Source organism: Sipha flava, unplaced genomic scaffold (genome assembly GCF_003268045.1).
Source record: "Sipha flava isolate LNK unplaced genomic scaffold, YSA_version1 242_pilon_pilon, whole genome shotgun sequence".
Taxonomy (NCBI): Eukaryota; Metazoa; Arthropoda; class Insecta; order Hemiptera; family Aphididae; genus Sipha; species Sipha flava.
Window position 1 is genome coordinate 389,132 of NW_020272890.1, and position 72,089 is coordinate 461,220.

The window sequence follows — 72,089 nt, forward strand, 5'->3', positions numbered from 1 at the left end:
TCAAATCTATTTTGTCGGTGAAGACGAACGAGAAGTAAATATTCGGTGTTCTAAATATCCTAACTTAAAACCCAATTTAATCAAACAACTGCAGGATATGCTACATCAAGTGAATCCATATATAAAAGATCTGAAAAGTGCCATCGATAAAATACCTCCTTCAGAGTCATTTCATGTATCAGTGAGATACATCGAGCATACGACGCACTGCAGTATCCTTTAATGTTTTGTTGGGGGGATGATGGGTATGCAATCAATATACCACAACGCGATCCAAAAACCAAGTTACCGCTTAAAAAAACTGTCTCTGCATCAAGTTTTTACTCTTATAGAATAATGGTCAGAGAAGGAGAAGACCACTATTTAGTTAATTATCGTTCTCTTTTCAGTCAATATTTGGTAAATGAATACGCCAAAATTGAAACTGAAAGGCTAAATTACATCAAAAACAACCAAGCCAAATTGCGTGCAGATAGTTATATTGATTTAAAAGATGCGATTGGACGACGAGACATAGAAGCTAATCAGTTAGGCCAAATGGTTATACTCCCGTCAACTTTTACTGGTGGGCCAAGGTACATGCACGAAAGAACACAAGATGCTATGACCTACGTTAGACATTATTGTCGTCCTGACCTTTTTATAACTTTTACATGTAATCCTCGCTGAGACGAGATAAAAGAGCTCTTACTTCCCGGTCAAAGATCATATGATCGACATGATATAATTGCAAGTGTGTTTCGGTTAAAAGTCAAAAAGACTATGAACTTATTGACAAAAGGTAAAATATTCGGAGAAGTGAGATGCTATATGTATTCAACAGAACACCAAACTGTAGAGAGGTTCAGGTAGTTGTAAGCTATAACTTATCGAATAGGTTATGATAATAATCATTATCTTAAAAACTAAATTAATATGTATAAAATATTATTTAAAAAATCTTAATTAATTTAAATTTCAATAGATTTAACAAAATTTAATCTTGGCAGGTTACATACATTTATATACTTAAACCCGGCAACGACAGGTAATTCAGCTAGTATTTTATAAAATGAAAAGTATATAGGTACTATACGTAGTCATGTCACTAAAATACAGAACCGTTGCTAAGTCATTAAGGTCATTTTTTTAATTAGAGTAATATGACCAAAATCGATTTTTGTTTATAACAAATGCGTGTATCGTATAAATTACGTAAGCTTTGCCGTATTTTCGTAATTTTCTATAGTTTTGTGAAAGTCTTTATTAAATTACTAAATATCTTTTCTAAACTTACTAGATGCAATTTTAAAAACATCTGTCTTACCTAAAAACGTAGTGTGCACTATTACCTACAGTGTCCCAAGATAATTAATTTTTTTAGTGATGGACGAGAAAAGAGAATTTCGCTGTCCCATTGCTTTACGCTAATACATCTTAATCAGCTATGAAACAGACTAAAAAAATAAACACATCAACGTAGAACTTTACTCTCTAAGAATTAACCACAAATTATTTTTTACCCGTGGTGCGTCCATAATAATGATTATGACCCAGACATGTGTTAACCTTACATGCCCGGGCCTATCTAATTTTTTTCAACTGTTTAATTTTAATTTTTAATTCAAAACCAGTCGTATTTTACAAATATAATAATACTCCAAGCTAAACATTTATTTATTTGTTTATTTCTATATAGGTATAAATAATTGTTTTATTTATTTATATTCTAATATTTTTTTTTACGATTTTTCCTATATTTTGTTTTTTTGAACAATAATTATTAAAAAAATAACAATGAATACACATTCTCGTTAAAACTTAAAAACGCATGTATCTGTATTATAATGTACGTTTTTGAATATTATTTCTATTAATTTTACTGAATTGGCATTCCGTTACTTCTAATATAATTCCAATTAATGATTATACAATATAAGCTTTATATTCTATAAAAAACAAATTTATAACTAATTTGGCATACATTTCAGAGGTTAATTGACATTGTCCACAATCTTCACCAGACTAGTCTAATCAAAAATCGGTGTTTCCGAACAATATCAAATAAAATATATTCGTACAAGTAACGATATAGATACAGCGACGCCGTAATCCAAATAAAAGAAGTACTCGTATACTAATGGGTGTATAGCGCGATAAACAAAATAAATAATACAAAGCCTCAGTTAATACAACTGAATAAAGGCACAAAGCAATAACTCTCGCTTTGCGCACCCGTCAATGTGTCTCCTCCACTTTAAAAATAAAAAAACCATTATACATGTACTTACTTTTATATACAAATTCTTGGGTCAAGTTAAATAATTTAAGTTACAAGTATTACAATATACTATATAATATAATTAATTAACTGAATCAGCGACTTTACTCTATATACTGCTTTCAAAACCAAAAAACTCAAATTTTTGGCTGGATGTGAAACAAGAATACTTGGCATTATCCTCAAAAGCTTTGCAATTTCTAATAATGTTTTTTTCGACATATCTGGGTGAAAATGTATTTACATTTTTCCACTCATTGTACACAAAAAATAAATATAGAAATAAGTTGAACGAAGAAAGTGATTTTAGATTAAAAGTTACCAAAATGGAGCCCAATATTTTCTTTTTGTGCATTAAATACTTACATGTATTTTATCATAGTATTTTAGTTCCAAGTAAAATAAAATTACATACATGGGTTATAAAATAATGTATACATTTTTTATAAGCAAACTAACCGGAAAGAGCAATGGGCGACCCTTGAAAGATGTGAAAACATATATAAGTATGAGCTTAAAAATATAGATTTATTATATAGAATTTGAAGTAAATATTCATAATTTAAAACACGTGCTTTTATATTATTTGTAGAATAGGATTGAAAATATTTAAAAATTATATTTTTTCAAAGAGAGAAAGTTAAAACGTTAAGAACCTTAAGTTCTTGCTAAAGCAACTGCTCTCAACATTATTATTTTATTCAGTCCAGCATTTTACTGCATGTTACATAACAATATTATAAATAATAAGAATTATTGATTATAGGTACAGTAGAACCATGATTATCCGAACCTCCGTTATGCGAACCCTCTATTATCCGAACTATAATTAGCGTATCCGAACATGAAAACTCGCATCCGGCTGGCCGGTTTATCGAATTTACCAAATTATCATCAATCATTAGTCAATCATCAGTATATGACCAAAACGCAACGGGCTTATCTAAACGATGTCTTCGTGTTTAACTTGTCAATTTAGTTCGGTTCTCTACCGCTCTCTATGATTGTCAAGTATCTAAAATGTCTAATAAACGTAAACGTCATGTTTTTACGATAGAACAAAAAATAGAAATTCTTGCTAAACTGGACAAAGATGAGACTAGTGTATCTTTAGCCCGTCTTTATAATATAGGTAAAACAACAATTACAGATATTAAAAACAACCGTCATGCAATCATGGATTTTGCGTCAAAGATAGATAGTGGTGATGGAATAAAAAGAAGAAAAGTTATGAAAGTCGCTTGACAAATCTTGACAAAACAATGGAAATGTGGTTTATACAAAAACGAAGCTTAAATGAACCAATTTCTAAACCATTCATATGTGAAAAAGCTCTCGAGATGAATACGAAACTTAAAGGCCCTGAAGATTCTAAGTCCAGCAGTGGCTAGCTTCATAAATTTAAATCTCGACATGGAATATGTGAGTTACAAATTCAAGGTGAATTATTATCAGCCGATCAAGTAGCGCAAAAAATTTTAAAGAAACATTCCAATTATTTGTGGAAAAAGGAGGATAGAATCTCAAGATTCCGTTTACAATGCCGATAAAAGTGGCTTAAACTGGAAAGCACTACCAAGAAAATCACTTGCTTTTTGCCAAGAACATGCAGCGCGTGGTTTTAAGGTATCCAAAGAAAGAGTAACAATTATGACATGTGCTACTAATACTGCTGGGTCCCATAAATTGCCATTACTACTCATTGGAAAATCAAAGAAACCACGGTGTTTTAAGAACTTCAAAAGTTTACCAGTAACGTATACAGCTCAAAAAAATGCCTAGATGGACTTTAAATTATTTCTTAATTGATTTGAAAATGATTTCATAAGAAATGTAAAAAAAATGGCATCAGGATCATCACAAGACAGGTAAAGTGTTACTCCTACTAGACAATACACTCACTCATCCATCCACCAAAGTATTAAATTTAATTGATCCAGATTATCAAGTCATGTTTTTTCCACCAAACGTAACGTCTTTGATTCAACCATGGATCAGGGAGTATTCGAAAAATTCAAAAGAATATAACGAAAACAAATGTTGTGGAGACTTTTATTAAATGAAGGCACTGAAGAGAGTGTTGATGCATTTTCAAAATTATTGAATTTGAAACACTGTTTTTACATGGCAGCAGATGCCTGTGATAATTTGACTGAGGAAAACTTACGAAATATTTGGAAGAAGTTGTGGATTGCTTCTATGGAGTTAGAAGCCGAAGAAGAAACTGATCTAAATAATCTTGATGATTTTGTTGATTTATTTAATGAAATTTCAGAATTTAATGACTGTAATTATGATGACGCTGTTGATTGGTTAGCAACTGATGTAAATAATCTAGGATATCAAATATTAGATAGCGATGAAATCATTTCTTCGTTGCAAAATGATGAAAATGACGACAGTAGTAAAGAAAGTATAGGTACACCAAAACGATCAACATCTGCTGAAGCATTTGATGCTTTTGAAACTGATCTTGAGTGGTTTGAAAAACAGGCTGAATGTTGTCCAACACAATTACTTCTACTTAAACGTTTGCAAGACTTGGCTGCAGAAAAGCACATTGCAGCTCATCGTTAAATTAAAATTGATAATTTTTTTCAAAAAAATATAATAAATAAAATTTGTAAATGTAATGTATTTCTAATAATGTAATGTATTTCTGATAATGTAATGTATATAATTCTAATTAAATATTAATAATAATAATAAATATTTAATTATAAAAATAATAAATAATTAATACATAATATTATAAAAAAATTTTATTTTATATTTCCAATATCCGAACTTTTGCATATTTGAACTAGGCGCGGGCTCAATTATTTCGGATAATCGAGGTTCTACTGTGCATACAAAAATAGCAATTGTAAATATATTATTAATTTGTATTACCTAATGAACAATACAATTACAATGTATTGCAATTGCCTAAATACTTTTTTAATTTAATTTTTTAAGTTCAAGTCTATTAAACATAACATTTTGGTAAGTATTGTGTTTAAATACAATATTGTATTATTGTAAAAATTAAGAAATGCATTAAAAACGTCAAAAATGCATTAAAATTCAAGCCCTAGACAGGTAAGTCAAAAGGCTATTACAATTATCTATAATCGTGCTGTTACTCTAGTATAGGGTGACAATATTAAGAAAATAAAAAAACAAGACAGCTAGGTTAGGTTAGTCTAACCTAACCTAACCTTCCCTCCCCCAACAAATAAAAATCTCTATAGATACGCGTCAATTTCAAAATATAACGACTTCACGGAAAGGAGTTCTCGGATCGACTGTTAATAGCGTTTACCAAAAACTATTACCGATTAACGACTATAATATAATATAATAACATTAATTATAAATTTATAAGTAATATAATATATAATTTTAGTTCGTAGAACTACATATTATGCCATACAACATGTCTTATGCTTATCGCTAATTTTATAGTTCGTCGGCATCGAGACTTGACGCTCATTTCACGAAAACTGTTATCTGTTATTTTTAACTGATTTCACGTTTTAAATATACGAGGAAAACTGTTTTATATTTTTTTCATATATAGATATTTTATTTACAAGCATTAATACATTATATTATATATAATATGGAAATAACGGGATTAAAACGGAACAATCTTCTAAAAACGAGATAAAAAGCGTCCCATTTGAAGTTTATCGAGACAACGGGACGTGATGATCAAAAAAGGAACAATCCCGTTTTAAACGTGATGTCTGGTCACCCTTTTCTAGTAATCACGGTCGTGATGAACGAAGTAACATGTGATAAAACGTGGCTGATAACATCATGAGATAACAGAAATTTTCAAAAAATACATTATCAGTGCGAATTGGCCTTAGAAGTGCCGAAAAATATTACACATATTGTAATAGTAATAATAATATTACCTATATTTATATCTACGACGAGGAAGCGACCCTGAAATAATTTGATGATATTATGCTCTTTGTAAGTTAGATTCCTTTCGCATCAAAATATATTTCCACTGCCGCGGTATCAGTCGTGCAATGTCCTTGTTCAATAAAGTGCGTAAGAATTTTCTACACATCAAGCAGAATACCGAACTGCTATTCAACAATACCGGGCTGTGCATCAAAATCATATCGTGCATGTTGTCCGTGTGCTATTTCTTTTCGTTCTGGTCTAGAACATCTACGGTGTTCGGTGTGACGCCCGGTTACTTATTCCCGCCGTCGTTTTGGCTCTGGACGCCGTTCACGTTCTGCTTCTTTGAATCGCACTTATGGCAAGTACTATTGGACGTAGCTGTGGTGGCCGTCTGCAGCAAGCTCATCGAACCACTGTGGGGTGAACTGCATGTGCTTATCTTCTTTGCCGTCGTCAATATTGGTGTGGCACTGGCGTGTGCCATCTTCTACTATATCATGTACATGTTCACTTGGAACCCAGAGCTGTTGTTTTCGGTTCATGTACGTGGGCTGGCTGGCTACTTGGCTGGCGTCACCGTAGCTGTTAAGCAGATTATGCCCGACAGCCCTGTATTGGACACGCCAGCGGGTCGCATTACCAATCGCAATGTGCCATTGTTTACTATATTTGTCGCATTAATACTCTGGTTTGTAGGCTTTGTTGATGGCACCAAACCAACTATGGTTGTCAGTGGTGTGTTAACAAGTTGGACATATTTAAGATTCTATCAGAGACACACTAATGGAACTCGAGGAGATATGGCCGATAATTTCACTTTTGCCAGCTAAAATATTTGATTACATACATATTATGTATATATTATATATAATATAACCATTAACCTAATTTTATTTTCTGTTTATTAAGCTTTTTTCCAGTTATTATTCAACCTCCAATCTCAGTACTTTCCAATTCAGTATATAGTGTTTTTGTAAAAGCTGGTATATGCAGGAAAACAGTACGTAGAGTAGATATTGCTAGTGCTCCAACTGGTATAACTGTTGCTCTACCTGGTATCAGATCACAAGACATGGATAGAAGAAAGTATGTAAATTAAGAAATAATCCTATATAGTTTAATCATGAATTAAAATTGACTGAAAAAATATGTATGATTTCTATAAAATGATTTTATTATTATTTAAATTATTAATCAAGATTTAAATAATTATCTATGGAAAATTTTCTATATGGATATAGAATATATTAATATTTGTCTATGATAAATTAATATATTTTTATACAATGCATTAATCGATATAATATTATTATATACTTAGATTTTATAATGACTTTTTACCTTTAATAACTTGTTTTAGGTTGTTAGCGCTGAAAGCTCTTAATAGCCGTTTAATTGATACTACAAATAAAGGTACACCAAGAGTCAATAATGTGGATTCTGAGAGAAGAGATTCAGTAGTTATATCAATTGGAGACTCAGAACAGTCAACACAAGCATCATCTAGTAATATGATGGTTTCAAATAAAACAACGTAATAAAATTAATTTTCAATTAAAATATATAGATACAATATTGTTATTAATTATATACTAAACATGGACTTAGAATATGTAGAAATGTACAACACTGTTTATTTGTACTTTGAAAATATTAATCTAGGCATCCATTATCTAATGTATATAATAATTTGTTGTAAATATGTTGTTTATATTGTAAATAGGTAAACTAGGGTATATTAATTGATTAATTTACTAAATGATTACATATTTTATGTTACATAAACCTATTCCGGGTCTTCATTATAATTATTTTATCTTATGAGTTTTGTATAATTTTATTGATACAAATATATTTAAGCCTGTGATAATAAAATAACTAATTATAATTTTATCTTGTGTTGAAAAAGTTATCTTTCTAGGTTAAAGGTTATTATTTACTAATTCCTACACTAACAGAATTTGTTCATAGGATGTTATTTCTTGAAAGTTCACATAATTGAATGCATGATCATGATTGGACCATCTGAATACTAAAACAAAAAATGGACTATCCAAGTCTTGTCTTAAAATAAGTATAATTAAGAAAAATATTAATAGCAGTAATACACATTTATGACCTATAGTAATTAAATTAAATTTTCCTCAAAATAAAGAGCTAATTTATCCAAAAATGGCTTATAAAGTCCAAGGTTATCATCAGTTCGATAAGTTTTCAGAGATATGTTTAAGCATCAACATACCTTATTTACTTTTTAGTGCATTATAGCTCATGCTAGGTGTTTCATCATGGTGACCGTAAGTGATTATATTTATTTTATACATTTTCAGTTAATAATTTATCCAATTAAATTATTTCTTATATAATTTTTATTTACAGAAAAAAACCTTAGATTTGAGGTACAATGAAATGTGGCAGGCTTGGAATGACACTGCTGGTGAAGATAGCAATTATTCAACGGAATTGTTTAAACCTGATTTGGTACTGTCATGGAAACAGTTGAATGTTACAGTTACAAAGAAGGTTCCTAAATTATTTGGCTTAAGTGAGGTCATTAATAAACAAATTTTAAATAATGGTAAGAACAACAATAGTGGTATATTAATATCTGAAAGAACATAGGAGGCATAAGCTTAAATTAGAGATATCTTAATCCACCTAATGTAAATTAAGTCATCTTTATTTACTAATATTTTTAAGTTATTTCCGTGAATGCAATTTTTAAAAAAAATTATCAAATCCTCACTTATTCAACATTATATTTTAGCTAGATTTTCTTGCGTTTAGGTAAGGCATGAATACCAAATATAATTTTTTTTGATGCAAGCATAAAATTAACCAGTTTTAAATAATCTCACTTATTTAAACAATGTATGTAGTCTTCTTTTAACTATTCTGTGATATTTGTCATAGTATATTTTTTTTAGTAAAATAATAAGTTTGAATATTAAATATTTTAATTGATTTGAGGGGCTTAATTTTACTGAATTTTTTCAGCTGCTACATACTTCTTAAAAATGTTTTTTACTATTCAAATATTTTATTTATATTTACAACAAAAATTGAACGTTTTTGTTTACGTATTTTAAGTCTGTACAGTATAAAATGAATGTATGAATTGATTATAATTTTGTTTTATAGTCAGTGGTAATGTTGAATGTGGTACTCTATTGGGAATCATGGGACCAAGGTTGGTAATTATGTTAAATAATTAAATTTAATGGCTTTTTGTGTTTATTTTATAGTTTATATTTGATACTTTATAATATGTGTGTTTTATTTTGATTACTTTAATTTCAGTGGTTCAGGAAAGACTACATTAATGGCTACAATAAGTCACCGGACAAAAGGTATACATATTATGTATCACATAAAAATCAAAACAAATCAATAACATAAAAATGGGTAACTGTTTTGTATTAATATATTTTTAAAGGGAATTTTGAAGGAGAACTTTTATTGAATGGACGTCCAGTATCTGAAGATATAATGATAAAAATATCTGGGTTTGTTGCTCAAGAAGATATAAGTTTTGACCAGTTAACTGTTCTGGAAGAACTCAAGCTAATGGTGAGAGTAATTTATTTATAGGTACCTTAATTAATATTATAACAAATGTTATATTTGTACAGGCTAGATTAAAAATGGATTCTAGTTCTTCTAAAAAAGTAATCAAAGATCGCATAGATTATCTTGTAGCTCATTTGGGTTTAAATAAAACACTAAATACTAGACTATGTTTTTTATCTGGTGGAGAGCGGAAAAAAGTAGCTCTAGCTGTTCAACTTATAAATGATCCGCCCATTCTATTTTGCGATGAAGTAACTACTGGACTTGACAGTTATGCTGCTGCACATATCATAAACACTTTAAGAAGAGTTGCTCATAGCGGAAAAATTGTTATATGTACCATACATCAACCAGCATCTGGTTTATTCGATCAATTTCAAGAAGTTTTACTTTTAACAAATGGACGATTAGCATATCAAGGACCTGTATCCTTAGTAAATGATGTTTTTAAAAAGTAAAATCTTGAAGCTATTGTATTTTACACAACAAATGATTATTGTTTCAATTTGTATTAGTTATAGCTACATTTGTCCTGCTACATATAATAAAGCTGATTTTATTATATCGATTTTGAACTCGGATAATGTATTAGATAAAAATAATGTAAATAACATGTGTGAAATATCGTCAACCATTAAACAGATGGATATCAAGTACAACTCATTCAATAAGGATGTATGTTGAAAACATTTATTACAATAGTATTTTACTGTACACAATTGAAAAAGAAAAAATATGTTATCTGTTATTTAGGTTCAGTCGGAATACGAACATCATTTACAAACGTAAGTCTATTAACTGGGCTAGTTCAAGATATAAGCAAACCAAGCAGTAGTGCAATAAAATATTATTCCATTCAATGAATTACTTGCAATTAAAATTAAATTTATACTTCAATTTATAACTACATTAATATAAAACAAATTAAATGACTTAAATAATAACAACACCAATTTAAAATTATAGTTATACTATAATTAATGATTTAATAATACGTACTTGAGATATAAAACCTAAAAATCTTTTTTTTAATTATAATATACTGATTATACAACTTCAACAATCATTTTTACATGATTTAAATTGTTTAAAATATTACATAAATACTAGTACCTATTTCATAGATTAGAATAGTATTGATTTTATTACAGGTAACCCCCCAAGCTTACATTTTTACTATGTAAAATTTATTTGGATTAAAGAAAATAAAATAACCAACTAACACTTTCCAGTCGCTTTTAACAAATAGCTCAATGTTCTATCGTTCACATAATACCATATACAGCCCTAAATTTTTATATTTGTATTTTTGTAATCCCTAGCTGTATGTACTGTTCATTTGTTGACTAAATATTGAGTTTAATTTATTATGTATCAGGATGAAGCTTAGTTGGATTCTTCAGGTTCTGCTTTTACTGTACAGATCTACCACATGTTTTGTTAGAAATTACAAGCAACATTTATTGGAGTTTGGAACATTAATGGTGAATTTTAAATTTTTGTGTACAATAAAATTAATTTGTGTAAAGAGATAAAACAATATGTGTTTCTAATAAAGTTTTTAGGTATTATTGTTGCTACACCTTATGCAAACTTACAATTTGATACCAAAGCAGTTCAAAATTGGGAAGGCTTTTGGTTATGCTTGGTTATTAACACGGTTTTTCAATTCAATTATTCTGCTATATCCACTCATCAAATAAAGTTCTCAGTTGTTCATCGAGAAGTTAGCAATAAAGTTTACTCATTAAGTGCATACTATGTATCCGAATTAATTATACTTGTAAGTCAAAATATTGAGTACATCATCTTACATTTTTAAATATATTAAGGATATGTTTGTTTTAATAGATTATTTGGCTGATGGTAAAAATATTGTTTTATTGTATTGTCATATTTTGGATAGTTGGTGTTCAATGGATTTATATGCAATTATTGGTATTTTTTATAATAGCACTTGCTTCATTTTCATATGGTAACTAAATGAATTAAAATAATATTTTCTATTTTTGAATTATTAAATTAATTTTAATCAAAATATTTTCAAAATTGAATGATTCAAGTATTTTTAAATTATATTTTTCTTTTTCATTTCACTGAAAAGCTAATGAATCTTATGAATCTTATGAAATTTTAGTATAACAGAATTGTAATAATGTTATTATTAATATAGGAAGTCTGTTGTCAGCATACTTTAGTTGTGTAGAAGAAGCTATTGTGTTTTCAATAGCATATGAGTACTTAGCACTGCCTCTCAGTGGTGCATATTTATCGTTTAGGTAAATTGAAATTTCATTGTTAGTGCCATTGTAATTTTATTTTATAAATCAAATGATTTTTATATTTATTTTAGATCTTTGCCAAAAGTGCTATTTTCCCTGAGGTACTTATCTTTGTTTTTTCTTGGTTGTGAAACAATATCTACTCTATTTTGGGATAAAATAAAATCATTACGTAAGCATATTTATTAATTTGAAATATATAATTGTTAAATCTATCACATTAATTGAATTTTTTTTTTTTTTTTTTTGTATATTTATAGCATGTACAGATATTGCTAATTGCTTGGACAGCGGAAAAGCAGTTTTATTGAAGTATGGTTTTGTAAGCAATGACATGTATTTTGACTTAATGGCGTTACTTATATTTAGTGTTTTAGCAAATATATTTGGATATATAGGAATACTTAGACGAATGAAAAAACAACCTGCCTATTAGCTTTTATATTTAAATAAATTTAAAATCTTCTTTTGTGTTATTTGGTCTAAAATATATAATAACAAACTGTAATTAAAAAACTTAAGAACTATATTTATTGAAATGTGTTTTTAGTTATAACTTTTGTTATTCACTAATTTTAATTTTTAATATTAAATTAATCCAAATTAAATTAATCAATAAAATTATTGAAAAAATGTGATGAAAATATTACTGAGCATATTGGATAACTAAATAACTAAAAAAAACTCTTGAACTTCAAGTATAGTATACAATATGGAGCAGAAAATGGGGCAGTTATTATATGATAGGCAACACCTAATTATGTATGTAATATAAACTATGTGTTATAGTTGTGATAAATATTTAGTTGTCTACTATATAATATTTACGACTATAGTTACTAGTTATAGTTATTACTATAGTTTAAACGCGCAAAATCTGTAATTCATGTGAACACTGACTAAAAACGCGCGTTTAACGCTCTCCATGTGAACCTAGCCTTACGCTGTGTCCAATGTGAACGCGGCAAAGGTGTTGTGATGCGGGCGACGCGGCAAATAAAATTATCAAACATATAAATATAGATTAGATTGTCCAATGTACGCAATAAACGCGGGTGACGCGAACGAATTAATTCGATCGCGTTCGCCGCACGGTTTGAAAATCAAATTGTTTTGTTTTTGGTCGCGCATTTAAGCGAACAGACGTCAAAATATTTCTATTATAATTTACGATTTATTATTATAAATTATTTTTTTTTAATTTTTATACGACTATTTTATGATACGAATAGGTAAACGGGTAATATATATTATTAAATTATAATATATAGTATTTTAATTATAATAGTATTATATATTTATATATTAAATATTGTTGTATGATCAATATGGAGCTCATTATATCTGAGGTACAAAAAATGAATGTGTTCTTTGGAATAAATGTAATACAAAGTATATTAAATGTTTCACTTCAGCACTTTTCAATAGGTATTAACAATTGTTTTTCAAGACTAAAAGACATTTTTAGTTATTTTTGTTTTTAAAAGAATAGAACATAAACGTGTAAAATATACCGCATAACCTTTGCACAACTCACTTCAAAATATACTGCATATAAAAAAAAGTAAAAAATATCTGAATATGGTTTAGTCACAAATTCGCGTTCACCGCGTACACGTAGGACACAGCGTTAGTGTGTTTCGTTCGGGATTGCTCGTACAACGTCGGTATTTGTCGTGACATTTATACTATGGTAAACGATCGCTGCGCTCTATGTTCCTATCTATACGCGCTGTATAGCAGTTATTGTTTTATAATATATAGTGAATTACTGGTCACTAGGGTTCGGAAGTTGTTGGAATTGTATATTATTCTGCGGTGGCGTAGCCAGGGGGGGGGCTAAGGGGGCTATAGCCTCCCCCATGGGCCGTGTTTATATGTATAATGTATCTTGACTATTTAATAGAATCAATGCTCGTTTTAATCAAAAGCATATTGATGTTTTGCCACTTGAAGGACTTATTCCAGCCAATTTAAATATGTATGACGATAAAAATATTATAAAAGCTGCTAAAATATATGTCCGAGATCTCCATGATGATACCTCATCTACAATCAGAGCTGACCTGTTCATATGGAGGCAACAATGGAGTCAAAATACTATTCCAAAACCGAATTCTGCTCTTGATTCACTCTCTCATCGCACTAATCTTCGACCTAACATTAAAATACTTTTACAATTATTCACCACGTTACCAGTTACCTTTTTCACTCCGGAAAGAACATTTTCAGCACTTAATTGCTAAAAATTTTTTTAAGAAGCACCATGTCGGAAAACAGATTGAATGGGTTAGCTATGGCTAATATAAATAAAAAAGAGCAATTCGATGAAAGTGAAATAATAACTGAATTTGCCGGAAATTCGCCTAAGAGAATCCAGCTGTCAGAATGGAGCAAGTGACTGAACACTGAAACCAAAATTATTATTATTATTATAAATTATATATTAATAAATATTTTTAAAACTATACTAAAATGCTAGAATTACGTTTAGAAACTTGGTGGTAGATGGTGGGAGGGTTAAGGGTGAATTCTCATATCCTCTCTTACCTTACTTATCCAAAAAAAGTGATTAGCCCCGCCCATTTAAAAATCCTGGCTACGCCACTGTTGTTCTGTATGTTAAAAAATTTAAAATCTATAATGCAGTTTTTGTGTATATTATTGATTGTTAACAACATCAAATATGTTTTTTTTTTAATTTCAGAATACATTTTTTGCGTATTTATTAGGTACAGTTTTTTGTATATTCAATGCATATTTTGCAACTTTTTCGTGCATATTTGTATGCATATATTGCCTTATTAGCTCCTAAAACTTCAGAGCTATACAGGTCACATTATTATTTATTTTTATATAGGTAATATTATTATTAAACGGCTGCGGGTCGTGGATGTGTACTATTGACAAACGACATAAAGCAGCGAGAAACCGTAAATATATTATTATAAGTTCATCTTGAATTATATGACTTAAGTAATTGGTTTTAAGATTAATTATTTTTTAAATTCCTCATTACTTTTTGCTAACAATTTACATAATTCTTTAGTTTCCTAAAAATATATTAATTTTTTTATAAATAATTATCATAATTACCTAGATATTTTACATTGATGATCATTTAAGACTCTTAGTAATATTAGTTATAAGTTATTACTTTTTAGTTGTTAGTTTAATACCTTGATTTAAAGAATCTTTTGTCTCGTCGTGTCCACACCAAATCATTAAGGTGTTTAAAAATATTATTATGACAATCTTGATATAATTTGTTAGACATATTAGGCATATTCATTGTAGCCGAAAACTCTTCGAGTTATAAGTATCCTTGTCCTGTATTTACTATAGAAGAAACCATGGTCATATTTACATTAACAATTTGGCCATTGGGATTTTCACTTTTTACAATTTCTTGTGCATCATACATTTTGCAATCAAAATAAAACGAACCAAAAGATCCACTCCTTGTTTCCTTTGAGAATTTTAAGTCACGAAATGTGCAATCAAATCTTAAATGTTTTATTGATTGAATACTTTCAAAAACATATTTCACATCAATTATTCTCCTTCCTTCTAACCTTTTCCAGGAATTAACTGTTTCATTATTTTTGACAGTAGATATATTTAAGTTAGGCATGTTCAGTGAATTATCTATTAAATTATTTGGTGTAATATCACTAGTATCTAGTGTATTTTGTACCTTGAAAATAAAGTATAACCTTTATTATTAAACAATATGTTAATTTAAATGTCGTAAATTTTTATCAAATATTATATTATAAATTTTTCACTCGGCGAAAACATTTGAAAATTGAATATATTTAAATAATTTTAAATCCATGTACTTACTTTTTTTTTTTAATCCTTTCAGTGCATCAATATTTCTTTTTTTTTCCTTTTAGATAATAAGGGTTTGGTTTTTTTCCATAACGCCAATCTTTTTTACTATCCATATTATTCAAACAGATAACAATACAAAAATTATATATAACAGATTTATTTATAATTATTATTAGCATATGGCTCCGACAAGCACAAAATAATAAATAGGTAAATATATAAATTTCAATAGTATAAACTAAAATAATAGTCATAAAAAAAAATTAAAAGACTTAGTACTAATTAAATTATAAAGTTATAAATAGTCAAAATATAACAGTTAAAATTAAGAACTATGTTTGGTTTATGTATGTATTGCAATCGCTTGAACTTAAAAAAAATGTTTAAATTAGATAGATTTTTTGTCATATTTTATCTTATCTAGATAAATAACGCTAAGTTATCTAATTACTTATCTAAGATAAAATTTTTACTTACCTAGATAATTATCTGTATTCTTGCCAAGATTAGAGTTATTTTTATTCATATACAGAGACAACTCCAAGAAATTAGAGATCATCAAAATCGGTCCAGCCGTTCTTGAATTATAAATTCTGTAAATAACGACTTTCTTTTATACATATAGATTTTGTATCCGTAATCATAATTCATGCATTATTAATAAGTAATTATTATTTCTTGGTATGACATTTTTTTTGTATTTTCATGTCAAGAAAATATTTTTGGTATTTTTAAACTTAATTTCTTATTTTTTCATGAAAGTTCCAATTATAGTGGGTATTAGATTTTAGTATACACATGTAACTCATACGCTGAATAGTCATTACTTCACTTTTGGAACCCGTAAAGTCGTAATTACTTATAGAATAATGAAAATCATCAAATTAATATTATATGGAAAACAATATTGTTTACTTAAAATAATTTTTTATGTATTCTGTATTCATACAGAACCTGATATGTTCAGAGCGATTTTCATTTTTTTTTTTTTATGTAATATTTTAGTGATTCATTTCATTTCAATTTTTTTTACCTATTATCTTTATCTAGATATATTTTGCATTATCTATTCCCAACACTGGATATGGACACTAAGTATCGTTATAAAATGATCTACATTAAAAAATTTGAAATGTTTATCTTACATATGATCGATAAATACGGATTCAAGGGGGGAGGGGCGATCGTCCTTTTCGCCAACCCAAAAATACGCCCCTGCACTATACTATTCATCTATTTTACTATAGTATATTGTACTACCGGGGAACTAGGGGCGCAATTTCAATGAAAACACTGGGGGGGCTGAAGCCCTTCTATTTTTTTCATATTCCTTTATAGTTATAGACACCGGCAACCCGTATAATTCAACAGTTACTAAAATATTTGGTAAATATTTAAATATTTCTAAATTTAAATTGTTCACTTTGATTTAATATTTTTATTGCGCATACAACGAATTACCCGTCTGTAAACACAAATGTTTCATCACATGATCACATTTAGATTCTGAGTGAAGCGATTCGGTAAGAATATTATGGTAATATAATGATGTTTGTATTTTATTTTTTTAACACTTTTTTGGATAGAAATATTGGTCCAAAAGTTTTTTCTAGGAATTTTTTAGATTTTAAATTGGCATGTGGTAGTACTTTAGATAGGTAATTTTTTATAATATTTTTAAATTTTAACAGTTTTTCCAGGCGTGAGGAAAAAACTGACCTGAAGCGATAAAAATACGCTATAAATAAGACTTTCACTTTTCAGATTACAGTTATTTAGTCATAATTCCAAAAGTAATGTAGCTAGAAATTTGAAACTCTTACCTTATAGCAAAGATATGTTTTTTCATATTTAATAAAATTTTCAAAAAGCGCATTTGATTTAAATTTAGAACTTAAAAATACCTAATTTTTTGAAAGTCATTATGTAATAAAATTTTTATTTTTGGATATTAAGTGAAAATGTAATATCATTTAACTCATATACAAGTACTTACTTATTTACCGATACTAAAAATTTATTAAAAAAATCGTTAGTCTGAAATTTCATAAGCGTGCTTTTTTACACCTACGATTTTTACGTATTTTACTGTTTTTACATCAATTTTTAACATTAAATGTTTACTAAAAAAATGTATTCCATCCAATCATAATGAAACTTTGAATAATAAATATTTGGTTAAAAAATAAATAATTTTCTTCGTCAGACAGTAAAATGTTAAATAGGTTGATAAAAAAAGAACCTACCGATAATTAGACTAAAAATGGTAAAATATACTTATAAATCGTTGTTTTTTATACTGAACCTTTGCTCAGAACCGTTTTGATAAAGAAATGACTTATTATTTCTTTAAAACTCAATATATTTACTACTAGGCTTGCCACACGTCCCGGTGTCCCGGCCGATCATTCAAATTATCCCAGTTAATAGAAGCTGACAGAAAATAACTTTTAATATACTTATTTTGTTTTCATATCAAAATAAAAAAAGTCATTCGATAGGTTCGATAGGTTTAGGTTTAGGAATTTCAAAATCTGGCATCCTTACCTATTACTATTATCCAGTTCAAGGACCAAAGAGACGAAGGACGAACTTCCACCATCATTATTTAAATAATAAATTTATATATTTATACAATAAAAATTCTGTTTTTCTATACATAATGAGAAATGAGTATTTAAAGGTAAATTAACATGAACAAATTTGAGGGTGCTAATTTCGAAAATTGGGGTGCTAAGCACACCCAAGCCCCTCCAAATTGCGCCTATGCGTGGAACAATGGTGGTTATAGGTAGTTCGCCTTGTTGCCCCCCCCCCTTTGGAGTTTAGTTTTTTTTTAATTTAATATAGTGGTCACCGCTTATAGTGATCACTTTCGTTCGAGAGAACTGTGATCATTATAACCGGAAATCACTATAAGCGGCGACTCGAAAATACATTTTTTTTCACTAATTAAAAGCGTGCTCCTTCCAGCCATAATACAGTATAAAACTACATACTATACAAACAATACACTGAACGACGGACGAAAACAAACTGGGTATAAAGTGTAAAAATATCGGTACTTGTGAGCATAGGCGGTATTACGGAAGGGGCAAGGTAGGCGGCTGCCCCCCTGCGAGTTCTTACTCTCCCTATATATTTCAAATATTGGTTGGTAACGCTTCATATTACATGCTTATTTAGAGTCTGCATGGTTGTAAGTAATAATATTATTATCTACAATCGTGGAAGCCATTCATGTAAATATGCTGAAAAGATTTTTTGCGTCAACATTTGAATATTATAATTTATTTTTATTATTGACAAATCATGAACCAATATTATTACTTTATTATTATCTGTATCACAAACGTTTTGTATGATTTTATACTCTGATTTGAAGTGTGTATTTTATTTAATATTCTTGAGTTTTTTGGATAATATTAATTTTAATAAAAATTATAAACGCAAACCAAAGTAAAAAAATAAAAACTTTATACGACTTTTTCATACAAGAACCATCATAGGCGGTTAGGTTAGGTGTGCCTTGGCACACCCTAATGTAAATTATGCGAATAAAAAAATTGAATAATTACAATTGAGAATATATGTGCATACACATTAATTAAATTTTAGTTTTTTGTAAGTAATATTGCAAGTGTTCAGAATAAATCTGAAATAATAATTACGTGTATATTTTACCAATCGTTATTTTACATCATTAACGAAGCCTTTATTTTTAGAATTTAAATCATAACACGGTCTACACGTACGAGTTTACAGCCTCCCCTTTATATTTTGAAAAAATAATCAAAAAATGACAGGGCACACTCAAATGTATCACTTTGGGTTCGCCTATAAGAACCATCACAGGTAAATTGTTGTATGTTATTATTTTAAAATTGTATAAGATAAAATAATATAAATGTAGATATTTGTAAGTGTATTATTCATTTAGCAAAATAATCTTATTTGAAATAAGTTAAAATAGTTATCAATAAAATACTTTTTTTATAGTATTGCTAGTCTAAAGATTTAGACAAAATAGTGTAAATATTTTACTTAAAATATTTCCTGCCTCCCCTACCAAGAGGGTCTAGTACCGCCTATGCTTGTGAAAACAAAATCGGTTTCAAACATGTATGATTGTACAATATGAAGTGTCGCTTATTACATGGGTTACATTAGATAAGATTAGTTCGATTAAAGTTCACGATTAAGATAATTGTCATTCGTAATCGTTTTTCCTATATACAAAAAGAGGTGATATTATTGTAAATTATACTTATATTTTATATTTCTGATCACAATAACTGAAAATCTGAACACTGTAAACAACAAAAAATGCACTTATAACGACTGTTTGTTTCGTTCCAGGCATTTTTTATCACTATAAGCAGCTGATTCTTATAACCAGTGAACACTATAAGCGGCGACCACTGTATATTGCTGGCCCATCAACACCTATCTGAAAATTTTATAAAATTATTATAAGATAAATTTCATTAGTTAATAAATTTATATCTTTTTTTTAAACATTTCTGTTAAAGTTTGTTAATATTATTAATATATAAACATTATACATTTATACCTATAATCTGTATGTATACTTTAAAATTATATGTATATAATACATATATGTTTAAAATTAGCAATAAGCATTATATTATCATCAGTGTTTACAAATTACCAATAGCTGCTATTTATCACTATTTTAAAATAGCAATATCATTAGTAGATAATTGAGAAAAAATAGCAGTTTACGATTAATAGTAGATATTAAAAGAGTTAAAAAGTATAGGAATAGTGTTTTGAGTTATTTATTTACTTATCTGTAATCATTAATAAGTATAAATATATAATAAAATATAATATCTTCCCAATATATTTTCACTAAAAATGAAATGTTATATAATAAAAGTGCCGACACTGTTTTAATAATACTGATAAATGTTGATAACACATGTACCATTTTCCAAGACTAAACCAAATCTTCACTTCTTCACTAATTGTACATTGTAACTAGTTATAAAATTTGAATTTTTGCGTGTTTTGTTATTATGAAATGTAATTTAGTGGCTAAATGAAAATTTTTTTTTCTATATTTAATAATCATGTTAATATATTTTTTATTTAATTGTTCTTGATTTAATCAGATGCATTATGTTATTAATATCTGTTTACAATTTGAAGTATAATAAATAATTATGATCAAAGCTATTTTGGTGTTCAATAATTATGGAAAGCCTAGGCTTTCCAAATTCTATCAATACTTTGTATGAAAATTTTCAGTATATATATACATAATTATCATAAAATAAAGTAATTTATGTCTGTAAATTTTTTATAGAATGAAGATATGCAACAGCAGATAATTAAGGAAACTTTTCAATTGGTTTCTAAACGGGATGATAATGTGTGCAACTTTCTAGAAGGTGGAAGGTACTTATAAAATTAATACAATATTATTAAGGGTACAGATATTTCATTGAAAATTATGTAAATTATTTTTATAGATCAGATTTCATTGGTATTCTAATTATTGTGTTGTAAAACATTCATTCTTAATTATTTTATCTTTTATGTTTTTAGTCTTATTGGAGGATCAGATTACAAATTGATTTATCGCCATTATGCAACACTATACTTTGTGTTTTGTGTAGATTCATCAGAATCAGAATTGGGTATTCTTGACTTAATACAAGTGTTTGTGGAAACACTTGATAAATGTTTTGAAAATGTTTGTGAGCTTGATCTCATATTCCATGTTGATAAGGTAATTTATTGAGCAACCACTGAATATTTATGATATGTTTGTAGAAATGAAAAAAAAATATTCTTTGGTCATAGAGAATATATTTTTCTTTGTGTTCTATATAATGCAGATTATTTATTTTTAATTTAATTATTTATTTTTAATAAAATAAAAATGAACTATTTTAAATTGTGATGATTATTTTTTTTTTTACATATCTCATTAACTTAATATGCTTTATAATTTAAAATCATATGTTTCTAGATTCATTATATTTTAAATGAATTAGTGATGGGTGGAATGGTTTTAGAAACTAATATGACTGAAATACTTTCAAGGATTGAAGAACAAAACAAATTAGAGAAACAAGAAGTAAATATAGTTATAATTTTAAATATTATCAATACTTAGCTAACTAATAAACATATTCATTCGATAGGCTGGATTAGCTGGTGCACCCTCCAGAGCAGTTTCAGCCATGAAAAACATGAATATACCACAACAGTTGAAAGATATAAAACTTCCAGATCTGCCACAAGCTATTAAAGAATTGAAGTTCTGACATTCGAGGAACAAATTGGTTTGTTCTGAAGCCTATCATAACTATACAAATTGATAATAAAAAAATGAACAAATATCTGTTATATACTGATAAGAAACTAAATTTAAAATGTTAGAGAATGTTCAACCTTTTTTTTTTTTAGTTTTGCTCATTTTTAGAGTTTAATTTTTTCAATGAAACATTGCAGTCAACATTCCATATAAATATTAATAGATTGTATATAAAAATAATTATTAACGGTTTTCAATTTTCATATTAAATTTATTACAATAACATAAAAACTAAACAAATGCATTAGTTTTCTAAACTATATAAATTTGATAGCTATAAATTAATTTTAAAATATAAATCAGCATTCTTAATTTAATTAATATGCTTATATTCAACAAGTATTGAATAACTTATAGTATACATTTTAATAATTGATAATCATGTTGATGATTTTCAATTTTCTACATTTTGTGAAGTTATTTAATAACTGTTTATTACAGGAATATTATCTACCAATTATGTACATTGTATTATTATTATTTATTTTATTTTTTTGTTCTCAAGTTAATGGCTATTGAAAGTTTATTTTGAACGAATATTTTTTTTTTTATATTTATGTATAATGTATATTGAACATAAATCTTTGATTATTGGATTAAAAATAAATATATTGAATTACAGTTTAACACTATCTTATTTATTTGTTATTAGAAAAAACTTAAAATTTTATTTTAGTAAAAAAAAAAAAACTATAAAAATAATTATGTAACATAAATATTATTGCTGGTAATTTCCAAAAAAGGCCAAAAAGATTTGAATATTTATATCATATATTTTAATTTTTTTCACTTTGGATAGTTTTTGTTTTTTATTTTCCACTTTACCAAATTATTAGAAATAAAACAAATCACGTTTTATAAAAACAAAATCTAAGTGACTAAAAAGTACGTAAAAATTTTACTATTTTACTCTAGTGTAAAAATACATATACCAAGTCCAAGTGTAGTGATGACGTGAGGTCAAGTTCAAATGAACAATATTTCATATTTTCATGTTATATTATTATACTTATTATATTTCATTCATACTAAATTATCAATATATGCAAGATACCTTATTATAAATTTTATAATTGTACCGTAGTAATACCTAGAATTGTATAATTAAGATTTATAATCTATCTATCGCAGACCGTGGGATGCGATATAGTTGAAGGAATGGTAGTGGCGAGGAACTCTTCCGTACGCGGCACTTGCAGTACAAGTCACTGTCGCACGCATGAACAATTCAAAACGTGTGTTTCTTTACTAAAACTTTGTATTTTTGGTCCATCCTACCGATTGATCCAATAATGCGATAACATTTTTGAAAACTAATCTGAATTCGTTATGTCTTTTTGAGATCGGTCAATTCACATTTTAAGATTTCTGATTTATATTCCGAATAATCAACGTTTGAAAATGCCAAAATTTCAAAATATTCTAACTAAATTTTTAGTTGTTAGGGAGGTGAAATTGGGGAAAATAGACTGACCAATCTTAAGTAAACATAATTACAAATTCAAATCAGTTTTAAAAAGTATTATCGCATTATTATATCGATCAGTATGATGGAATAAAAATTGGATATTTTGGTTAAAAATAACTATCCGCCACCGATTCCCTCAACAATAAAATCTTAATTTGTTATGATTTTGTAGTCAGTGACGTATATAGGTTTTCATTTCGGAGGGGGTCGATTATGTATTTGATTTTTGTGTTGAAGCGAAGGAGGAAGCACACTATTACGAAAAAAATTACTTTAACACTATAAGACTTCTCGACTATCTTTACACTATCAGAGAAATAAGAAACTCAATTTTTTTAATGATTTATTATTTTTTAAAAGTATTAAAACTACATTGTAATAAACAAATTTTTTATTAGAGTCACTAAAAATTCACCACATATTTTCTCAAAAGAATAAACATATTTTATAAATATAAAATTTTAAATTATCGCATAAGCAACATTCTCAGTGTCGCGACAAATTTTCAGAAATTCCCAGCATTAAGACATATGCATGTTAAAAATAACAATCTTTAACAATGGTGTTTTTCATTTCGAAGGGGGCCCGGACCCCCTCGGCCCCTCATAAATACGCCCCTGAGTCAATAGTATTATTAATGGTACATTAACTGACACCTAATTTCTAGATGGACAAATCTATATTAATTTATTATAACTTATATATGCGAACAGAAGTATAAAGAATAATTATATTAATCAAAAAGAATTATCTGATCAATTCAAACATATTCAATAAACTACTCCTAGGCGCAAATATGAATTAAGTCCTAGAATGGCTACTACATACAACCTAAACTATAGTTATAATTATAAATAAATAGTGATATATTTATTAAGTTGAATTTTTTCGATTTTAAACGAAATAACTTAAAATCAGGGGCGTATCCCCCCCTGAATCCGTATTTAAGGAATCGATTATATGTGAGGTATACATTTCAAATTCTTTTTAATGTTGATCATTTTATAACGAATTCAAATTACGCGTAGCTGTGAATACTGAATTGAGCTTTTTGTCAGGTCTGTCACAGTCGTTATCACAACGACCACGGCGTCTCTATCGACGTCCGCGAGAACGCGATTGAACCGGTCTGGCCGCCGCCGGCGATGCGAACCGTCGACTCAGCCAACGGCAGGTATCTCGCGCATGACCGTTAAATTACACTACTTGAGTGCTAAGCAACGGCTTGCCTGACCACGTTTTTATTATTACTGTAAGCCAGTGCTCGAATTGTGGGGGGGGGTACGCAGGGGTACGCAGCTCCTCTACTATTTTTTTTTTTTTGCGTACCTCAACTATATTTTTTCACCGGAACGGGGAGACGTTCATCCTAATTGATGTCCAAAATAATTTTTATTTGAATTTTAATTTACGTCAATTAGAAAACGAATTTTACGATTTATAATATCAAAACTATTTTTATAATTAAAGATTATATGGTGTTTATGATAAGGACAACGCCGTCATTTATGGAAAAATATAAATAGCAATGTTTATGAATTTGGTGTATTATACTTTATACATTGTATGGTTTGCTATTAATATTGGCGATCGGCGATATCGTCATTTCGGAAAAAAATAAATGCCCGCACAACGACCATAGACTAATCTTCTAAGGCCGTGGCCCGCACTAAAGAGTGAAAATAGATAAAAACAAAAACCAAATATATGATTATATCATTCGATTCATGAGACTGCCTGATCGTCTACAATTATGTTAATTATTATTTTGTTTTTATTTTCTACTGTAACATGTAGGATATTGGTATTGCTATCAAAATGTATTATATATGGAATTTAAATACTTGCTTAGCTAAAAAGTGGTATTCAAAATATATTTACGGTTGGTGGAGGGGGGAGAGGGACGAAGCCTCCCACGGGTCTGTGTCTAATAATTGCGCACGTGAAACGTAGTTTTAAAATCGTTGGACTGAGCTCCTCTACTTAATTTTTCCCAATTCGAGCACTGTTATAAACTAATTATTAAATAAAGACTTCATTATTTAGGCTAACTCCCAATATGCGGTCTACCTCCGTTTTGTGTGCTACGTAACTATAAATATGAGTATAGTATGCAGTCTATCAATGTTAAGTGTTCTACCTATAGCTGGGAATCTCCAGTCATTATTATTTACTTTTACTATTAACTATTACTATTATTAACTATTATTTACTCAAAATCGTTAAAAAAATGTGATGTACTAATGAAGACCTCTTAGCCGAGTTACTTAGCCGAGTATTGGTGGTGAGGATTAAATCAAACTGATAATATTTTTGATGCTTTCCTTAGAGGTATGAAATTATGCTTTGTGGATCCTTAATAAATTTAGTTTTTTTTTTATTTATACTTTTAATAATATTACGGTAAACCACGTCCATTTTGGCAGACCGCATATTGGGAGCCTTTATTTATAATTAAAATCACGTTTCTTCTACATCGCAAGACCTCGATACCTACAGGTCCATAGTAAAAAATATTACCAAAAATTTTACTTGTGAATTTTGAGCCTGAATTAAATAAAACATTTGAGCCCCCCCTAGAAGTAAGTTTCAATACGCCGCTGCTTGAAATTTAATTTAATATAATTTGTGGTTATGCAAGTGTATAACTTAATCATTGGACCTGATCGATCTATAATATAGTTATAGTTAATCATGATTCATGAATATTATGTTACGTAAAACACGTTACCTTTCACCTTTCGTTTTACGCACGATGTAAATAAAATTATCTACATTGTGGTTTTACGCTATATATAATAGGTATTATATTCTGCTGTATTATAGTAATAATTGTGATACTACTATCGACATAGAATACTCTATGCCACGGTCTTAGAAGACAGGCACGGATTCAGGGGGGGGCTATGGGTGCTCGGGCACCCCCCTGTCGCCTTGGCCACCAACAAAATAAATTTATATTATAAATTATGTTATTTCTTATTTTTCAAAATAATAATAATAATAATAAATAATATCGGTTATTCCGTTATCGGAATTTAAATAATTTAATATCAGATATCAAAAATAGATTTTTAAGTCACGGACACGAAACGATTATGTATTTACAATATTTAATACCATTTTTCCTACTTGAAGATACTGTCGCGTATTGCGTAGTCACATAATATAAAAACACACATTATAAGAGGTTCTCATGAACATCGAAACTGGGCGTGTGAATAAGTTAAATCGTTCACATGGTTATCTGTTTAAATAAGAATATGAATATTAGAGTCACAGATACGTGGGTGGTTGACCACATCCTGTATCCCTGCATCAGTAATTATGTAATACACACACATGCAAAATCAATAAGAAATTATCATATTTTATAATCATTAACGCACACACACACTCACAATTTATAGGAATTATCTTATTTTATTATCTTATTCATTTACACACACACACTTGGGATTTTACACACACACATACAATATCACATATAAAAGGGACCCGAAAACAAGGGCAAATGAGACGAGTCTTGTCTATGCTGCACTGAGCACCTTCACGTCAGTGTATGTTATGGTCTGGACTTAGAAATATTTCCAATTATTTTATAAGTACAATTGTTAGGACTTAAATAATTTCTATCACTAGAATATTTACAAAATTTGTAGTTAGAATAATTTTTATAAGTTAAATAAATTTAATTATTTTAAAAAGAAGTCTTAATTATTCCTGACTACACTTCCACACAAGCGTTGACTGAGACGTTGTAACTGAATTAACGGATCAAACGGTTGGCACGTAACAATACAGATATCGAAAAAATTATTAAATCGGCCAAATTTTATATCGATGATCTAATTGGCTCGATAGAAGAGGTTAGAGGTGAAGTTACTTTGTGGAAACAATTTTGGAAATCCCAATTAGATAAACCTAAAACTGCTATAGAAGCTTTGACTCATGCATCTGAATTTTATCCTAATATAAAGGAATTGCTAAAAATTATTTGCGTTATACCAGTTACCACTTGCACCGCAGAAAGAATATTTTCCTCACTTCGACAAACAAAAACATATTTAAGATCAACAATAGGAGAGGATAGATTAAATGGACTTATGCTTCTTAATATTCATAGGGATATTAAAATTACTCCAGAGGAAGTTATTGAAGAATTCAATGAAAAACAGCCAAGAAAATTACAGTTACAATATATGTAAGAAATTATTGTTATTTTTAAGTTTATATTTAATAAATACTGATGTATGAAAAAAAAGTTAGCACCAATAAATCAAATAGAAAATATTAATTTAAATAAATAGAAAGGTGTAACAATCTTTTTTTTTTTGAGCACCCCCTGTCAAAATTTTCTGGATCCGCGCCTGTTTGAAGACTATCTTCTAAGACCGTGTTCTATGCTATCGAGCCAGTTGGGAATTGGCTGATTTTCTTATCAATGTTTGATTTGTGTCATTCGTTGGCAACATATAGTGATAATAACATGAGCAACTTAATAACAATCCACCTGTTCAGGCTTTACTCTATACTCTTCAGTCTTGTTCACACAGAGATATCCCCTATTATTGATGTGTACGATTAAATCTTGTATTTGAATGTAATCCTCATGCGTATAAGCTCCTTCCATTGATTTTTGTAAAATTGAATAAACTGCTCTGTGCTAATTAGTTCCGATCGACTACTGTACCCAATATGAATTCTTCGGCAACTGTAAGTAAATAATTCGTATTAATTTAGTACCGTCTTAAAAATTGTCAATACATTATATTTATACTTTTATATTTTCAATTTCCCCACAGAGTTATAGTAACATGTCAAGTGGGACAAACGTAGCGTATGATAAGAATGGTTTGTCATCATCGTCCACTACTGGTGATGGTGATTATACAAGCGATCCAGCATCCGGAGGATTGTCATCATTTTTTGTATCAGACTATAAAAAGTAAAATTTTGTTATGAACTCGGGTTCTACCCGATAACTTTTTTTTAAATTTTTAAGTAATATTAAATAATAAAGTTTCATCAAAGTATAATATATTAAACTAAATTTTAGTGATATTTTTAATTGTTTTTTTTAAAATATATATTTATAATTACATAAATGTTGTGTCTAATTTTTGTCAAGTTTATTTTAATATTATTAGTGAACTTTAAATCTTTATTAATCAAATTAATGTAGAAATCAAGGATTTAATTAAAAATATTTTTGACTAGGCATGATGATTTGAAACAAATGTTAGATTCTGCAAAAGATGGACCAAAATTAGAAGCTATGAAACGAATTATTGGCGTAAGATAACTACTAAAACATGATTAAACCATTATAAATTTTAAAAATAATTATGTTTTTAGATGATTGCCAAAGGTAGAGATGCATCAGAACTTTTTCCAGCTGTTGTGAAAAATGTTGTATCTAAAAATATAGAAGTGAAAAAACTAGTATATGTATATCTAGTCCGGTATGCTGAACAGCAGCAAGATTTAGCACTTTTATCCATATCTACATTCCAAAGAGCCTTAAAAGTAATCTGAAATATTATCATATTTAAGAATTTTAATTTTTAGAAATGAGTAAATTTTTTAAATTTTTATTGGATTTCTGGATATGTAATAGTTCATGTGTTAATGTGATTTTTTTTTTTTTTTAATAGAAAATAGAAAAATTAACAATTTGTAAACAGTCATACAATTAGACTTTTTGACATGAATGAAGGAGGCATCTTATATACTACTTAAAAAATTTTTTTTATTTATTTTTTTTTCTAGCTGAATAATTCTTGAGACTAGTTGCGTTTAAAACAATAAGAGAAAGTATTAGGAATGCTAGCAGAGGATAGGTTTGATATTAATAGGTTATGGTGACTGTGAGTTGATGCATAAATGTTTAAATAATATTTATATGGACAAGAGTTGGTATAGTACAGATGTTGAGGTCTTTGTGTAAAGTAAGGTTGCTGACGTACCATGGAGCTTTTGTTATATACCTTAAATTAATTGATTGAAAAAATAGAAATATATTTAGGTTTGATATTTTAGCAGCATCTCATAGGTATATTCTATAAGTCATAGGCGACCAAATAATTTGTTTGTATATGATTATTTTATTTTTGAGTGAAATGTTTGATCTAAGGAGTGTCTAAATTTGTATAGCTTGAGGATTTGTGATTTCATTTATGAATTAATGCTATTTTTTTTTAATTATGAAAATAGTATCAAAATATATAATGAAGGTTACATATGTGTAGAGCACGGATTTCTATGCAATTGCATATTTTTTTCCTTTCAATATTTTTGGATTTTTGTCAGTTATCTCTACGAATCATCATAATTTGAAGCTTATGGTGAAATTTTTTTTTTGCATATTTCTGCAAATTTAGAGGTTATTGAATATATTTGCATATTTTGGCAAAATTCAAAATTTATTGCATATTGAAATGAAAATTTAAAAAAAATGTATTAAATAATATTTTGTCAAGTAGAAAAATTAAAAATAAATTTCATAGTCACTAAATAATAATTTATATATATATATATATTTAGTTATAAAATAAATAATCGATTACGACGTAAACTTAATCACTCTTGCTGTGTTAGTCGATTATCGACATACCACTTGCTTCAAATATGCCCCAATAACTTCGGTTGACTTCGAGGGTTCGTTTTTAGTCTTTAAAAATATGTTAACCGATAAACGACACAACTTCACAGAAGATAAACTTGAAATACATATGATTATTTATTTTAATAATAAATTAAGTTCAGAAAATTCCTTAAATTTTTTTGTATTAAGTATTTAAGTAATTAATTTTTATAAATTGAATTATAAATTTCAAATAAATAAAAAATTCTTGCATAATTTTGACTGCATATTTTTTGTATATTTTCATGATTTTTACTGCATATTATATGGCATATTTCGATACTTTTAAGTGCATACAAATCCGCGCTCTACATATGAGTATATGAATAATAATTATGTTAGGAAGCACTGAGGATAATGTAGATAATATTTAAACCTGCATTTTAGGGTGGAGGTCTTAATTTTTAAACAAACAATTTAGTGGTCCTGAATCAAATAAGACATATAGTAAACTTTAATAGATAATTCATTTTTATCTGTTTTTATTTTTAATTTATTTATGAATAAAAAAATTAAATAACGCATGCTAATTCTGTTTATCACTTAGTTTGATGAGTGATATATAGGTACAGTGCCGTGTTAAGTTGTAATGCCGATGGAGGCACACATATTTTGTCGCCTCATCATTGATATGTATATATGATATTAAGGAGAACTATAAACTATTTATAGTTAATAGGGTTGATACATATTATTATTATTCATATTTTGTATTTACTACAACTATACAGGCGTACAGCAATATCCTCATCTGTCTAGTCTCGACTATATTTACACATTAATGCATGTTAATATTGTAATCATTTGAATAAAATATATGTATAGCCATATAGGTATAAGTAAATAAGATTTATTATAATTAAAAATATTTTTCATTTAATACTTCAGTCTTTTAACATTAAATATTATAATATACCAATTTAATAACTGATGGAAAAATTGATTTATTACAAAAAACTAAAAAAAATTTTGAAAAATTAGTATACAAATGCCGCCTATGAAATATTTTCAAATTTTGTCGCCGGGGGCAAATGCTCTATCTGCCTCACGTTAAACATGCCTCTGTATAGGTATATTTACACTCATGCACTTTCTACTTCAATTTTGAATTCTACTTGTGTTTCAACATTCATTTTCACCTTCATCTAACACATGTCTTTATTGAATGTAATAGATGTATGCTTTTTTTCTATTCTCGCTTACGACGTCACAAATCAGTCATCTTCCAGGTTGTTAACAAACACTTGTTAGATTCACATGCACTTCTTGGTATTAGTGCGGCCTACTTAACTATTGCAAATGCAAATAAAAAACGTAGGAAGAAGCGTTCTTTGTGGGTCAAAAATTATTTAAAAACTCTAAATTTTGGAATTATAGATGATTTGTAATTCTATTAGATGTTTTATTTAAATATTTTACACGAATATTCAAAACAAATTTTTACTCAATATTAAATGTAATTGAACCAGAAATAGTAAAACAAAACAATCGTTTTAGAGAGGCTGTTCCAGCTAAAATTAAGTTGTTAATAACGATTTTATATTTAGCTACCGTAGTGAAATGCAATATAATAAGCACAGCGTGTTAAACGGATTCCCATCGAGCGCGGAACACATTGTATTGTAGCGTGCGTCACGAAAATGTAGGTGTTCAATTTGAAAGGGCATACGCTATCGCAAGCTTTTTTTGTTCAACTCGTAATGCGTTAAGATTCATGCGTCAAACGAATGAAAAAGCATACGAGTGTAAACATACCATATTAAAAATACTAGCACAAGCAGTGCCACCGTGGTAGTTCTGTGTTGACTAAAAATATATATCTCATAAGAAACTAATTCTTCCCAAAAATTTCGGAGGAGAGTTATCCCTCACCTTTAGTACACCATTGACTAAGGATACAATTAATGGTTAAAGAAATTATCAAAGTAAAACAGTTAAAAAGGAAGTTTAAGATCGGAAAAGAATAGACCAGAAATTATTATTTAGGAAGGAGTTAAATGTGAGAATAAGAATAGACAAACAAATAAAATGTATGTCAAGTAAGACACAATTAACCGTATAAGGATGAAAAATTAATTATTCTTCAACTATAGTATAGAAAGGTAAAAAAGTTATGGTTTGTTGGTGTATACAGTTTTATGGTTTTATACCCTAAAACAACAGTTCCTTAAGTTGTGCACTTCAGTCACCTTTGGGAAATATGAACCCATTTAAAGGAGCACCATGGTCCATGTAAAAATAAAACTAGTGTTTGAATTTTGCAAATTATTGTGGAATTCACTGTAAGGCAATGTGACTAAAATTGGTCCATAAAAAAACATTACCACGTAAAAAGGTTGAAACCGCTGCTCTATAGGAAACAATTTGCTGTTTATATTTTTGTCTTGCTAATACAAATATTTGTGTCATAACTCTAGATTATATAGTATAATTTAAAATAATTTTTATAAGTAGAAGAATATAAATTCAAATAGTAATTATTCATTAGTATCAATATTTATTTGTGTATTATATTATGTATAAATTAGTGTATTTGTCTTTTTAGGATCCAAATCAATTAATACGAGCATCTGCTTTAAGAGTTTTGTCTAGTATAAGAGTTGTCATGATTGTTCCAATAGTTATGTTGGCCATTAAAGATTCAGCTGCTGACATGTCTCCGTATGTTCGTAAGACTGCTGCGCATGCTATTCCCAAATTATACAGGTTAGTAATTATAGTTTATTTATTAAAACTATGGACTATTTATTATAAACGATAGATTTTATTTTATAGCTATTACTTTATATATATATGTGTGTGTGTATGTGTGTAAATATATTTATTTTTTTAGTTTGGATCCTGATCAAAAAGAAGAGCTTATTACAGTAATAGAAAAGTTATTAGCTGATAAATCTACACTTGTAGTTGGATCGACTGTTATGGCATTTGAAGAGGTGCTTTATAATGTTTTAACATATATTTTATGAAAAACAATAATCATTCTAAAATATTAATACTAAAATTTTAAAATTCTATGTGCATATGATTAATTTGTTTATAATTAATTAAGTTTGAAATTACAATTTTAATAGAAATATTTGTATAGGTTTGTCCTGAAAGGATTGATCTTATACACAAAATTTACAGAAAACTGTGTAACCTGTTGGTTGATATAGATGAATGGGGACAAGTGATTATTGTGAACATGTTGACTAGATATGGCCGTACTCAATTTGTCAACCCCAATAAAAATGTAAAAAAAAATATAAATATTAATTAAACAAAAAAAAAATTTATTGTTAATTATTTATAGGATTCCAATGATTGTACAAAAATTGAAAATGCAAACTTTGATAATTCTGACTTATCTAGTTGTGAAGAAGCTGGTACTGAAGATGATAAATCAACTGTATTGGATCAAGATCATCGCCTTTTGCTCAGAAATGCTAAGCCTTTATTTCAAAGCAGAAATGCTGCTGTAATTTATTATTATAAATTTAACTAAAAAAAAACATTGAGCAATATTTTTTAAATTTTATCCTAGTTATTTATTGGGTAAAATCATCTATTATATATATTTTTTTTTACAGCTTAATTCTTTTAATTTTAAATCAATCAAAATAAAAAGTTATAGTCAAAAAACCAAGTAGCATATTCTTAAAAAAAAAAAAAAACTTAGTAATTTATTTTCTGTACAATTTATAAAAAGTAACCATGAATCTTTTAAAACAATTTTTGTAATTATTATTATTATTTCTTTACTATAATTAAAATAAGTATATTCCAGTGTTGTGAACCTTATTCCTATGGAATCAAACTGACATTAGTCACCATTATTGGTAACTTTAAACTCTTTTACTTGTAGTAAAGAGCTTTTGGTTTTTTATTTAAAAAGAACTTAAGTATTATATTGTAAAAAGTATGAAAATCAATCTGATTATTTGTTATAATTGTGGATTTCTTATTAGGTTGTGATGAGTGTAGCGCAATTATATCATCATTTGGCACCAAAATCAGAAGTCAATATAATTTCTAAAGCACTTATTCGTTTACTTAGAAGTCATAGAGAAGTCCAATCAGTTGTACTCAATTCTATTGCATCTATTTCAATAGCCCGGAAAGTATGTTATTACCTCATGACTTATAATTTTATTTTATTATTGTTATACATATTTCAGAGCATGTTTGAACCGTATTTAAAAAGTTTTTTTGTCAGATCAAATGACCCTACACACATAAAATTGTTAAAACTTGATATTATGACAAATTTGGCAAATGAAACTAGTATTTCAACAATACTTCGTGAAGTTCAAACATATATTTCGAGTACAGACAAACAATTTGTTGCTGCTGCTATTCAAGCTATTGGAAGGTAAATTGTTTATTTTTACAAGTACCAAAATATAGTACATAACACATTTATTTAATGTATTTCTGTAATTGGCATCTACTTACTCAAAAAATATCTAAAATAAATGTTATACTTATAAAGATACTTGATATTAAATTGTCATTAATTATTATAGTTTATTTATCATGTGATATAAGTATTACAATTAAGAAAATATTCATAGGATCTGATAAAATCAGTTGTAGATATTTAATGGTAATTATATTTGTCTTATTTTTTTGTGAAATTGGTAGACCTACTTATTTTGTAATTAAGAAAAAAATATATTTTATTTAAAATCATAATTAATGAAAACTCAAATTGATTTGATATTAAGTATTAAGCTCTCTAACTAATAGTGTAATTTTATAATTTTAAATAGTTTTCATTATTATAATATTTTAAGAGCAATTATATGAATGTGTTAGTAGAGTCCTTAGTGAGTTTGAAAAGAAAATACTATCGGCGGTACCTTTTTTAATGCTCATATTTGTACATAATTATCAAACATTATTATGTTCTTTACATGACTAAAAAAAAATTTAATATTTTATTACATTTAAAATGAAAATCTGACATAGTTTAGTTATATTTTAAATATATATTTAAGATTTTAGGCTGAAGGAAACTTTCGTTTTATAACAAAGTAGTTTTTGAAAAACATTTTTCAACCATTTAAATTATTTATTTTTAATTATCTTGTAGTTTGAATTAACATTTTATAAACTGTAAACATTGGAACCTCATCTGTATTAAAATGTAGACTACTTTTGTGAAAGAATGTTCTGAAGATTTTTGGGATACAATGATTTAAATTATATATTTATTGTAATAAGAGTTTATTAATTTCACCAAAGTGAGTAACTAATCCTTTGTTTCTTTATATTTATTATTTTACTTAAAGTTTCCACGTTTCTCTCAAAATAAAGCATTCAAGAAAATCGCCATTTAATGATAAAATTAATTTCGTATTTAATACAAGACTATAATCGGAAATAAAATATTTTATTGAAAAATAGTGATGACAATGTCATTGTTTCCAGTTGATTTATGAAAGGTTAAAATTATTAATAATAAATAAATAGGTCAAGGAAAATTCAAGATCGTCAAAATAAAAATATCTATACAAATAACAAATAGATAAAATAAGTTAAACTTGTTAAATTGCATAAAAATATACTAGATATTAAAATGATTAAAATGTATGGATTTTTTAATTTTTTACTTATTAATTTATTGCAGTTGTAATGTTACAACGACATGTTTTTATTTGTTATTCTCATGTGACTTACAGCCAGATCATGTTTTAATTTTATTTTAGTTGCAAATAACCTAATTTACTCAAGTTTAATTGCAATATCTTTTACATATAAAAATAAACAGTAAACGTGACCAAAAATTCACGTATAATTTATTTTTCTTCACCAAATAAAATATTTAGTACCTACGATTTTACGTAAGATACATTTTCCCACGTACCTACTCTATATTATCTATATATTTTATAGTCATATTGATAACGTAAATTTTGTTTTTTACGGTGATAATCATTGAAAATTTAATAAGACTCACTATGGTTTTGGTAAAATTAAAACAATTAAAAAATATTCATTAATAATTAACAAACTATAGCCGTCTTTGAAGTGGTATAGTAGTAATTATTACAGTTGATTTTATTACTTTTTTTGCGGAATTGATTTTATTTTTTCCGCGTATGTCACTCATTCTATAATTTCTTTCGGTACCTTGAAAGCGGTGACGGTGAACGATAGTGTTCATATATTTTTCTCGCTATATATATATTTAGGAGGTATATTGTTTTACCATTGTGATGGCTATTAACGACAAGAAAACACTCTTTAGATCTTTATACGCTCGATTGGTCGTTTTTCCGATTCCATTTCGTGATGCATTACTTCCGATCCGAAAATACTACACTCATCTTACAACTCGCGTTCAATTTCACTATTTGAATGTGAAATTATTACTGATTTATTTAATTTGCATTCAATTTTATTGAGTTCCTATTGAGTTTTTGCAGAATATATTTTCTTGTTGCTATATCTGGTCATAAAGATTAAATGGCCAATGACCTAATACTTAATAATAAGATATATTTATAATATTCTCTATTTAAGCTGCAATCAATTTACATTCTCTTAAACTTCATATTTCTAGAATTTATTCATTTAGAAAACCCGAACATTTGAGTTCAATTTTAAATTATTAATAGCTGTGCTCTTATGCTTACCCTTGAACATCTTATCTATATTTTTACAAGTATTTACAAAGTAATGATTTACATATTATAATTTTTTACTGTTAAGATAAAAAAATTTTAGTCATAATTATATTTTAAAAATATATTTACTTTATTTTTTTGAATTGAATATTGAAAATAAAATATGAACGTTGTTTTTGGTATATGCTTATTGAATGCGTACCTATACAATTTTTCAACGAATACATTTACTTTCAGATGTGCTTCAAACATTAAAGAAGTCACTGAAACGTGTCTCAGTGGGTTGGTTTCCATGTTATCGAGTCGTGATGGTAATTTAATATATTTTTTTCTAATTGGCTGAATTAATTATGTGAAATATTGGTGGATTTTTAAATTTAGAAGCGGTAGTAGCCGAAAGCGTGGTCGTCATTAAGAAATTATTGCAAAATCAACCTGAAGCCCACTGCGATATAATAAGACACATGGCTCGTCTTATGGACTCCATAGCCGTACCTCAAGCTAGAGCATCTATATTGTGGTTGCTTGGAGAATACTCGCAATTGGTATCAACTATAGCGCCCGACGTACTCCGAAAAGTCGCCAAAACATATGTCACTGAGGTAAAGTAAAATTCGTAAATGTAAATAAAGATTACTTAGTATATTGACTATAAGTATATAGACTATAGTATGTATATATATTGATGTATAAAATATAAATTAAATATATTAATATTAAATTTAAATTTATCGTGTAGGAAGATATTGTTAAATTGCAAATAATGAATCTTGCTGTTAAGTTGTTTTTGACCAATCCTGCACAGACAACTCTATTGTGCCAGTACGTATTAAAACAAGCTAAATACGATCAAAACTATGATATTCGTGATCGTTCGCGGTTCTTGAACAACATATTATTTCCTAATGAGCAATTTAAAAACAGTGTGTTGGGCAAAAACGCCAAGAACATATTTTTGGCAGAAAAACCAGCTCCGTTACTACAGTCTAATTTCGTTGGTAATTACTTAATTGTATTTTTTTAAATGATTCATTGATGTACGTATTTATAGAAATTAGTAACAATAACATAATTCATAAGTTATAGTTTTTACAATGATTGTCAATGTTAATTTTCTCTGTTTTTGGATTTTTCTAATTCTTAGATCGCGAAGAATATCAAATGGGTTCGTTATCTCATTACATTAACTGTCGTGCAATTGGATATCAAGATCTTCCTCAATTTCCTGAATCGCCAACGGACTCGGGCGTAAGATGTGTAGCCGTTTTGGAAGAACCGGAAGAAAAGATCGCAAAACAGAAAACAGAGAAAACGATAACTAACAAGAAGAAAACATTTTATTCTGATTCGGATGAATCAAATGACGATTCTGACGATGATTCAAACGATGACGATTCTACGGACTCTTCGTCGGATCCGAGCTACGAAAAAATCGATTCACATGTAAGCCGACTATTTGAAATAGCCAGAGAAAACTCAAATACTTTTAATTTTAAAATATTTTTAGCAAAAAGAAAAATTTGAAAGTCTTGTCGATTCCAACGGGGAATCTAGTTCTGAGAGCGAATCTGTTGAGAGTGATAGCAGCGAAGAAATTATTGTCGTGAACAAAAAAGAAATAAAAACATCAGAACTGGCTAAAAGCAATGTAGACTTACTGTTAGAACTTGACGATTGTAAGTGTTTGAAATTATCACCATTTTTTAGCATCTTTATTCAGTTATAAGTTTCAAAATAACGATCGCGGCATGGTATCTTTAGCTTTATTTAAATTGATTGTTTTTCAAATTAGTAGAAAAAAAAATGTCCTCTTATGAATATTTCAATTATAGTTGCTCCGGTCGGACAATCATTGTTGCCATCATATGGAGATATTCTTTCGCCAACTACTAATGACCAATCTTCGCCGTTGTCGTTTTCTAGTAAACCAGTTAATTTACAATATTCTAGAAAGGTGCGTTAGATATTATTTTGAAATTGTTGTTTGCAGTACATAAAAACAGTTAAAAATAAATAAATAAATATAATAAAAAATATAAATATATAATAATATTAAATATAATAAATGTATGACTAACGAGATCCTATCATCATATGTTTATATAGATTGTCGCTCCCAGTTTTGTACCGTCGGCCAAAACTGAAATACTGAACAAAATAAAAGGACACAACGAACTGAGCATATTAGCGCGTTTTACGAGAAGTCCTCATGTAGTTTCACCTAAGATGGTCAGCGTGGAGTTAAGCCTGACTAATCACGATAAAAAAGAAACACTTTCCAACATCCGTTGGACTCAAAAGGTAATCACCGACTCCATGAATAATATTTATGTATAACATATTTTTTAATACAATTTATAAGAAGAAAATGCGTGAAAATATTAATAAATAAAATAAAATATATATGATTTGCCATATTGATCATACATATTATCTACATTCGATCATAGTTGTACAATATGTGACATAGGTATATTGGTGTTTTTATTGACCTTAGATATATTCATATCAACTTCGATAACTGTTATAATTTATGATCACAGTGGATAGTTGTTTAAATCAAATATCTTTACATTTTTCTTTGCAAACTATGTGTATCCTATCCCCTATCTGACTCCTACTCCTTCCCTTATTAATACCATTGCTCATATGAAATTTGAGTCATAGAATTACGCTGGTGACGTTATAAAAGTGTATATAAAGTCAAAGTTATCATCTTTGAAATTGAAATTGAAGATAAAATCAAGTTGATTTGACATAATGAATTTGTTTCGAAAGATAATTTTCTGATTGTGATCACGTGATTTTTCATTCTTTATATTTGATATAAATTGTATTTCATGTGGTAATGTTGTGCAGAGTTTGGATATGAGTATTCACAATTCGGCCCCTGTTGCACAACTGTTACCGGGTTCGGTCACTTTAGGAGCTCTAGGAGTCGACTTCAAAGATTCTATTCAGCCTCTTGCGTTGGAAGTCTCATGGGTTTCTTCCGGAATGGAACGTAAAAGCGAAGTCTCGCTACGCGTACCAATCGGCGAACTGGTTCAACCGTTGTCTATGAGCGAGGAAGATTTTGAGAACGAACAAGGTAAAAAATATTGTATTGATTTATACTCTTCTAAACAAATCTTTTGTTTGTTAAAGTAGTTTAATATTTCCGTAGAATTAATTATTTTTTTAACATTCATTCGTATGATTAACGTTTAGTCATCAAGAGACGATTTTTTTTAACTGTTAAAAATATCTAAATAATTTTAATTTAGATAACATAAAAAAAAATTGCGATCACTATATATATATGTCCGTCCAAATCCATAATTTCATATCGTTTTATCAAGTATTAAAATAAAAATAAAAATAAAACTTTTATTTTTAGTTAAACTAAAAGGGATGAATGAACACACAGCCAATATCGCCTTGAAAAATGCTAACCTAGATATAACGAAAGTCATATTTGAAATTGCTAATGTTACACGTGTTATTACCGAAAAAGAAAATATATTCAGGTACATTATTATTATTATTTATTAAATACATATAGAGTTGTCTAAAGTTAATATAAAAAAGAATAATAAATAATAACTGCCTCAACGCAAATAATGCTAATAATAATAATACTGATTTATTAAAGTAATATATAATATATTTCTTGCTTATTTTATGAATTCTTAAAATAATGTTTCATTCCAGTGGATAGTTTAAATTATAATAATTTATGTTTGTGTTTCAGGTTCAGTGGTCAAACATTGTCATCTAATTGTCTTGTGTTACTTACTATTACCAAACAAGAATCTTTAGCAACGGTATGTGTTAATTGTGAGAAAATAGTTGTTGGTTCAGTGTTTTTAAATGAAATCAAAGGGCTTTTGTCCCAGTGAATATCAAATTATTTGGTTATTAAAATTATTTCAGTCAAATTTGTTATTTGTGATTTTATATGATCAAGAATTAGAATTATCAAAGTTTTTAATTTTTTGTATTTTCTCAAATTATAATTCTTTAAATTAATAAATTGTGCATTAGGTAGATAAATTATTTATTATTTTTTGTTATAAACATTTTTTTATTGATATATTAATAAAATAAATACTGAAAATCTTTATTTGGTAGGTATGTAAACAAAAGCTTAAACAAATTAAAATTTATATTTGTGTATGTAATATGTATATTATATAAGAATTAAAAATTTGTTATGAGAAAATTATAAATTAATTCATAATATTGTATTTTAATAATTTAATATATTCATGAATTATATCATTTATAGAAGTCCATTATTCAATATATACAATTTAAAATATTAAAGATTATTATTTAGATGAATTATCTATACATTTTCCATTATCATACTTATTGTACTCTATAAAAGTTTGAAGCATATATTTTATAGTTCATAAATATGTGTATCCTAAGTATATTTCATTGATACTATCGTACATATTGTACGTGGCCACCAATGCCAATACTAGATATTAACAAATTCATTACTCCAATCTGGATTAATCTAAGAATCGCCTCGGTATAAGTAAGTCAGTTATTCAAGTATATTTAAAATTTAAAAAATTAAGCATACATTAATCCATTCATTCAATTAATTTCTTTGTAGTACTACTTTTATTTTTATCTTTATTTATAATTGTTATTTAATTATAAGTATTATCTATTTAATAAAATCTATAGGGTAGAATATAAAAGAAACATGTCTAGCTAAAAAATATATTTTAAAATTATTTTGTTTACTTTGTTAACATTCACGTTAATTATAGTATTTAATTATTTCCCATTTTCTGTCATTGCTTCATAAAACGATTATATCCTTACAAAAATAGTTCTATTTTGTGATCATCGAGAAAGCTATTTTAAATCTAAATATAATGCTATTATTAGATTATATTTTAAATAAATTGTATTAATAAATCAATTTTAAATAATCTATAGGTGTCACTACTAATTATTTGCACAGGTGACTTGTTAAATATGAATGAACTCATAAAAAGACAATAAGAATTTCATTTAATTAGTAAAATAATGACTAATAAGTTACAGTGATTCTATTACACCAAAGTTTTACAAAAATAATGGTATTTTTGAACGTAAATAGTTTGTACACCAAATAATGTGTTAAAGAAATTCGACATCCCAAACATAATAAATTTATACATAATCAAACTAATAAAAGTTTCGTGGTGATCAAATTTAAATTATTTTTTTAGACTAATAATATTGATCACATTAATAATCAAGGTTTAGAAATTCTTAAGGAGTTTTAAGGTAATTCAAAAAAAAATAAAATGATATCAGCTGCGTTACAGGTTTATTGTACTATAATTTTTAGGTGAATTCTACCTACGATAACGATCGTCAGAATAGAAAATATATAGTGATCTAACGCTTTAAAGTAATTAAACATGTATTTAACATATGCATATACTATTATTGCAAAATATTCATTATAATCTATCGACATTCAGAGTTGCGTTGATCGAGTTTGAGAACCGATGTGCATTTTCTAGCAATTAACGAAAAAAAAACCCTTGCTTTTACTATGCGATTCGTTTATTTTTGAAATAACATAATAATAATTAACAGACAACGTTTATTTGGGAACCTGTAAAATAACCGAATAACAATTATAAACGTACACAGTTATTGTTTTCGTAAGAAAACGGTGGTGGTAGGTGGTATTTTAGTAATTATATATACATATATTGAGGCATTAGCCTCTATTCTTCGTGAGCTAAGATCAGTGTCTGCTGCGCCATAGTCACTGAACGTTCACATCTCGCATAGTACTACCTACCTACTCTGTATCCTGGAAACTTCTGAGCCATGTAAGTATATATTTTACATTTACTCAATTTATACATATTAATAGGCGTTTGTTTTAGTCCAATGGAAATAAATTCCTTATATGTATCTCATTAATCATTAGTTATTTATATACTCGAGGATACTAACGATTTCGCACTAAGTTTCTTTCACTTATTATTTTGTGTTTATATAAGATAAAATCTTAAAATTGTAAATATCATGTAATCCAGACAAATCTCAACGTACACGTGTCGAGACTTAATAATGAAAATATTATTGAAGAATTTCACGTAGATTTTTTATCGCTGTTTCAGTGTACTTACACAAGTGGCATATATATTATACTCGCATATAAAGTACACGCGTAACCGGTATAATAATAATTGCTAATATATCTACTCCCGTTTGAATTTCCCACGCTAACAAGTACCTATATTATAGTATAACATTATAACAGTAATTAACCAGCCACCAGGTAAATAATATGTACATACTCGTACTCGTATTATATACATTTTTATTAGTATATGTATAGTAATAATATACTCAGTTGATGAGTTATATTAAACTCCACGTGTGACCTTTTGTCGTGTTGTTCTCTGATTTATTTTGAGTTGCATACTGACGAAATATGATGAGGTTAGAAGGCGTGTAATTTAAATTTTATACATTTGCGTTATAATGTATACGTATATACTCACTTTAAGTCACCTTATACGAACAGTTTTGAGATATCCAAACAATGGCAACAACAATAAAATGTATATTCTAATTTCTACAAATACTACTATTTTTTCGAAAATTAAACGAATCTGTGTGTGCGAAATCCGCTTGATTTTTAAAATGTTAACTTACAATGTTCAACAATCGCATTTAAACATGCGCTTACAAATCACTTAGTATTATATATAATTCGGTACTGAATGTGCTATTACAGTATAAGTGAATAATAATAACATTACAATATCACGTAAACCTCTTATGTATATAGGCACTGTTGTAGGTATGCGTAATTAACGTAAAGATAATAATTAGATATTAGATAGATGTACACATTGTATAACTAAGTATTTTCCTTTGTGTGTAAACTTTTTATAATAAATGACGTAGGTATAGTATTATTTGTACAAGATTTAACGATTGAAATGTGATAAAGTCAATTCGTGTGTTACGAATGAAACAATTATTCATCCGCACGGAGACATTATCTGCATTTATGAATCTGGGCAAACGAATGATACATACTATTATATAATCACAAATAGTATTTTATTTATTTTAAATTTATTTTTTAATCATTCGTATTATTATATACAGTAGATACTTACGAAATAATAACGCTAACGGAGTATGTACACATCTAATTCTAGGCATAATTAATACTTTATGGGTCGTGGCGACTTTAATATATGTAATCGATGTAGCAAAAGATAATATTATGAATGTAAATATTTAAAGCCCCGTTTTACAAAATTAAATGATAATATATGTTGCAGTGGCATATCGTATTGCAGTTATATTTTTTATAATTTTTTGATATGAAAAAAATTATATTAATAGTTTAATATTTATTGTGATGTATCATTATGTATGTAAAATATCCAGCTCGAAGGCTCGATCAAATATTGTTTTATAATGATGCTAATACATATTTAATTTTACATTATATGCATCCATACAGGATCTTAATGTAATTGAAAGTTTTACTTAAAATACGTTTAAAACAAGTATATTTCATGAAACATTTTTTCCGGACAATTAAACCCAACATTGAAGTCCGAAACCCAAATTAACTTGATATATTTTTATAAAAATGTACATGTTTAACATCTGATGTTATGTACATATAAGCTTTTAAATATATTGACAGAAACGCGTACAATCGACTTATAATTAATGTGAAGGTGTATTTGATATCGTATGTGTATATTTATACGTTTCGATGAAAAAATACTTCTGGATGACGAATACACGCAGATAAAAAGTTTTAGAAAATCATATGATTGTCCCCCTAGAGTAAAATCGTTTTAAAGTGATTATTCATCGAGAATGAAAAAAATTAATGTTTACTCTATTTATTATTTTTTTTTTTTTGTTTTCGGCGATGTAGCTGCACGCAGAATCGCTAATTAGAACAACAAAAAGTAATTTTCCACGAAACAAACTGTGATTTTCCAGTTTGCATTGTAAAGGACGGAGGATGCGAAGGTTCATCAAACCGTGATTCCTATGCGAATATAGAAACGACTACTGCCGGGTGAGTTGCACGTACCATGACGCTACCTCGTGAACCCATGTATTACATTACCACCCGCGATATATCTATAATATAATATGTATTTATTTATGTATGTGCCTGCCACTGGTTGTGATAGTGATTATTATTTATTATAATATCGTTCACCGACAACGGTAATAAGTAATGACCCACTCCGATTGGAAATAATTTCTATAAATTATTATACTACCGTGCGAATTTTCGATTACAATTCCGCGCCAGAAATAACAATTAATTTTGTTATCCTCTACAGTATTAATATGCAATATGTAGCTTTGATGTATACATGCACCATGTTATTAACTGTATACTTCTATAATGCTCATCCGGTCTTTCACCAATACTAGGTATAACGCATGTAGTTCGTATTTTCATAATTTTATATACTCGTCTTATATACTACAGGTGTCGTATTTATATGTATGTCAATATGGAGATTAGGAGAACTTAAAACCACCTCAATTTACTATTAGAAATGTTGTAAATACATTACGTTGGATATCACCGTTTGCTTAATCTGTTTATTAAGCAGTAAGTTTTTCTGAAAACAAATTATAAACCCCTTAAAATTTGACTCACACCGTAGACACGTATAAAATAATAGCTACCCGCATTAACATAATTTTAAGTTCAAATGTTGGAAGTGTTATGAATTTAATGTATCTACTGAAATATAAAAAAAGTACACTGAGTGTTTATACTTAATATACTGATTTTAGTTGTACACACATTATTGGTATATATATTTAAAAGCAAAGTCAGATTATATTGTAATAAAAAAATTGATTCTGAACAAAGGTCAATGAAAAATACGTATTGAATACCTTAATCTTTTATAATTGTAACTTTAATAATTATATATATATTACGTTATATAGGAATTTTCCATGCTTGGTATAAACATTCATATTACACAATATTTATGCTAGATGTCCTGACATACTACATATATGCTTAGTCAACCTATCATTATATTTTGACGATATAAATCAGTGGTCCTCAAACTGTCCTCCGCGGAGCCCTCAGGGTTCCACAATTATTTCTCAAGGGCTTCGTTCGTTTTATAATAAAAAATTTAATAATATAACAGTTATTAATCGTTATGTAAAACAAAGAACAATCATATTTTAATAAGACTCCGTCAAAGCAGATATAATTCACCTATGGGAATGTACATACAACATTAAAATCCCGATAAAAAAATATAATTATTTGATTTTAGATAATATGCATTCCCGTTCCAAGAATTATTCGGCCAAGTATGTTGTATTTAAATGTAATATTAAATATACATTATATCATTTTAAGTTTCCTTCTATATACAGGGCTATATTAGCGCATAGAAACTAAAAGCACTTAAGGCCTACGAATATTTTGGGCTTATAAAATAGGTTAGGATTAGATTAGGGTTAGGTTAGGGTTAGGTTAGGTTAGATTGAAATAGGTTAGGTTAACATTTTTATTGCAAGAAAAAATCTAATTGAAAAAAAATTAAAAACGCAATTTATGCATATTTTAATTTTTAAACAAACACGAAGAACCTAATATTGATGTTTTTCTGGGGGGTTCATGACCCCCATGACCCCCCCCCCAATATGCGCCTAGATATATATACTATACATTTGCCCAAGTAAAATATTATGTACCATATAAGAATTTACAGACTAAAATAATTATATTACTCGTATATTGTTTCATCGATGTTTCGGTATAGTAATTCGTACAGCATCTATCGGGAAAATAAATGATCTTCATTATCGGTACTTTCAATTGAACACGAATTGCTCCAATAATTAATACTGAAAAAGTAATTGAATCTTTTGCAAAGAAAAAAATTTTGTAACTATGAAGTTATGTTATATAGTAATTAGTATTATTTAGTAATATACTATACAATTGTTAATTTTTTTTTTTTATTAGTTACAGTCTTTTGTTTGTTATACAGTTATTTACGAGGGTTACAGAACTATGCAAATTAGTAAAAAAAAAATGTTTTTATGGTATTTCAAAATTTATTATTATAATAAAATTAATTGTTCTTAAGATTTTACTTTTTAAAATTGATATCATATAAGAAAATAAACGTTATAATATAAAAGTTTATATTTGACTTTTATAAGGAAAATATTGTTATACTATACGACTATACTGAGACGATACCTGCAAAAAAAACATTTGTTGGTTTTGGTAACGGATTTAATAATTGACATAGAAAAAGTTAAAAAATTAATTAATTTACATTATGACGGACCGATTCCTTACAAATTAATAGGTATGCGATTTTAAGAAAAATATTTCGCGGTCGATTAAATGTTTAATTTGCGATGGATTTATTGTTATTTACAAGAAATATACGACCCTCAATTTCAAAAGCGTTAAAATCTTAATATTTTAATTAACAATACAGAAATGTAACGTAACACGGTTTAAATATATCTTGACTACAATAAGTATTTCTTCAATCCGAATTTCCGGTAAAGCAGTAATAGTTTTAAATTCGATTAGTAGGGGCGTCATTTCAACTTTTGAAAGGGTGAGGCAAGTGATTAAATTTGCAACTTCATAATATTTAAAAAATCATGGTTATCTATATATGTAAATATTTAATATTTATGGACGATAGACTATCAATAAAATATTTTTTCGGAGCAAAATATGTAAGGATTACGAGTAGTAATGAATAATGATGTTATGATGATAAACAAAGAACATAAAATGTTTCAATTTCCACAAATTAAATTATAACATTAATGATAGTAAAACATTAATTTATTTACTATAACTTTTAGTTACCTATCAATAGGTTTAATGGAATAATAATATAAATCTAATTAAATAAATACTTATAATTTTAATATTTGTATATTTAAAGCCGCGTCCACACCTAGCAAACACCTGAGGAAACATTGTTGAACGTTTGCCCAATGTTTTTCAAACGTTTGCCAAATGTGTGTCAAAATAACAAATATTTTTATTTGTTCGCTAAATGTATGCTCAATTCATTAATCTACAGTTTTGATTATGGCGTCTCTAGAGCAAGTTGCATGTGTAGGAGCTGCATTAATAATTATTCATAAACACTATAAAAATAAATTGAAGGATAGAAGTAAAAGACGATGGTGGGTAAGACAACTACTACAACACCGAAAAACATAATGGTGAGCGTTTCATTATGGATTTACACGCAAGTGATTTGTTTAATAATTTTACAAGAATTTCAAGTGCCGATTTTGAATTTTTAATAAGTGTAATTGGACTATACTGTACCAAACAAACATTCAACAAACATGTTGGTTGGATATTTTGGATGTTTGATGAACGTTTGACCAAATGTTTGTAAAATGTTCATTAGATGTGGACGCGGCTTATTACTTTACAGAACCTATTTATAAAAACATAAAATTGTATCTCAAATATAATGTACCGTAGTTTGGGGGGAATAGGGACGATTTTAACGGGTTTTTATAGATTATGAGCTCAATTTTTACGGTATCGATATCACGAAAACTGTTTTATAATGATCACATATATAGAAATATGTAATATACCAAAAATAAAGTTTGTAAGGTTCGCGTAATAATGATTATTATAAACTGGGGAAGAGCCAGTGTTTCCCAACTTTTAATAAACTATGAATGTGTGTTTTAAAGAGAATATTACCTGATTTCTGAGTACGAATTAGTAAATAAAAATTTACCGATTTTAGCATTTGATCATTGGACAAAGAATTGTCGACTTTTTAAAATTTCTTAGAGTAGGGCATTTTTCATAATCTGCCTTCCTAAATGACGCCCCTGTCGACCAGTAAAATCAGTACAATATTTAATTGCACGCAAGCAGTGTGATTATTTATAGCACTTTTATAATATTTTATAACTCGCAGTCGAGGTTAAAATTGATTTTTTAAGTCAAAAACGCATACATAATAATAATTCATCAAATAAAAAAGAAAACTTTTAAAAATTGAACAAAATTGGACCTGTGCTAAATATAAAGGAATTGGGATGTTAGGATATTAAATTAAATAATTAATTGAAATTCAGCTTCAAAATGCTGTTTTGAAACTAGTGCTATGTAGAGCATTGGCCTTTTTTTAATTTTTGTTCAACTATTTTAAAACAAAAAGTAATTGTTTTGAACTTTTGGCGATATTAAATATTTAAACGATTACTTTCTATTTTTCTATTATTTTCTTTATAAAAATCTTTTATTATTATTATTTTTTTTTTTACATATTGTCAATTTGTTAAATTGTATTCTCCTTATATATCAAATGATTATATAATCGAATTGGAATTAAAAACAATACAATTTAACGTAGGTTGAAAACGTACCTTATGATAGAACTGGAGATAAAATTATATTTTGTGACTATACCTGTATTTTTATGATAAAAATATTAACCTTCCCCGTATAATCTAGCCCTAATTAGGATAACCCATGTATAATGTAAACAACCGACGATTGATATTTTAAGTGAGATCCTTGGATAATGTCATAATATAAAATATTTATTGATATATAGATCGACGAGGTGAGTACGGCGACGGATTTGTGCAGAAGAAGAATTACTATTAATAGATTCTACAACTTGAACAGAGTGCACGCGTCAGGATGAAAGATAACGTTCAGGTGGTAGCAGTGGTCGTGCTGTGCATCGCGTGGTTGTGGCAACCGATCGAATCGGACATGGTGCAGATAAAACCGACAGCGGCGTTGCTGGTGTCGGTGAAGAGGTCCAACGACAACAACGCGTCGGCGTCAGACACGAGCAATAGCACTTCACCGTGCGACCGATACCTGAGATCGGCCGAAGCGGAGGTGAGGAATCCGCGTAACCATAAGTTCGTCACGTCCAACGGTTGGACGGAACGGCATAGACCCCGGCCCGAGATTAGCGTGTACTCACGCATCGAGGAAGTGCCATCGCCGCCACAGCCTGCACCCACAGTGGCCGCGTACTACCAGCAACAGCGTGACAGCTTTTACCACAACTCGGCCGTACAGCAGCTACCACCCGCCGTGAGGACGTCTAAACGCATCATATACTATGCAACGCTACCCGACGTCGTCCGACCACCCGCCGGATACTCGTCGTCGCCTAGCTATTCATCCGATCCGTTCACGCTCGGACCTGGGCCCTTCTCCGCCGATTTTCGACAACTCGACTTCAATAGGTACTTGTTATAATTTAATTTATATATATATTACATTGTGTATATTATGTATATTATATACACGTTTTATCTTAAATTGCCTTGAAATATTAACCTTACAAGCCAATAATCTACACGTAATTTCCTTGTAAAATACATCCATGCTGTGAAAACAGCTGAGCCAAAGACTACGGACAATTAGGGTTAAAATATCAACTTAAGGAGTCTATGTTTTTCTATGTTTACAGAAACACACCTCCGGACAGTTTGCAGCGTAATCGTTTGGCGTCATACGAGAACGTCTACAATCATGGTGGTGGCAATGGCGGCGTGACTTCAGTCACGTCCAAATCGACGGCCGTGTATAACAGTAGGTACGACGAACCTGCCGAGTTCCGGGATGCGTACTACCGACCGAACGAGTTCACGTCAAAGTTCGCGTCATGGGCTGAACCGTTTTACAAGAGTTGGACTTCGTCGTCCTGGGACAAGGATTCGCCGGCTTACAAAAACAATAGGGGCCCATCGCCGTCATTCTCCTCGTGGGATCGGGAACTAATGGGTAGAGGAGCGAGCCCATGGGAGAACCGAGGATCTTCTTGGGATAACAACCGGGGATCGTCGTGGGACAACCGGGGTTCATCGTGGGACAAGGAGCTGGTAGAGGTGCCGTTACAAAAGCCTAACGGCGATAGTGGTAGCCGCAATGGTGAAAACTTCAACAACAATGACAAATATCCTGAAGTGGCGGTCATCCATTCAGATGTGATCGACGTAAGAGGAGACCGCGGGAGACAACAAAACAGTTCACCGCCACCATCGTCATCGCAAGCCATGCCACCCTCTAGGTTTACGATCATCGACGTCGACCCAAAACCGTATCATCACCAGAACCAACAGCCTCAGCAGCAGATACCAGCGTCAATGCGATACGAACCACCACAAAAGCCGATGCAATACGAAACATACACGCCGATGCAAGCCCACACGCGATATGAGCCGCGTCAGCCACAGCCGCCGTCGCCTATGCGCTATGAACAGCAGTACCGGCCACCGCCCTCATCATCGTCCACGCGTTATGGATCACAGAACGAAAACAAACTACCATCCAATGGGTATGTATTATGCATACGTCATATAACTTATGTAATATCGTTTTTATCAATTTCGGTTCAACAGCAAAAGAATTTCTAGATTCTAAATTTTTTTCAGCATGTGTATATTTTCAAGATTATTCATAGTTCGCAAATACATCTTTCGATTATATGATTTACACTTTAAGCCGTTAATCTTTTAGTTATTAAATAGCATTAAAACAATATTGTTAAATGGACCCAGTGCTTTTATAATTATATTTGCCTATAAAATATAAATTTAAATGCGGAAGAGGCTATACCTAAGTAGGACATAGATCATAGCTAGAGCAGTGAAGTTATTGCATTAAAAAAGTCACTAAATTGCTTGTATTATCGCATGAAAATTTACATTAAATATATTACAAATTGCAATTATTATTTTTAAAATTGCATTAAAAAAAATAAAAAATTATAGTTAATAAAATAAAATAATAATAATAATAAAATTCTAATATATTGCTTATATTATTGCATTGAACTATAAGAGATTTTTTTAAGTTTTCATAATCAAATGATTGTCTATTATTACACATAGCAAATGTTTAGATCGGGAAAAACTTCTTTCTACATTCGTGATTGTGATTGGCACGTACTTGAAATAGGTTAAATTATCGCTGATCAAGTCTTTTGGTAATCCCTCCATAGACTGAATTTTTTCACTTAAAATGTTGAGTATAAGAACGATTGTTTAGTATCCATCATTTTGTTGTAAAATTCTTTTAAATTTCTAGTTTATTAAAATTACATTTTGTTCCATGATTTTGTCTATTTCAGTTTCAACATTTTTAACTATAAATAAAGCTTCGATTAATGGGAAATATTGAATTTCGAGCTTAGTAATTTCTGCTGTTATTAAACCGTAAGTAGAATGAATGAATATTAAGTTGATTTCTATTGAGTTATCCGATAAAAGTAGTTAAGCTTCTTTTATAGAAATAGCATCAATCGAATTTAATAATTGTATTCATTTTTTTATTTCCATAAAATGTTTACAATAGTAGGAAGCCGCATTAATTCATCTCCCCCATCGAGTCATAATGGGCTGGGGAAGTAAATTAATACCTGCAGCTTCTTCTTTAAATAATAAAATACGGGAGGGAGCCTTTAAAAATATTTGTTTTACTTTGGCGATAAGCTTCTCAACTTTTGCTATTCTATGTATACCGTGACCTAAACAAGTTATGTGCACCATCTTGGAGTACAATACTTTAACTGTGGAGGCTGTTTTGACCATATAAGGGGCCGCATCATATAAAGATAACAAAACTTCATCGTGACGCGAGGCCGTAACTGGGGGGGTCCAGAAGTCCGGACCCCCCGAAATTTTCAAAAGTAGAAACATTTTAGCGGTGAATATAGTTTATTAACTATAAATTGTATTAAATAATAATGTTAGACCCTCCTCCCGAAATTGTTTTTTAGTTACGGCCATGTCGTGACGAATTCTATCAGGCCATAATAAAAACTTGAACTTGTCAAGAAGTTTAGCTATTGCAGATTGGTTATCTTTTTCAAGAATTTCTGTTGTGAGTGAAAATATCTTACCAGGATGAGCAAATTTTAAGGTTCCAATTACAATATTAGACATAAAACATCCATTTGCATCAGTTGACTCGTCAATAGATACCCATATTTTTTTACCTGTTACATACTTTCTGGTACTTTTCATAACATCTTCGTAGCAATCATTAACATATGTTTTGCGTAAAATAGTGACAGTTAGAATTTCGTTGCCAGTGTATTTTTCCAAAAATTACCGGAAATGTATGTTACTAATTTTATGTAACGGAATATTACTTAATATCAATGCTTTACATAGATCAAACGAAAAATTTGATTGTTTTGTACTTGTTACTAATTGTTGAACTTTTCAATTTTTTTTTGTTGGTTTTCTTATTTGCTCACCTAGAATGTTTATCGGTTTTGAGATGTTGCGCACAGTATATCGTCGATCGATAATAATAACCTAACCTAATCTAACCTAACCTATTATTCCATCTGAGTACTCCTGTAGTCTGTTTAGTATTACTAGTGCTAATATTTTGTAACCAGTGTTCAGTAATGATATACCTCTATAGTTTTCAACTTTCTTCTGATCTCCTTTCTTGTATATAGGGAATATAAGTGACTCGTTTCAACCTTCTGGTATTCTTTCTTCTTTCCATATTAATTAATTAATTTATTTATTTATTTATTCATTTATTTATTTATTTATACGGACAAAAGTCCAATTCACAATATATTTGTAAAGATAACAATAATATAATATAATTTAAAATAGTAAAATATACCTAACACAATAAAAAATGAAAAGATTAATATATCGAATAATAGTAATAATAATAATTATAATAACAATGATAATGACAATAATAATAATAATAATAATAATGATAATAATAATAAAAATACATTCAATTTTTTATAATATCATTAACTATTTCTCGAAGACATTAAAATATTTATGGGGTCGTATGATGTAAACTTTTTGGATGAATGAGGAATATAGAATGAATGATTGTTACGAGTGTAGTGGCTATTAACTTTGAAATTTAATTGAATTAATAAAAATTGATCATCAATTTCGTTATTTAGCAATTTGGTGAGGAACGTGTTGTATGATAAGTGTCTCCGTACATTTAAAGATTCTAAATTTAACAATTTTAAAATATTATCGTAGCCAGAGCGAGGAGTGAACGAGGTTCATGAAAATCGGAGCAGTTTCTTTTTATCATACCAAATACAGACAAAGCTTTATTTTTAATCGCTGATACATGAGCATTAAATAATAGTTTGGAATCAAATAAAATCCCAAGATCTTTAAATAATGACGAACGATGTAGGTTAATGTCGCATATATGATAATTAGAATGTAAGGGATTGTGTTTTTTGGAGTAAGTAACAATTTGGCATTTATCAATATTTAATGAAAGACTATTTGAACTATTTATTGTATTAGTTTCAATATCTGAGTTTTTAATTCGTGTTCTCCCGCTTTCCATAGTTCAGCATTAATTATGTCACGCTTTTGATATACTTAAATTTAAACAATGTGAAGCACGATGTGTATACAAAGCAAGATGCTGAATTTTTAATATTTGAGCTTGAACGCCTTGATATTTTCCGGGCATATTAGCCCCTCCGTCGTAGCCTTGACCACGCAAATATTTTATATTAAGCCCTAAGTCATCTAATTGGTATATTATTATTTTGGAAAGATTATAACCAATTGTATTTTCAACAATAATCAATTTTAAGAAATCTTTTTGCACTTAATTATGAAAAACATAGCAAATGTACAAAACTAATTGTTCACTAATACTTATATCGGTTATTTCATCAACAAGTATTAAGAAATATTTTGATTCTTTAATAGCATTTACAATTTTACCAAGAATTACACTGGCACAGCAATCGATCAAATCGTTCTGTGTAGTTTTACTAATAAAACTAGCATTTTTCGGAAATTTTGAAGATGGTTTTTCAAAACAACATCACCTGAATTTATACGAAATTTCAAAAGCTCTCTAAAATTTCCTTCATTATTTACACTATTTTGAAACAAATCTCCATCATCGCGATGACCACGTAAAGGAAAGTTTTGACGACCACAAAGAAAAATTGTATTAATGATCGGGACAAGTTTTTTTCGATTTTCTTAAATTTGCTTTTGAATATTTGAATTTAATTGAACAGCAACAGACTTCTCAGTAGATTCTATAACATTTTTAAAATCATCCGCTTTGATAATTGAAACTTTATGATAATCGTTATTTGAATATTTTTTTAACAGTTCGAGAGCTTTTTTTATACTTATTTAATGGCTTAGTGTATAATTTACCTGCGTTTTTTTTACTTTTTCCCACTACATCACGAGAAAAAAACTCACAAGTTCTACAATAAACTCCTTCGTGTTTTTGACTATAAGATAATCACGGAAAATCGTTAAGCCATTTTAATTGAAATTTTCTTGAATCTTTATCTTTAGGAAAATCATATAAAATATCCGGTCTCCATATTTTTGTCAATGCAAGATATTTTTTATCATTATTTAGTTTTGAACTTTGACTGTCAATAAAGTTACCATTATCTAATGCATCAACAAAAATATTTTTTTGTACATGATTGTCAACATCGGTTAGTAAATCTTTAGAACTACTTTCATGTACAGGTGTAGAAATATCATTACTAGTACTTACATTTTCTCCATTATTTACTTTAGATCGATCTTGCACTTCATTTGAACGAATTTTCTAAGCAAAAAAAGACATTAATAATCTCTGAGTACTGACAGAACGATCACGTTTATTGAGAGATTCAGAGTCATTTCTAAAATCTGACATCGTAAAATAATTATATATTTAAAGCCGGGTGTAATAAAAAACCGTGTTTTACTAACAATCATACAATATTATATTCGACAGGCAGTCACGAGCTAACTAAGTGTGACTAAGCTGAGACTCATAAACAAAATAATAATATAGCAATATTAATATTATTAATATAGCGAATGCCGAATAATAATAATAATTACAGCGATCTAATAATAATAATTATCTGGTTTTCCGCCGTTGCTCGACGTTATTACAATAGCTGTATGAGACAGAGACAGCGGCGGCGGAAATCACCGATAATATTATTCTTATTTATAAAAATAACACAAATAATATGTGATTTTAAATTTATAAAATTATTTTGTTGGTGACTTAAACAAATGACAGGGGGTGCCCGAGCACCCATGACCACCTGAATCCACCCACCCCAGCTGAATCCGCACCAGTCTCATAATCTTAATATTATACAATATCTATAATGTTTATTATTATTTACCAGTGGCGTATATAGGAAGGTGTCTAGTGGTCTACAGCCCCCCCCCCCCCGAAATGTTTCAAAAAACTTAAAAATTATTTTAAACGTTTGTTATATTTTAATGGTGCTCTATACTTATTTAGAAATAATTTTATAAAAAAAAAAAAAAAAAATAGAAAATTTTTATACTATTTATTAGTATTTAATTTTTAGATTGAATTTTTTTATTATTATTATCACCAAGGTACATAGTGTTTTACATTTTTTTTATACCACCTATTTTTACTATACATATTGTTTATGTTGTATCAATTCATTTGTTAGTCATTTTATGTTATCATTTTTGTGCGATGCGTAGCGGTGCGTTGCGTATCCGCAGCCCTCGTCGGCGGCGGTGATAGACCTCCGTGTGCGACCGGCTAGGTACACAATCGCGCTGTTATCATCGCATGAAAATGTCGTTATTTCCACGTTTTCAAAATTTTTCGGTTATGTTTTTGTAAAAGTAAAAGTCAATATTGTGGTGTCTGGGAAACAAACGTACCTAAAGAAACTAGCATTTGTTTATAAGTTATACCAAATATTACAAAAGTTACAATTTTGTTACTATCTATAAAACATTTATATGTATATATATATATGTGTGTGTGTGTGTGTGTGTGTGTAAACAAATAAAAAATTGTAATTTTCGTGCACTTACCTATTAGACATTAACAATTAAATTAATATCCCTAACTGTAATCTAAAATAGTAAAAACGTGCACGCACCAGAGATAATTAAATTATTATCTATGACAACCGCAGAATTCTGTATTTTATTATGGCAGGATGTTTATAGTATCACAGAATATGTCATTATTCTATGGTAAGATTATATTTTTATCAACATTTTGATTGTTCTTTATTAATATTATATTAATAAAGTTTTACTGCTAAAATAATTTAAAATTTATTTTTTATTTAAAGAAATATATAATTTATTGGGAAGAATTTTACTTAGGAAGTTGGAAATTATAAATTAATAATATGTTAATAGTAACTTAGATACCAGATACGAAATAATGATGGTTAGGCTTTGTAGCACTTCTTTTTATTTACTTCAGAGTAAATAACATTTTTGTTTTTAAACCAACTGATAATATATATTAAACTGATTTTTTGTTCTTGATAATCCCACATATAACTGTCCATGTGAGAAACAGTCAGAGATCAAATCAATACCAAAATATTAAAATGTTTGACCTTAAAACTTATTAATTGTAATAGTGAACGTTATTTTAATGGGAATTGAAGTATCTTAAATTGTAAATATAAATCATTAGGATTAATAGATATATAGTGTTATTGAGGTAATTTCTTCCGCTGTAAATTATATTACAATACTATTCGATATACTATATATATTAGATGAGATTGAATATTTTTAAATATATTTTTTTAATTTTTAATTTTATTTGTCTGAAAAACGGCGTTATTATTAATTTTTTTAGGTACTATGAAAATATAAAGAACAACATCAACACTCACCAATTCATGACGAGTTGGACAGAAGTATCATCAACTCAAGACGAAGTATTGCCCACGCACTCGGTGAGCGTAAACATCAATTCGCTCGGAAACTCTACTAGCATGCAAAACAACACCAAAATTATTCCCTAAACAAGTACTCCAAAGATACCAAAATAAAATGTGTAAATTCATAATATTATTTAAGAAATGTTGGTATTTGTATTATTGGATTTTATATAAAAATAATATGTGAGTATTAATAACTTTATACATTATTTATGTCGATAAATGTGTTAAATCAAAATGTTTTTATAACAATTTACGACAAATCATCAATTTCATCCAATTATTTATTTACATTAGATACATTGCATTCACGTTTTCATAAATCTTTAAAATGAATGATTTTTTTATTATATAAACAATTGTTTAATTTCATATTTGATAATAAAATAATAAAAATTAAAAATTAGTAATTGGTTAATACTCGTAAATCAATAAATAAATACACAAATAGTATATACATAAAAATAAATAAATGCTTTGCCTGGATTATTGTTATATTCAGTGCCGGAGCAATCGTCGATGCGAGCGAGGCACGTGCCCCGGGCCCCGATATTTATAGTGCTCCCACCTGAATGAAACCAAAAAAACATAAATTAAGTTAATTTTTGATCATGAGTCTTGGTATACCCAACATATACTATTATACTAACAACAAAAAATATATTACCCAAAATACCCATGTATCACATTAAAAAAATTCATATATATTTCAACATAGTTCTTTGTATCTTAAGTAGGTAATTTTATAATTTATTTGTTTTAATCAGTCTTGTAAAGTATTCGAATACAAGTATTTGAATACGTGTATTAAAATACTTTTTGAAGTATTTTTTGGTACCTATTATGAATACTTTTTAAGAGTATTTTTAACATAATATAAATAATAAATATAAATTCACTTTATTAATTATTTTTCACAACAATTTGGCATCAATAAAAATACTATTGTTTTTGTTGAAATAATATTAAATCGGCTTGATCTGTAAGTCTTAACTACAAGACTGGTTTTATTTTTACGGTAAATTTGATTGATAATCGGTAAATTGATATTTCTGGTATCTTATGTAGTCATAATAAATATATAGATGTTCACATATAAATATATAATTATATAAATGATCGATATTTAGCAATCAGTAAAATAATTTCGTTATTTTTAGTTATTTATCCAATCTACTATGGACAGTCACGATCGCGATAAATTTGGTTCCTATCCCTCTGAGTACCAAAAAAATAATTAAAAAACAAAAAAAAGAAGAATTTTTAAAAAAACAACGAGGGTCAATGTCCCGATTTCTTCAATTACCACAGTCTAGTAGTATTTTTAATTCTAATAATAAATAAATATTAAATAAACAAGACCAATCTAAACCACAGTCCGCGTAGAAATGTTTTTAATGAAAATTTAGATATTGCTTTACCACCTTCAAGTGAAAAAAGTGAAAAGCCAATATCGCATAATCTAGATTCAACAACTATTTTAAATTTTGTTAAAGACATAGACTTAACAGACCCTTATAACTGACCAGATTCTATAAATTCCTACCTAAGAGTTGATTTAGTCAAACTTGGACCATGAAGAAATATAAAAAATATAAAATATCCTATTAGCTCAATTGATAAAACTGAAAGACAATTTTCTAATGGTTTGTATTCTAGAAAATTATCTAATGGTGAGTTTATTGATTGATCTTGGATCCAAACACTCCTTGGCTCGAATATACTCCTCAAGTATTAGGATTCTATCGACCTTGGATCCCCCGGTCTCGATGCCACGTTTCGACAACTCCCGGTTTATCTCGACAATATTTAATTCACCAATGCATTTGACTGCCATTGTGATATATTAAAATTTAATTGCTATCTACCTAATTAAAATTCAATAGTAATTGTGCGAGATTGCCGCAAATAGGGATATCGATTGGCAGAGATGCACTTTCTAATCTATAAATGGCCTAAACCACGTTTAGCGTTGTAGGAATTACGAAAAATTTTTGCAAATTACGCCCGAAATTTTACACCTTAGATTGGATAAGCCCTTAGTATTTTATTTCAAATAAAAATTATAATAAACTATTAGGAACCGGTACGATCAGGACACCTATTGTAGGTTCTTTTAACCCGATATGTGCTAATTTACTTTAATTTACGTAAAATTAATTTTATTAAAATTAGCACTTACCTTACTCTTTTTCCGACTGCGCCAATGTAGGTGTGTAGGTGAATATTAATTAAAATTGTAAAAATGTATATTAAATAATAATCTATTGTTTAATAAGAGAAAATTACACTTTATTAATTAATAAATTATACGGACAAATAAATGACCAGCTGTTGTTTTCTGTTCTCGTCGTCGTCTTATGAGCTTTTCGAACCCGCCGAGTCAACCGTCCGCCGCCGCCGGCGACGGCCAACCGGTTCGGTCGCGTCCTCACGGACGTCTATAAGGGCGCCGTGGTCGTTGTGATTACGACCACGACACTAACAGGGTTCGAATTAACTGAATAACAAAAATACGCCGCTTTACATTCTCACATATTTTCAGGGAATTAATTCTAAGCTCTTTTCTTGTATCACTACACATGTCTTTGACAATTTTTTAATTCACTATGACACATAGGAGTGTTTGTATAGCAAATTAAAAATTGTAATACTTTTTTTTTGTTGCAATATTATCAAATAAAACACAAAATTTGACCCTAATCCATTATTTAATATGAATAAACGAGCGGTCGGTAATTAGGCCACATTTTGTGTATCTGCTTCGTATACAATATTTATTTACATTTTACTACCCGGAGATTGGGCCACAAATTAAATCTATACTTTTAAAGTGTACCCAGAAAATTTAAATTTATCCAGGCCATTTACCATGTACTACATTTACCAATTAAATCTCCAAAAAAATTTTCCTTCCTACGGTCGAATGATACATTTCTATTTGCTTATTTCAATAGAATTATAAAAATACATTTCATTTTATTTATAATACAATATAAAATACATTATAATACAATACAATATAACTTTCAACATAATAAAACTATAAAAAGACAATCATTATTTCATTATTTCGTTTAACTTATAATATGTTATATTAATATACCATTAATACAGACAAAATTTAATTAGTATAGTTGAAACTTAAAATAAACGCATAATTATATATATATATATTGTGTTTTAATTATTCAGATGTAGTTTGAAATAATATTTGGAAAATCTTGTTTTAATCTCGAAACAAAGCCTTTAAATTTGCCAGTCATTGCAGGAGCTCCATCTGTGCATACGGAAATACAATTTGTCCATAACAGTTCATTTTTTTTTAGAGTATCACTAACACAATTATATATAACTTGCCCGGTCGATGTTGTTAATAATTCAGTACAAGATAAAAATTGTTCAATAGCCTCATTGTTTTTAATAAATCGTATATAACTTAATAATTGACATTTTTTACTAATATTGGTCAATTCGTCAATTTGTAATGAAAATTTTCGGCCATCACATAAAATTTCAGAAACATGTTTTTGAATGTCGGAAGACATATCATCAATTCGTCGAGATATTGTATTATTTGATAATAGAACACGATAAACTTCCTTCTCAGCACTCTCACCTAACATTGATTTTACAATATCTTTGCAAGCTGGTAATATTAAATTTTCAGCTATAGTGTGAGGCTGCATTTTTTTAACTATTAATTCAGCAACTTTATAACTAACAATCTGAGCTTTATCGGATATATTTGTAAGTTTTTCCAACTGTTTTGATTGTTTTACATTTGATGATAATAAGCAGCTAAAATAAGTTTTATCTTTATTTAACAAATTTCCGTGTTTAGTAGTAAAATGCCTTTTTAATTTACTAGGTACCATACATTTGTTCCTAAGTTTTTCTCCACATACCAAACACTGAGGAATAGGAATAGTTTCTGATCCACAGAAAGTGAAACCAAAATTTAAATAATTATCATGGTACTTACGGCTTGCACTAGAAGATTGTGTACCAGATTTGATGGTTTCAGTAACTGTCGTTTTCTTTTTTTTATTATCGCCATTATTTTCTTCGTAATCGTTAAGCTTTCTTTTTATATTTAAAAACTTATCCATAGTTATTATAAAACAAACGTCGCAAAAATTCAATAAAATTTAGGCTTGTCGTGGTGTGGTTTGAACGTAATCGAGAAAACGGTATCGAGAGATAATAATATTATTACCTAATAACGATCATTATATACCTATTATTCGATAAGTAGATAATATTTATTCAAAGTGTGCCGTGTATTTATTTAAAGTGTGCCGTGACTTATAAAAACTAATAATAATGTGGCGCGATGGGAAGAAGTTTGGGAACCACTGATTTATGTGTTAGAATTCTGTAATTTGTTTTGAATTTTTTTAGTAGGTGTTGATACTTGGTGTTGTACCCTGTAGACTACATGTCGTTTATACGACACCCGGTAGTATCAATGTATATTTTTTTCTTGTAATAAAGTGGCCTACGTGACCGGCGAGCCATCAGCATTTGCTTGATCAGCGAATCCCACGACTCGGCGGAAACGCTGGGTTGTTTGTCACAATGCTCGAGCAGTCAAGTAATGACCACTACAGAGCATCAACGCGTGTCAGAGCATCTTTTAATATTTTATTATTGTAGTATTTCATTATTTTATTATTGCATTATTTCTTTATTCCATTTTAAATAGTCCATAGTTCATTTGAATTATAATAAAGTGCTATTTCTTTAAAACAACTCTCCTTTTATTTATCACCTTCACCACAAAAAGCACCATCACAACACTGGTAATAATAATGGCACAAAAAATAATATGAGCATAGTAATAAATTGATATAAAGATCCTTATTCCTTGCATAAATTCAATGAGTGGATTAAAATGTTGTATTTTTGATAAATTAATGTGAGGATTACAAATTGTACTTGAAAAGGAATATAGAAAATCTAAATATTTTCAGTTCTAAATAAAATTATGTAAATTTGAATAGTTTTTCACCGATGATTGTCGGTTTCTATCAGTGGCGCATTTAATATATACGCGCCCCGGGGCAAAATAATTTTTCCGCCCTTCCCCTTTATAAAAAAAAATATATATATATATAAATAAATTCAAAGCTAAGCAATAAAAAAATTAATTTTATGAAACAAATTATAAATCAGTTATTTTACGATATTGTATTAGATAATTTTATAGTAATACATATCCTAACGTTAACCTAATTTTTTTTTTCAAAGTGAATATTCCTTTTTTAAAAAAATATATATATACATATATATTAAATATAGAAAACGGAATTAACACTTATTATATGTACAATGATTAACAATACATGGTTTTTTATTAGATTATATATATTATATTTATTATTAATTATATATAATAAAATAATCGATAGCTTATAATTTTTTTCTTGACTTTTAAGAAGAAAAATGTTCAATAATATCATTAAAATTAATAGTTTTCGTTAAATTAGCTTAAATGTTGAGGGTAGTTAATTAATTAAGACGATTTTCTCCCGTTGTTGATCTTAAATAAATTTTGACCCTTTTTAATGTAGAAAATGATTTTTCCGTTCAACAATTACTTGAAGGTGTACATACATAGTAGCATCCTTAGAGCAATATCAATATAAGGATATACTTCAACTAAACTATTCTCTTTTATAAATGCTAACGTACATTGAACACTTTTAGGTACAATTTTACTCCTTTTGTACACTTTTTAAATGTGCCCTAAAATGAATACCGCGTTCTGTATACCGAGTTTTTATTATAAACATTGAACGAAAATATAATATCTTATCGAATAATAATGAGTGTAATATACCTATTTTGCTATTTTACTATTACCTAGGTGACTATGTATAGTATAATTTTATTAATTTCTTATTAGATGCTCAACAATATTTTTTAAAATACTAAACAATACTGAAAAAGGTGTGAAAATTAAAAAAATCATGAATACATCAATAATAAAAGTTAGAATATTTTGCTGCTCCCAAAAATGTGCCACCCGAGGCATTTGCCCCTTTCGCCCCCCCCCCCTTAAATGCGCCACTGGTTTCTATGTTCACACTGCAACGATACAGACCGGCATGAACAGAACCGTCAAAACATTCTTTCGAATGTTGGTCGGTTGATGCTGGTGCGGTAATGTACTCACCAATGTGAATTATCTCATATAAACTAATAGCATTGATTATCATATATTATTATATACATATATTACATATATTTAATCAATGCTAATAGTACAATGTTTTATCGTGCCGTTACGTGCTGTGCTGTGCTGTGCCGTGCCGGACAGGTGTGAATCAGGCTTAATACGATATGCGTTAGTACTATGTTTGACGTAAAGATATGTAATAAAAATAAACACTTCAAAAACCCAGTGTAATTTTTGTAATTGTAAAAATAACTTATGTGTCCGCATAAATGACCCGTTATCGACATTATTGTGTAAAGGTGGCTACACACAGTGTTGGCCTGGCTTTTAAGGGCCCAAGCATGATTAACTTAATCTAACCCATACTACAACATTTATTTATTACTCGTATATTGAAATTAAATATATCTTAAATATGTAAAATGGTCATTAAAATGTAATACATATAGATTCTATAGTTGTTATTTTAAATAAAAAAGAATAAAGTTAAAAATTCTCTTAATCTAAATTTACCGTTAAGTATTCAACTTTTATAAAAAAAAAAAAACTATGCATGTTTAAAATAAATACATTTAATAATATATATTATATCATATGAAAAGTCTTATCGTTTCTTTTGACGATTTTTCTGTGTCATATATTAGTGTTATTTTATCTACATTTAAAGTAATATTTTTTTCTATAGCCATAAGCATTAGTGGTTCTAAACGTTGCTGATCGAGTGACGATCTTAATTATTTTTTTATTACTTTAAGCTTAGAAAATCCTCTTTCACAACTGACTTAAGTTGATGGCAATAACATTATGTATTTAAAAACCTGATTCAAATTGTTGTACATACCAGAATGACAAGATAGTTGGGTAATAATTTTAAAAACACATGTTATGCATTTCCAACAGGTATTACAATTTATCGAATCAAGTTCATCTTCGGAATCAGATGTCACTACTTCATCTATAATATAACCTTCACCATCATTATTGTTCATTATGTCATGTTTTTTTGGAATAATTTAAAATAATAAGAAGCAAATTGTTTCTATTTAAGTAATATAGTATCTCTATTAATATCAGATCACTTTATTACAGTTATCAAGATATCCATACCTAGCATATTCTTCAAAATTTTTGATGTATTTGTATATATTAGGATCTAACTATTTACATCCTTTAATATATTTTCATTTGGAATTAATCATTTTTCAATACTATTTAATATCAAGATCATTCATCCATAATAATTATAATTTATATTTATCGAACTACAGCACAATTATAAAACCTGACTAAGATAATAAGAAGTACGATTTACTTATTCTAACTATAGATTTAAAAATTAAAAGTTAAAATACTTTACGACCAAGTATTCCTTATAATTATTATATCCAAACGTTTAGTTACATTTAAATATACATATAAGAAAAAAAAAAGACGGGGGCCCAGGCAGCGATTGCTGCCTAGCTGCCTTGGCCAGGCCGACACTGGCCACACCTACAGTTTTATTTGTCCGTGTACCATGTACGGTCTAGTTCGAACAACGTACACCGATAGTGTGTGAGCAATAAAATGGATGAAAAACACCGTAAACGGACACGGAGTAAAAACTGAGGAGTTTGATTTTTTGTCCATATTCGGTGTTCGAACTAAAACCATGCAGTTCTAAAAACTTTTTAAATTAAATAATAATAATAAATTAACAAATTATGTACAAATTATTATTTTATTGATTATTTTTAAAATTCTATTATTTTTACATACTTCGCCACTCATTTCTACTATATAGTAGAGTTTTATATCTCTAGTTGCTCTTTGAAAGATCAATACTATTCTCTTTTTTAATTATTTGTAGTGTGGCTACTGAAACGGCTGTAGCCAAACACTTGGTACGTGATACAGGTCCCATATTGAAAGGAAAATGTGTGTGGATGTACGAATAAAATGATCCGTGTTGTTTGAACGCTGTACAATGATACAAAACGGAGTATGTGTCGTTCATCGGTGTACGAACTAAAAACGTGCGAACTACACAGTACACGGACAAATAAAACCGTAGTGTGTGGCCACTTTAACATATACATAATATATATTAATATTCCTTAAACAATAATATTATATTCATTGGTTGACGGCCGAATAAAACTTTGCGTAAATACTGTATAATATAAATTATTATATGTAATTATTGTTTCTAAATAATATATTTTTAGTTTAAAGAGTAATTTCTTTCGATTTCAATAGGAACTTGAAAATGGTAAAAACCCTTAAAAAACCGGTATTCTTTTGGTATTGTTTATAGGTTTCGGTATTGGTTAGGGTCTATTAAAAATATAAAATACAGGTAACGGTTATTTTCGGTCCGGTCTCAGTCCCTGTTTCCAACAATGTTTCAACCAATAGAAAATACATATGGATCTATGTGTCAAACTTGGAAAAGAGTATAAAGAAGGGGAAAAATGTTAAATTATTAAAAATTGTAAATAAAAATATTTTACAATAAAAATCAACCTCGTAGATAACATAAAAAATTCCTAAACATTAAATAAATATAACAGTTAACTAAAAAACCAATTAAATAGAGGAATAGAGGGCAGAAAACATTGAAACCCGTTGGAAAAAAATAAAGGGTATAATAAAAACAAGTGCATTGAAATACCTAGGAAAAAAGATAAAAGAACAAAAACGTAAATGGTTTAACGATAAGTTTCAAAATGCAATCGAAGAAATGGATACAGCAAAATCAGTGATGTTTACAAGCCCAAACACAGAAAACAATAGAAATTATAATAAGAAGGGAAAAACGATTATGGGAAAATGAAAGAATAAAGTAAATTGAAGATAATAGGACAAACCCGACTCTTCTTTTAAACAACAAACAAAAAAATTAAAAATGGGATTTACCCTATCCAGAACAATAAACAAACTAACAACGAATTCCCCATAAGTTATCACAACCAATTACCAACAATTGCATTCGACCTATTTATGTAATCTATACGCCCTTATCTTTATATTAACCTTATTGATATTATTATATTTTTGGTTTTTTTTTCTATTCTGTATACCTACTCAATATTATGATACAATATCTTATTGTTAATTTAATTTAATTACGTTGTATATAATATAATTGTTGAGCTGTAATAGTTAATACTAAGAGCTAAATAATAAAAAAAAAAAAACCTAACCAGAACAGAGATAATGAAAGAAGAAAACGGAGCACTATTAACAGGAAAAGAAATTGTAAAACAATTTGGGAAAATGTTCGAGGAATTGTTCAACTTACAAACGCACTAAGACCATACGAAAATTGAGTACTATACAGCAGAACCTGAAGACATAGAACCAACATACTTAAAAACCAGGTGAAGATGACTTAGCTGTAAAACTTTTAAAATATGGTGGTGATGAATTAATAAGAGAAGTAGGGAAATTAATCAAAGATGTGTGGCACAAAGAAGAAATATCAAAATAATGGCAACTAGCAATAATATGTCCAATATATAAAAAGACAGATATGTATCTCATACTAAGTAGAATAAAACTGTACCCAAAAGATATCATTGAAGACAACAAATGTGGTAAATCCACTATAAATCACATTTTCATTGTTAAACAATTAGTTGAGAAGCATTATGAATTCAACAATGACTTGCATCTATTTATTGACTATAAACAGGCGCGTATGATTCAGTTAATAGAGAAGTTCTATAGAATGCACTTATAACCTTTGGGATACCAGCTAAAATAGTGAAAATTATCAAATTATATATGAATAAAACCAGATGTAAAGTTAGATTCAATCAACATATATCAGATGAATTTAAAGTTAAGACTGGACTTCGACAGGGAGATGCCGCCGTATCACAGTGCTCTTTAATATAGCATTAGAAATAGTAGTTAGAAAAACTCAGAACTATATAATATAGTGGGTTAAACTTAAAAAGAGAACAAAAGATAGTGCGGAATACTATATACGTATGAATACGTATGCAGATATTATCAAATTGGGATCAGATAGTCAAGAAGTAAAAACGGACACCGAAGAACTAATAATAAATAGCAAAGACATTCGATTAAAAGGCAAGAAAATCAAGGGGAAAATTTAAAAATTGAGAATTATAAATTTGAAAGAATACATAATTTTAAATAACTGGATGTTAGAATAAACAACAAAAATAATAACCATAAGAACAACTGTAGCAAATAAATGCTATTTTGGAGTAACGAGTATACTCAAACCAAAATAAGTATCAATTATAATTAAATTATAGTTAATACATATTATTAATCTAACCTAATGTGACGTCTCGCTCCCGCTTCGCCCATTAAGGGTTCCTAGAGAACACTTATCGCATGGTGGCGCCGTAGTAATGGGCTCCACGAGGACGAGCGCACGTCGACAGGCACGCCTACCTGCCAACTTACAGCCGAGACATTTCTACCGGAGCTATAAGATTTTATCCTACCCTTTTCATAGTCCTAGAAAAGGATACATAGGTCGCAATAAAAAAAAAAGGTATAATGAATAAAGAATAACCGTTGTTTTTTGAGATAAAGAAAGGAGTTTTATAATGTTATTTTGCCTTTATATCAGTTAAAAAGGGAAAAAAATTAAGTTTAATTTAATACCGAAGAAAAGCCGAATGGTATAAAACTTCGGTGATATTGTCAAAAGAAAAAAAAATATAAGGGGTCAATATAATAAAATACAAATAAATTATAATAATATAAAATACATGACCAAGATATACATTTTAACAAAATATGGTATTATAAATAATATAAGAATTTCCAAGAAAGGAGTTTGGGAAGTGTCGGTGCAAATGTATATACACAAAATAGAATCCATTGAAGAATCATTAAACTTAAAAAAATCTATATCGAATGTCTTCTCATTACGAGATTCAAACGGTTTACTTTGTGGTGCTATCCGGAGAGACGGACGGTAAAAATGCGGATCTTCATTTTTATAACTTTTATTATTTGGAGACTCAGTCGGGAAAATGGTTGGTCACGCCATTAATTATAATATTCGTAGGGGATGTCGCAAAAATACGACTGCAGATCTGTTGTTTTACAAAAACTCCGTAGTTTGGCCTACAAAATAACCCGACGAGTTTGGAAAATATACAGACTAGCACCCAGGGTAAATTTATGACAATATTTATTCTTTTAAGACTGTCAATAAAAGATGTACATATATATATTATATGCAACGGGCATGATCTAGTTACCAATTAAAGTTATTTAAATAAAAAATATAGGTACCTGAGGGGAAACGCCATAGCGATACAAGGAACGTCAATCAGATGACAAAGCATAATAATTAATAAACGAAAATATCTATAAAACATAATTATGTACGAAAATATTGGTCAATAATAATCGACAATTTTTCGTACCCACTAAAACATAATAATCATAAAGTTAGAAGAAAATAGTTAAAATGAATAAATATTGCCGGCCAAGGCGATTAATAAAAAGGGTCGTAATATTATTTACCGTTCGGGAGAGAAATTTTCCAACGATGGGGACGGATTGACCTTAACCACACATCCCAAGATTTGAAATAAAACAGTCAACAATCTTCTAGGTCCACAGGGGCGCCACTGAGGCTGCTGGGATGACGAAGGTGTTGGTGTTTGGACGGTGATGGACAAAGTCCCCGTTCTCCGGAGCTTAGCCGCCCACGGATACTCGAACGATGTTTTTTTTAAATGATTAAATATTATGATTGGCCGATAATATTTATCATTTGACTAATGAGGTACTAACGGAGGAGAATACGCGAGCAGCAACATTATCTGCGAACCGCGGCTGTGTGTCGGAGCAATATTATAATAATTAACAGCGCATAGGTATTCGCAACGCACACAACTTTATGCATCGATTCTTAAACGTTACACTAAATCAAAAATAACAATATACAACAGTGTTTCCCAAAGTGTTCCGCGGAACATTAAGGTTCCGTGGGATAATGCTAAAGGTTCCGTCAAATGTATGTGATTATTGAGTAACTTATTTTATATTATATTTGGAAAAAATATTATTTCATATTATATAAAAAAAATTGTGTTTTAAACTAACTTTAATAAAGAGTAACAATATTAACAGTATTGTTAAAAACATTTATAGAGTATTGGTTTTCCTATATTTTTTTTTTTTTTAAAAAAATTATAGTTGAATTGGAATTAAAGACATTAGGGTTCCGCAAAACATGAACTATTTTTTAAGGATTCCGTGATTGTAAAAGTTTGGGAACCGCTGATATACAAGGTAATTATCAGACCAGTTTGGTATAACCAGTTTAATATTTGGGCCAAAAAATTATATCACACAACAATATGAAAGAAGAAGTAATATAGAAATACAATTATATAGAGCCAGACATAGTAGCAGTATTAAAATATAAGAGAATGGCATGGGCTGGTCATGAATGGAGGTCAAATAGTCTTTTGAAAGCGGTTTTAAAATAGAAACCCCAGGAGAAAAGATCACTTGGTAGACTGAAACAAAGGGGGATTAACAAAACGGAGAAGAATTTAGCAGATATCGGATACGAGATGGAGAAACTATAACACAGGAGGACAAAGATAGATGGAAGCAATTTTGTATTGTTGTAATGGGCCTTAATGGCCTTTAATAACCAAAGAAGATTATATATATATATACTACATTATATTGTAAAATATTATGTATATTTATTTTTCATTTTTAAAATGTATATTTTATAAAAATAATAAATATATGCAGTTAAGTCATGAACAAGTAGTCTACCAGCATTCCTCCTCTTCAGTGGCAACCATTTCAGAAGTTACTTCAACATTCTAAAATAAATACAAATAATATAAGTACAAAATTTAAACCAATTTTATAACATAATTTATAATTTGAAACATATTTAAATTAAATATTTTTAAATTGATAATGAAATTATAACAGAAATAATAATAATTAAAATATATAATTAAATAACTTTGTAATATACTCAAAAATAACTCTAATATACTCAAAAAATAATAGAAATTTGAATAGTAAATACTAAATAATAATATTCATATAAACACTTACTGTTCTTATATCATTGAAATCACCAAAAGCTGGAGTAGCACACATATGTGCAGCAGCATCATTTAGCCATGATGGGATTTCTTGTTCTGCCTATAGTTATAAGTTTACAAATTAAAACATACTTCATATATGAAATCATCAAAAGGGTAATCTATCAATAAATATGTAAAATTTATAAATATTTGCTTTTTTGGATATGATTTACTAACATAAAATAAATCTAACTGTATATTTAAATTAGTTATTTAGTACTAAAATTTTAACTTACATTAGAAAGGATTCTAATTAATTCCGGAGCCAACTGTCCATCCACTTCAGGGTCGAAAAATGAAATAGCTTTACCTGCATTTCCTAATCTACCTGTACGTCCAATACGATGAACATATTCATCAATTGTTTTTGGCAAATCAAAGTTTACAACATGATTTATTCCTTTGATATCTATAAAAGAAAATTAAATTATACAAAATAAAATAATAATAATTAGTTTATTAACCTTCAGAAAATCATAGGAGGGTTAGTTATAGGGATAGTTTTTTCTGCTAAAAATAATAAGAATAAAATTGTAAAATTAAAAAAGTACAACAATTTATTTCTTTAACAAGAAGTACTTTTTAAATAAATCAAATTTAAAAAAAATGGACAAGACTCCATAGTCAAGTAAAATACAAGAACAGGTGAATGATGTTGATGTTAAAATTCTTTAAAACTTAAAATCAATGTACGATTGCTTTCAAAGGTATATAAAATATTAATGATAAACATCAATAACTTTTTTTAGGGCTCAGATGTTTAGACACTTAAAATTGCACCAAAAAATTATCAAATATGCAATTAAATATGAAAGTACAAAATATCAAACAAAGTTAATTTATTTTACCATTAAGCATCAACAATTCAAAGTTTATCTATTTACAATTAAATTAGGTAAATATAGTTTTACACTGTGATATAATAATTTTTTTTAATATTAAATTCATTTGATGTTATTCAATTTAAATTAAAAATATTTTTCCCCTGATTTTCTGAAAATTAAAAACTTAAATTTTTTAGTAAATACCTAATCCTCGAGCAGCAACAGCTGTAGCCACTAGAACTTTCATTTTTTTTTTTTTTAAATCATTTAAAGCTTGT

At 28.4% G+C, this 72,089-nt stretch overlaps 6 protein-coding genes and 1 long non-coding RNA gene across 8 annotated transcripts in view; 5 read left to right on the forward strand and 2 right to left on the reverse strand.

The window, feature by feature from the left end:
* The first annotated feature begins 6,086 nt into the window (after nucleotides 1-6,086).
* LOC112684155 (transmembrane protein 115) lies at nucleotides 6,087-7,840 on the forward strand. Of its 2 annotated transcripts, none has more exons than XM_025555509.1 (3): nucleotides 6,087-6,994; nucleotides 7,078-7,252; nucleotides 7,527-7,840. In XM_025555509.1, the coding sequence occupies exons 1-3, from the start codon at nucleotides 6,286-6,288 to the stop codon at nucleotides 7,702-7,704; spliced, it is 1,062 nt and encodes a 353-aa protein (XP_025411294.1). In that variant the 5' UTR covers nucleotides 6,087-6,285; the 3' UTR covers nucleotides 7,705-7,840. The 2 variants fall into 2 exon arrangements, with proteins under 2 accessions (XP_025411294.1, XP_025411295.1); XM_025555510.1 differs by having other exon boundaries at nucleotides 6,087-6,990; nucleotides 7,074-7,252.
* A 266-nt stretch (nucleotides 7,841-8,106) lies between these two features.
* On the forward strand, nucleotides 8,107-12,494 carry LOC112684152 (protein scarlet-like). The gene is made up of 14 exons (XM_025555501.1): nucleotides 8,107-8,463; nucleotides 8,546-8,744; nucleotides 9,308-9,356; nucleotides 9,467-9,516; nucleotides 9,603-9,736; nucleotides 9,799-10,190; nucleotides 10,252-10,411; nucleotides 10,490-10,521; nucleotides 11,115-11,220; nucleotides 11,295-11,519; nucleotides 11,588-11,711; nucleotides 11,910-12,015; nucleotides 12,090-12,190; nucleotides 12,279-12,494. The coding sequence occupies exons 1-14, from the start codon at nucleotides 8,455-8,457 to the stop codon at nucleotides 12,452-12,454; spliced, it is 1,863 nt and encodes a 620-aa protein (XP_025411286.1). The 5' UTR covers nucleotides 8,107-8,454; the 3' UTR covers nucleotides 12,455-12,494.
* A 2,734-nt stretch (nucleotides 12,495-15,228) lies between these two features.
* LOC112684165 lies at nucleotides 15,229-15,902 on the reverse strand. Its single transcript, XR_003148655.1, has 2 exons — nucleotides 15,865-15,902; nucleotides 15,229-15,715 (listed from the first exon to the last, which is right to left on the reverse strand). It is a non-coding gene; the product is annotated as an uncharacterized LOC112684165 (long non-coding RNA).
* A 5,072-nt stretch (nucleotides 15,903-20,974) lies between these two features.
* LOC112684162 (AP-3 complex subunit sigma-1) lies at nucleotides 20,975-22,275 on the forward strand. The gene is made up of 5 exons (XM_025555516.1): nucleotides 20,975-21,113; nucleotides 21,188-21,279; nucleotides 21,430-21,613; nucleotides 21,857-21,964; nucleotides 22,032-22,275. The coding sequence occupies exons 1-5, from the start codon at nucleotides 21,045-21,047 to the stop codon at nucleotides 22,152-22,154; spliced, it is 576 nt and encodes a 191-aa protein (XP_025411301.1). The 5' UTR covers nucleotides 20,975-21,044; the 3' UTR covers nucleotides 22,155-22,275.
* A 5,811-nt stretch (nucleotides 22,276-28,086) lies between these two features.
* On the forward strand, nucleotides 28,087-40,947 carry LOC112684160 (AP-3 complex subunit beta-1). The gene is made up of 20 exons (XM_025555514.1): nucleotides 28,087-28,388; nucleotides 28,478-28,620; nucleotides 28,893-28,968; nucleotides 29,031-29,201; nucleotides 32,864-33,024; nucleotides 33,152-33,254; nucleotides 33,407-33,553; nucleotides 33,614-33,778; nucleotides 34,269-34,421; nucleotides 34,479-34,672; nucleotides 37,170-37,243; nucleotides 37,314-37,534; nucleotides 37,672-37,930; nucleotides 38,077-38,375; nucleotides 38,440-38,608; nucleotides 38,765-38,886; nucleotides 39,039-39,233; nucleotides 39,792-40,023; nucleotides 40,312-40,441; nucleotides 40,666-40,947. The coding sequence occupies exons 1-20, from the start codon at nucleotides 28,371-28,373 to the stop codon at nucleotides 40,811-40,813; spliced, it is 3,180 nt and encodes a 1,059-aa protein (XP_025411299.1). The 5' UTR covers nucleotides 28,087-28,370; the 3' UTR covers nucleotides 40,814-40,947.
* A 1,726-nt stretch (nucleotides 40,948-42,673) lies between these two features.
* On the forward strand, nucleotides 42,674-57,866 carry LOC112684153. Its single transcript, XM_025555502.1, has 5 exons — nucleotides 42,674-42,766; nucleotides 44,857-45,003; nucleotides 49,550-50,201; nucleotides 50,429-51,295; nucleotides 57,616-57,866. The coding sequence occupies exons 3-5, from the start codon at nucleotides 49,639-49,641 to the stop codon at nucleotides 57,782-57,784; spliced, it is 1,599 nt and encodes a 532-aa protein (XP_025411287.1). The 5' UTR covers nucleotides 42,674-42,766; nucleotides 44,857-45,003; nucleotides 49,550-49,638; the 3' UTR covers nucleotides 57,785-57,866.
* Nucleotides 57,867-70,563: 12,697 nt separating this feature from the next.
* LOC112684164 (ATP-dependent RNA helicase DDX4-like) overlaps nucleotides 70,564-72,089 on the reverse strand; it is a 6,219-nt gene continuing 4,693 nt past the window's right edge. Inside the window, exons 6-9 of the mRNA XM_025555519.1 lie at nucleotides 72,016-72,089; nucleotides 71,224-71,396; nucleotides 70,956-71,045; nucleotides 70,564-70,711 (exon numbers count right to left, since the gene is read on the reverse strand). The exon at nucleotides 72,016-72,089 is cut by the window's right edge and continues 127 nt beyond it. Coding sequence (XP_025411304.1) covers nucleotides 70,658-70,711; nucleotides 70,956-71,045; nucleotides 71,224-71,396; nucleotides 72,016-72,089 — 391 coding nt within the window. The 3' untranslated portion in view covers nucleotides 70,564-70,657. The remainder of the gene's footprint in view (nucleotides 70,712-70,955; nucleotides 71,046-71,223; nucleotides 71,397-72,015) is intronic.

Coding starts and splice junctions, on each gene's coding strand:
- LOC112684162 (XM_025555516.1), top strand. CDS start 21,045: ATGATCAAAGCTATTTTGGTGTTCAATAATTATGGAAAGCCTAGGCTT. Junction 21,114..21,187: donor CCAAATTCTATCAATACTTT/GTATGAAAATTT, acceptor AATTTTTTATAG/AATGAAGATATGCAACAGCA. Junction 21,614..21,856: donor TCATATTCCATGTTGATAAG/GTAATTTATTGA, acceptor ATATGTTTCTAG/ATTCATTATATTTTAAATGA.
- LOC112684160 (XM_025555514.1), top strand. Junction 33,255..33,406: donor CTGTTATGGCATTTGAAGAG/GTGCTTTATAAT, acceptor ATATTTGTATAG/GTTTGTCCTGAAAGGATTGA. Junction 38,376..38,439: donor ACGAAAAAATCGATTCACAT/GTAAGCCGACTA, acceptor AAATATTTTTAG/CAAAAAGAAAAATTTGAAAG.
- LOC112684155 (XM_025555509.1), top strand. CDS start 6,286: ATGTCCTTGTTCAATAAAGTGCGTAAGAATTTTCTACACATCAAGCAG. Junction 6,995..7,077: donor TAATTTCACTTTTGCCAGCT/AAAATATTTGAT, acceptor GTTTATTAAGCT/TTTTTCCAGTTATTATTCAA. Junction 7,253..7,526: donor CAAGACATGGATAGAAGAAA/GTATGTAAATTA, acceptor AACTTGTTTTAG/GTTGTTAGCGCTGAAAGCTC.
- LOC112684153 (XM_025555502.1), top strand. CDS start 49,639: ATGAAAGATAACGTTCAGGTGGTAGCAGTGGTCGTGCTGTGCATCGCG. Junction 50,202..50,428: donor CGACAACTCGACTTCAATAG/GTACTTGTTATA, acceptor CTATGTTTACAG/AAACACACCTCCGGACAGTT. Junction 51,296..57,615: donor AACAAACTACCATCCAATGG/GTATGTATTATG, acceptor TAATTTTTTTAG/GTACTATGAAAATATAAAGA.
- LOC112684152 (XM_025555501.1), top strand. Junction 10,412..10,489: donor ACAACTCATTCAATAAGGAT/GTATGTTGAAAA, acceptor TCTGTTATTTAG/GTTCAGTCGGAATACGAACA. Junction 11,712..11,909: donor ACTTGCTTCATTTTCATATG/GTAACTAAATGA, acceptor TTATTAATATAG/GAAGTCTGTTGTCAGCATAC.